The sequence below is a fragment of the Metopolophium dirhodum genome, chromosome 3, assembly GCF_019925205.1.
Source record: "Metopolophium dirhodum isolate CAU chromosome 3, ASM1992520v1, whole genome shotgun sequence".
Classification (NCBI taxonomy): domain Eukaryota; kingdom Metazoa; phylum Arthropoda; class Insecta; order Hemiptera; family Aphididae; genus Metopolophium; species Metopolophium dirhodum.
In genome coordinates this window covers 25,682,542-25,748,701 of record NC_083562.1, presented here as the reverse complement: position 1 = coordinate 25,748,701, position 66,160 = coordinate 25,682,542, and the positions used below count along the sequence as shown (strand labels likewise).

The following is a 66,160-nucleotide window of genomic DNA, read 5'->3' as shown; positions in this document are numbered from 1 at the left end:
TATCCAAATAGTCCAATTGGTTTGTAATTAATAATTATAGTATGTATATGTAGGTATAGCCGGCATACAGGTACATCCGATGTAGTATGCATAATACCTACATGAGATTTTAAATTTTTACTAAACTTTAATTAAATTTCAATAAAAAATGTTACAAATATTATTAAACCAATTTCATATTGTGTGGTTTTAACATTTTTTTGGCTAAAATAAAAATTTTCAAAAATATACATTATTGAGAACCAGTATATAATTTTGGTATTAACTGAAACTATTATTTAATAATTTGTAGGATACAAATCGGATTCGGAACCAATAAAATCGTAAGTTCTAGTCCCTGCCTAAAAGTCACTTTCTAAACAATGATAAAAAATAAAATCAATATAAGTTACATTTTTAATTTTAATTCATTTTTAATGGAAAAATATTTATTTCATTTATCTGTAGATATATAACTATATATACTATATTACTGTGTATAATATATGGTATGTTTCTACCATACTACCACAGTAAGAAAAGCAATAATAACTGTTAAAAATATTTAGTAGGTAGCTATAGCTATATAATGTGTGGCAAATTGTGATGAAGGCATTTTTACCTAAATTATGAATAGAATAATAGGAAAAACAAATAAATTACATTTTTTAAATTCCGAAAATGTATTTTTATCGATTTAAAAACAATAAAATATATTGATGGTTACTTTTCTTAAAACTTATTAATGCTCATTTTTCAACCTTGAAGAACTAGGCGCATGCTCTTATCAGCGAAGGTGTGAGCTCGTATTGTGTCCCCGAGAAACCCGACCGCATATCGATCTCTCCGATAAATTTCACATCTCAAAAATAAATAATTAAAATAGAATGTTTTCAGGAAACCTGAATTTAAAATATAACACTAATTAATACTTATTATAACTTAAAAGTCCTAACGACGCGCCATTAATTGCAGTACAGCAATGAAATAAGGATCACCAATATATCAATTCATTTTTATTTAATATAAATCTGCACAGAACAATAAGCAAATAAGATCATATAAGACCCAAAACTAATGTAATTGAGAGGTGAGTACCTACTCTATGTACTTTTATTGTTTAAATATTGGGAGAATGTTCAGTTTCACTGCGCCTTCGTAGGTAACTAAGTGTTAAACCTACCTCTGGAAATTAACTTACTAAGGTAATGGTGTGTTCCATTATTCGGGCGTGACTGGGTTAATGCTTTTGGTTTGCGAATAAATACTAAGTTATGATTTCCACTAATCAAATATCTTCTATTCGAAACAAAACAACACAGACATCAACATGATACCTGAACAATATGTTGCTTTGTTTTCCAATCACACTGGCACAATAATCATAGCACAGCATCCATTCGTTTAAAGGACAACGACATTCCCAAGCTCTTCAGGGCCAGGCCGTATCTTTTGCTCTAACCGCTGTAGCGGATACAGAAATACAACGCCTGTTGGACGGAAACATATTATTGAAACTATTAACCCCGCTACTTCTAACATATAATGTGCTTCTCCGATCGTCCAGGTATTCCTAAGAAAAATGATCAAGTAAGACTTCGTGCTGATTTTAAGATGATTGTTAATCCATATACATGCATGATGCATGACGATCCTGATGTCTACTTTTGAAGAAATTACAGCCAAGCGTGGTCAGATTACTCAGATTACACAGAGTTCGGCGTCATAGACTTAAATACGCATTTTTATAAAATAATTAGTATAGACGAAAATAATAAACATCTTATAATATTGAATATTCCCATCATCACGCCTTTTCACACAAACGATATTTTGCGCATCGTATCGTACACTTTGGTGCAAATTCAAGAAATCAAAAAAGTAATAATGGACATATTTTGATGCCTCAGTTCAAAACTGCAACAATTCGAGTTATAACAAATCCGAGTTATGTACACCATATTATAGACCACCTTATAACGATTTCAGTTCAAGAACGCAATAAAATAAAGTTAAATTATTGACCATGAGAGAGCATTTTAAATATTATAATTTACATTACGTTACACATTTGTTGTAGTTTTGAACTGGGTCGTCAGATTATGGTGTCCATGGCTCCATGCAACTGATGCAACGCATATTATACATATTCGTATCAACTCCACGACTTCAACCTGATCCCACAAATTTAAAAAAAATGAGACGATTTCTTGGAAGCGTTGGTTGTGATCATAATATTATGATGTTATTGATATTTTATTATTTATATTTGAGTATTTGCTTATAATATTATAGTCCATAGATATTATATAAATTAATATAAGAATTAAACTTATTATTTTATTATCTATTCATGTCCCTGCGATGCCAGTACTCAAAATCGGAGTTATTTTGGAGCAGAGAATATAAATAAGACTTAAAGAAACGGGCCCGGTAGAAATCTATTAGGTGTATGTATCTAATTCAGTAATTGCATAAACCATGAAAGGCCACAATCGACGCTCTTTTCTGAGGTCGTATGGTCAAAAATGTTCTGTCTGGCACGCGTTCCGTTTTGTCGTTGTCGATTGTCATCAATCGTTTTATTGTTATTATTAGGTATTTTTTTAAATATTTTTTTACTTGAAATAGTGTTGGAAGGCATTTTAAAAACGTAATGTGTTACATTGTTACAACTGAATACTTGAATTCTTTAATATCCGGTAATCGGGATTTAAGTGAATAATTGGTTGTTACAATATTATAAACGTATTAATAACACCTACCCTAAATATATTTTATTAATCAAATGCTTTCTATTTGTAATGTTTCCCCCCGATATTTTATCAACTAACAATCGAAATAAGTCACTGTGAATATTTTAAAAAATGAATGTAAGAATTTATTTATATTTGTAATAATTATTATATATAGATGTCTCTATATTAATTATATTATAAATTGATCTGCCTATAAAGGATAAATTATCTACATACCTATCCCCTCTCAAATAAATTATTTATAGATTATTATAATTTATAACACATTACCTAAACTGAATTCGTCAAATCATCGAAGTGAATATTTACAATTTTAATTAGATTTATTTATACTATACACATGTATAATGTATAGTTATTTAATTAAATCTGATAATAATAATAGTTTTTAAATAAAAAAACGAACAACTTTTTTTTACCTCCCCCCTCACCTACCCACCAACCTCCGACCATTATCTGATTTGTCGTCGATTGTTCGAATCTTAACTCACGCGGCTGTGCATTATATATATTATATCAAACTAATACGCCACTGCAAGGTTGAATACCTACACTTTAGCTGTACTTACTGCAGACGCCAGACACTGCGATGAATATAACCGTCGGTGTCGAATTCACTAGGAAGAAATTACCAGGGTGTTCTACTCGAATGATTCGCCAATGCCAAAGCGCCAAACGACACGCACTGTCAGTGTTGGGGTCACAATATAATATTATATTGTCGGTCTATCCCATTGTACCTATACATTATTAAAGGTACCTACCTACCTAAATATCTAGAGGTGTATATTTACAGATCACCGTCTCGCGCCGTTGGTACACATCTCACTACGCATAAACTATTATTATACAGGCGGACCGTGTAAGGTTTTCACTTTATAAAACCGAATTATGATCATCGTTTCAAGTTCAAGGAAACGAAAATTGTCTTTATTGTTGTACGTAAGCAATGTGTTGCGTACCTATACATTATGTATTATAATATACCAGTTCAAGTTCATATAATAATGACGTACCTATACAACGACAAATAATATATAATAATAGTATAATAAATTATATGACACTATATCAATATCCCCTTCCACTAATTGTTATTAGAAATAAAAAAATCAGAATATAGGTATATATAGTAATATATTATATAGTATGTACGAGTTAGATGCATTATATTTCTCAATAAATCATATTATTATATATAGGTACTATACTACTATAATATGTAGTGTACACATTATTATTTTTGTAGTCAGCTGTAGCCTGTGGGTATAAGTACTATTGTACTTACAGTAGTTAGTTTTAAATTTATGTTATTATCAGTAATTGCTATATCAATAAAAAAAATTGCACCTTTTCCAGGATAACCAGCGGTATCTTTACCTCTACAGTCTACACTACATTTTATTTCCTAACAATAGTTCAACATGTATATTTTTTTCTATAAGTTTAAAAATAAGTTTGAGTTGAACTGTAGTAGAAGAGGCCACAGTAAAATATTTTAGTCTAAACGGTATTATAATACCGGCATGACGACTGCGACATGAATAGTAAATTATAAATGATGAGGTATATTATAGTCTAAGTACCAAGAGTCGGAAATTAATTTCTTAAGTCCAGATGATTTGGAAAACAATTTTTGTCTAGAAAACCTTTTTTGTTTAGCAAGTTATCTTGGGTTTATACGAAGAAAATTAATGAAAAAAAAAATCAGTATTTAAGTAAAATACTTTAGTGATCCATATATTTCCCCTCCGTGTTCCGGATTTGGTCCAGGACTGCTATTCCTTAACTTCATTGTACTCTGCACTGGCGGCGAGATCAGATATTTCATAAGGGCGTTTGGGCATTGTGGTGTTGCCTCACAAAGTCATTGGTGTTACTTCTTGGACTACAAAGAGTAAAAACGATCAGTGTTTGAGTTCCATCACAAGTGAAAATTATATTAAAACGCTTTATGATGCCTAATTGTGAAAACGGTGTTGGTATTTACCAAAAAACATAAATTAATACATTTTCTGCAACGTTTGAGTTATTTAAGTTGGTTCAGTCTATTTTTAAACTATATTTAAGTAATATATATTTGACTACAAGTGATAATTAAATACCTATTTGAGTTTTAAACTTTCGGAAATATAGAGTAGGTACAATGGTACATATTAGCGGTAAATATTTTATTATATAATTTATAAATTATATACTTTAAAATCATGATTTATGACTTAGGTCTAAGAATTAAGATGTTGGTACATTGTTTTTGTTGTAAAATTATAATTTAGAGCGTGGGGACAAAACTACTACAAGTTTGTATGATGAATTATTTAGGATAGTGGTGGTTAATGTAGAATATTATGAATTATTACTCTGTGTTTCAACGCTCATTGAATTTGCCTCGTTAATCGTGATATATTATAAAAATGTTCGGGCCACTGAATGTACAAAATACCTATAATCAAATATGCCAAATCATAATATCTCTAGACAGTAGACACTAGTTATTATTCAAGTTGTAAAGCATAACAATAAACGCAATAATTCCGTTTATTCGCTGAAATTGTAGTTTTCATTCCTTCTGTTTCATAATAACTCGATTGTTAAACACAAAACACCTTTTATAAACATTAAACCGAAGAAAACAATTTGTATCTATAGGTACTCTATGCAAAATAAGAATAGTACCGGGCGGCCAGTTGTGCACATGGACGGCACCTCACTACACAGCAGGCGGCACACTCAGCAGGGGCGATGGACTGGTGCTGCTTGACAAAAAATTGCCACTGCGCAGTAAGGCTGTTATACTGAACAGAGTATAGGTACGTTTAAGTTTTATCTAATATTATATTTTTGTACCTAATATATATTTTAGTTTATACTATTGTGTGTTCTGAGCGTTCTGGCATGGATATGGATTAAGGGTAGGGAGAACTTCTAAAAATCCCGTTAGTTATCAATTGGTTTCCAAACTATACGAATATTAATAAAATAGTTAGGTATATGACATATGTTTGACTATTATTTTGATTATTCACTACTTGTGGTTCAGCCTTAGGTTATATTATGCAAATATTGGTAAATTCTAAGATAACACCAATTAATTACGATGTTGTTGGTTTGTCAAGCAATAGGTAGGTACAAATTATCTCAGAAGTCTTTAATGAATTATCAAATACAATTAATATGAGAGTAGATTTTATTTTATAAAATAAACAATAAATCATTATTAAATATAAATATAAACTTTTATTTATATTTGAGTAACAAATAAATAAAATATAAAATAAAAACCCCTTCCAGCGGTAAAAACTAAAAACTATATATTATTATATACTCCACTAAGCCACTTGTGTATAGTTTAATTAATAAGTTAGTTCAAAGTGGTATTGCCAGTTTTCCGTGCGTTAAACTATACAACATTATTTCGTAGGCATGTGGATTTTGATAATGTTTTTTGTGCGCGTAAGGTGCGTAATATTTCTAAAACGATAACATATTATATTATTAAATATTACTGACAAGTGACAATTGCGACAAGTGAAGTCATAAATATTTCTAAAATAGTATATCTATATATTGTAACGAAATTTGATTTTCATTTATAATAGGAAAACGATTTGTCGACGAATGGTCATACATATAGATAGGTACATAATAATATAAAAATGTAACATGTATACGATTATATTATAATGTATCCCCCGAAAAATTGCAGTAGCAGAAACAGTTAAGCAACACTGCAACAGCCCGAATTATTAAAATAAACCTGATATTTTACATTATGCATATTAATATTAATAGGTATATATATGACATATTTTTAAAAAATAAAATTAAGTTAAAACTTAAGAATAATATATTTAATTTTACAAGACTGTAGATGCTATCAATTACAAATCAAATGCAATAATAAATAATAATACACACTTAATTATATTATGCTAAATATTTAATTACCATTGATCCGATTAAGCATTATTATAATAATAATATGTTATATTATACATTATACATACAATGATAATGCGAGTAAAATGAACAATAATATATTATACACGGATCAGGAATTAATCGCACCACAACAATATTATTATCTTATAAATTTATAATATATTATAATATGTATGATTGCTAGTTGCTACAAATTTTGTAACGAGACGCTCGACCGATATAACAGTCGGACGGTCGACGGCTTCGCGTCACTTTGGAATCGAAGTTTGAACGGGTCGTGGTCATCCTCGTAGTGACAATGATCCGCATCTCCGACTTCTCATATTCTTACACACAAAAAACTATTTACGCCGGTGAAGGGAGCTAAGATCGTACTATTCGTACTCACATCGTACGTATATATTTTATATTATATATACATAGATATACACGTGGCGTGATATTTTGCAATGTAATATGAGACATTCATTATTATCTCTGTCAATTTTTTTTTTGGTTTGGAATATCTCTAATATATTTATAAATATATATTTATTTAGATTTAATCATATATATAATGTATATATTATACACAATACACATTACACGTAGTTAAATAACTTTAGTCTGTGAAACGATTGTAATTATAACATAGCATCATAATTTTCATAGGAAAAATCTAATTTTTATCACAATATGGTTAAGGATTTTTACTTTAGTGATCCATATTATTTTTATTTTTACTATATGCGCATGCATTCTTAGCATTGTTTTTTTCAATGTTTGGATTACAGGAAAGGAGTCGAACGGGATATGATGCGAAATTTATTGTGGTGTTCTATCATATTATGGACTTATAGTTTAAATTGAAAATATCATAATTAACTATTGATTCAATATTCTAAAATTGAAAGTTTATATAATTTAAAGGGCCTGGTGTGTCCCGGTGGTTGGCATCAGTCATTAATGCGTGTTCTGAGGTTAGGTTAGGTCATTTAGTGAAGAATTCTCGCACGTGTTCCTCAACCAACTGTAACCCCATACAAAAATGCTAATAGCTATAGTTGTCGATGCTTAAGATTAATAAAAAGAATAATATTTTATAATCTATATATGTATGTGTGTAAATGTGTAATGTATATTACACGTTACTTGTAAGTTTGTATAGCTGTACCTATACGTTGTATACTTAATTAGTCATAGTTATAACTTATAATATTAACATTATGAGTATTTCTGTGGTAATGCTGGCATATTGTGTCCAACGCCGCATCAATAAGGTATAGAAGATATAATATAATTGTATTATTATAATATAGATATAAACATATTATTATTATTGTTGCTGTTAAAGTGTTCGACTGGGATAAATGTATATAAATGGTAGAGTTGAAAAAACCTTTTAAAAATGTATTTCAAAAATCAAAATTAGTGTTTTGATTTTGGATTTTTGAATTTCAAGCCCAGACTTAAAATCATCTATGTAATATATGTATGCGCATGGCTATGCCATACACTATACCTAATATACAGTATACAGAGTGTAACGGATATAACTGACTTTTGGAATAACTTTTGTTCTAATCAATATTTAATTTTTTTTATATATATAATTTATAGCCACTTGGGCTACACGTGTAATAAAAAAATATATTTTTATTTTTTAATACTGAAAATAAAAAATTCAAATTTGATTTAAATAAATTCAAAATAGCAAATTTTTGAATTGATTATAAAAATAATTTGAATGGTAAAAAAAATTATTTAAGTCAATTAGTTTATTTTTTAGAATTTTTTAAAATATCAATATTTTTTTGATTAAATTAATTTGGGATGCAATAATTTTTTTAAAAATATATATTATTATATTATTGTTGGAAATTTGCTAACATGGGTATATTTCTTAAACTATTTACTTAACATATAATTTTAACAATTTTTGCCATACGTTTAAGTAGCATCAATTTTTTTTTTTTTTGGTCAAGTCTTTCTGTTACACCTTGTATACATCTATTGTGTATATTTAGTATCTATTATGGAAGATCTATGTTTTCATCCAGCAAACACAAGCAAAATAATTAATATACTTGAAACTCAATACTCTTGCTAGTTACTGGTGATTGTAAATAATAAAAAAAATCTCACTTAAGGTCGATACTATATAATAAGTATTAATGTCTATATGCGTATGTAATATGCAAAGTGATTAATGTTCTTATTAAAATAAAGCAACAAAAATAAACTGAATTCATAGAATGTTTTGGTATGAAAAATGAGGGAAACTTTTTTATTAGAACGTATGTTATCCATGTATGGTTTGGATTTGTCAATTTATTCATCGATTTCCACTTCCTATAGAATAAGTCACAACAAATTACACGTTATACGCAAAAAACTGAGACATCAACGTGGCAACGATATCATTTTAATCATAAACCACCAGCGGGAATGCCAAAAAAAGGCCTATAATGTATAGATAATGTAGTCAATTTTAATTAAAATTAGACAGCCTACCTATTGTCCTATTATAATAGTAGATAGCAGATAGGCTACACCTATTAGTAAGTTATTATATTGTTATTGGTTGTCAATAAAACGTTTATTGATTAGTTTGTAGGTATGTATAATTGTTATATATTATAAACTTTTACGATATCATATTATGCATAGGTACCTACTTATTTAGTAATTACGATAAAACAATTTTAAAAATTACTCGAGAGGCAAGTCTCTTAATTTATTAAGAGAACGCTAGGACCCGCATGTAGTAGTCACTATCTCATAATTTTACGATCACAATAAGACGTGTCGTTGCTGTTTTACATAGTGAATTTGCGTTCAGTAATATTTATAAACAATAATAAATTAATAAACGTAAATACATAAGAGAAAAAAGTTTCAATAGTCCCTACGATTAAATTTTTTTTAGAATTAGGTACAACACATATATACTTATGTCCATATTTATAGTCAATTTATATGTCATATGAGGCATACTTTAACATGTCTTATGTGACACATACTTGACTATTAAATATTTAAATTGTTAAAAGAAAAATCGTAATTTTTTGTTTAAATGTACAATATTGCAATTTCACTAAAATTTGAACTTATAAATAGATTCAAGTTATAGTCTAAATATTTTAGAAATCATATCTCGTTTATAATAAGTTAATAAGAATATTTGGTAGAAATTTATTTCTGCCTAAAGTAATTATAATTAGAGTTATGAATATTTATTTTTATTTTTTTCTTAAAGGTGAATTATTTCATTTTAGAATTTTAGAATTTCAACTATAATGTACACAGAAAATTGATTTTTAACTACAACAAAAAACAAATTCGATTTAAAACTGATGTTGCATAAATATTTCTACCTTTTCGTATTTATCTTTTAGTTTATCTAATTATTTAAAAAATTACAAGTAATTTTTATTTTGGACTAAGTACCAACAGGATTTATTTTTCTACTAAAGAATTTCTAGAACCCACCATCAACATTGAAGATTGAAGATTTTTTTACCCCTCCTAAAGGTGACGTTAGACAAACATAATTGTAAAACCAATATATTAATCGCCCGCTCAGAATCTAACTTGACATTTTATCTCGACCAATTATTATTAAATATATAATGATGTCAAATTAAAATAGTCTTGTGTGCATATTGATATAAATTTAAATAGCGTACCTATTATGTTGTTCTTCATAAACGTATGATACAATGTGCGCCTGATATAGTGATATAGCTATATAAGGTGTACAACAACTAATTAATAATTTTATAATCCTGATTTTTTATGAACCATTATTGTTCAATATCAGTTTAAAAGCACATTTTAATATAATATTTGTTGACTATTCAACTACTGGTTATCTTAGTTTAACATTTGCCATAATAAGGATAAAACATGTGAAAATTTAGATGTTGTTGTAAGTTGTAGTATACAATGGTCTTTCAGAAAAAATTTTAAAATATTAATCTTATTATGACGTTTATTTCACTTATTTAAGAATCAATAAGATAAATGAATCAAAAACTGAAAATCAACCAACTTCCACAAAAAAATTTAGGACTTAAAGAATAAGGTGTTAGCGGTTTATACTTATTTGTGCCGGAGTTCATAAATAACATGTTTTTGTCGTTTATGATTACATTTTATTTATAAAGACCGATATTAATTATTTAGTTACGAATATCGGAAGATCTAAAAAAAATAATTACCCAAGTATTATCAAATACAGTAGCTTATCTATTTTATTAAATCACACCATGTGTTCAACTATTCTATAGAAATCATTTCCAAACCTTCAAAATTACATATCACTCGCGCAGTAATGCTAATCATGCAAAAGCTATACTATATTATACATCAGTACCTACGCAATGATATGTAGGTAGGTTAGACCTACTAGGTAGTTTGAAATTTCACATTACCAATACAAAAATTTCTAATGTCTTAGCTAATTGAATGAAATGTTGTCATACTTGGTCCATCGCTATAGTCCTATGTTTATTTTTTTTTTAATGCATATAAGACATTAAAAGTACAAAGAATAAATTATGACAATATTTAAAAATGCCGAATTTATATATAAGTAAAATTTATTTAATATTTCTGGACTTCTGGTGTTCTTAAATATTACTATTATTACTGTTATTTTGAGGTAATGACAGAGCAGAAATTGAAGTGAAAAGCTTGACACGCAGAACTCGATAATCTTGGTGGCATTTTTAATGACGATTGGCGAAATATCTAATGGATATTAAATCGCAATTCGCAGCCCATCGGATATGCTACTAATTTATTGATGTTAAATGCTTTAATTAAATGTATCAATAAATATTAAAAAGAACAGAACAATGTACAAACAAGTCCTTATAAAACTGATAAATTTTATAAATTACGTGTTATTCATTTTTTGAATTACACATAATAATGTACTTATTATGAATGGTTTTTTAAATTTCTTTTTACCTTTTTAGTAGTTGTTTGTGTGGCAATATTGTATACTATCTATATAATATACTGAAACTATAGACTCGTAACAGAAAAATATTTAAAAGTATTGAATTTTGCAGAACAATTAGTATTCTTTTTATTTGTGATAATAAATAAATACCTAATTTTGCATTATTCTAAGTTTAAATAAAATTAGTTGAATGTTCTATACAGGATACCTAACCTAACCTAGAATACAAGTCGACTATACGCGCCTATACTATATAACATTACAAGTGACATATTTTTATCTTTTTAACTTAATTATAATTACGTAATACTATAATAGTATATAATATACTATCAGTGTATTTAAATAATTGAATATTAAAAATCAAATAAATTACTGTCCGTATACATTTATATATTATATTTAGCTATGTTACGTATCAGTTATACGTTTTGACTCTTGTTTTTCTTTCTTTTGTGACAGAATCGCAATATTTTATTGCGTCCATTATCATAAATCATAATAATTGAATATTTATTATTTATAATCAATGTTATAGTGACGAGTAACGAGTAGGTTTATGTTGCACGCGCTTCATATAGTCTTTCCGTGTTAACGCTGGAAAATACTAAATACCGTTGCCTACCCTGGTGCCTGATACCCTTACTCAGTTAATCTCTGTATATTACAATATTACATACCAGTGAAGCTTCTCCTAACAGACACCACTAAATATAAAGTTTCAAATAGAGGAAAAAAATTTAGGAACCAAGAGTGTTCCGGTATTTAGAGATTTCACTCTTTCTAAATTATAACTTAAATAAATAGCATAGGTATAAATATACATAATATATGTACCTACTCAAACAACTAGCCTATATTTACTTCAATAATTATATTATAATCGATCAACAATTTACAATACCATCATTACCATTAATACCATCGACCTGGTATCAATAGATATTGACACCGAATATTGAACGCTAGACAAATCAGTTATCATTTCGTGGGCAATATTTGCTATAACTTATAAATACCTACATGGTATAATAATATGTTATAAATAAGGTGAGTCTTGGTGGTTTTCCGCGTTAATGTGTATAATGAATAATATATCGATGAAAATATCATTGCCAAACTCGTGCAACTAATATTATATGTTGGTATCTATACGACTTTGACCCGGTCTATTTTTTAGGCATAAGACTTGTCGAATAAAGACGAATTAAATTGCATTAGTGCGCGACACAAGGGCAACGCGCGAGATATCGTCGACGAAATAAACGATAGTAATAAAACATATTATTATCTCCTCGTGGAGATTTTATAACACGTTGAAAATGAGAAAACAAAGTAATAAAAAAATGTTGGTTTATACATAATTAATAAGAACATCGAAAAAAATTTCTTTTCTCCTCGACGTACCTACCTATACAGTATACAGATAGAATAATATAATTATGTATAAAGTTTTTAAATTGAATTTCGGTGTCAATGATCATAACGACACAAGGTTGCGTTATCCCAAATAACTAATGAACCAGTAATGATAGACATTACCGTCCTTTACAGCTGTATATTGTAATATACCACTAGTAGGCTATACAGTTGCAGGCGGGCAAGTAAAGTCATCAGACATAATACGACGACGACGACACGTCCTACAATTAATACGTCTCTGTTCGCGACGACTGTAGCAGATGCAGCACCAGTATAGATAATAATATTATTATATTCGAATATAGGACCGCCCGGCGATAAGTTTTTTCGGATAAGTTTTCCATCGACGCCGCCGTGTAGTGTCAAAACAAAACGTCGTAATTGGCTGGGTGTCAACCCGAGTCTATAAGCGTATCTTACGCCTCTACGACCATCATCGTACGATATAATAATATTATATATGTATATATTATACTATTGTACTGACGTATAATATATAATAATAATAATAATAATATTGTTTTGCTCTCCGACTTCTGCTATTCAGCTACTGCTGTGCGCGCGTACAGAACAAAAAAACAAAAAATATACGAGTTATTTTCGAACGTAGCCGTCGCGCGTCGCACGCGCCTATTGGCTATTATTGTGACGCCGATGTAGCGGGCCAGCGGATGATGCTGTCGCCTCTATCGGACCGAGGAACGGAGGAACAGTAGCGTTTCGGTTTCAGCGGCGTGCGTACCACGACCGCGGTTCGAATTTCGCGTGGACCGAGTGTACAGTAATAATTTATAGTGCAGCGAACGTATCGTAGGAAAACCGCAACGTACTATAATACACGTGAACGATAGCTGCGATCTATAAATCATAAATCGGAGATTTTCGTGGTTCGCCCATACTACGTACCTTACGCACTAAATAATAATAATAATATTTATATAATATCATATCTGCAGTGTTCGTACAACCGCGTATCATATATCATATACGCATAATCATACTAACCGCCGACGCGTTTTTCCGCAGGTCCACACCGTCGCTGCCTCTAAGTCCGACCGCGATAGCAATCGATAGTATATAGGTACATACCTCCAAACAGACATACCGGCAACGATAGCGAAATGCTAGCGTTCAAAGCCGTGGCACGTCTGCGTACGTTTTTCGCGGTTGCCGCGTTGATCGTGGGCCGTTGCGCCGGCAGGCCAGCGTCTGTCGGAGCCGGAGTTCCGAACCACGGTGGCAGCGGTGACAACCAGAAGGATCTGCTACCGCTCCAACACACCATTATCGAAGTGTCGCCGGGCGATACGGCCGTGCTCCAGTGTCCCAGCAACGATGAACACCACAGGTTCCAGTTCTGGTGGATGAAACCCGACCAGATCATAGGGCCTGGCACAGCGCCCAACAGTGACAAGTTCAAATACGAAGTCCTCACCGGCACTCTTTACATCAAGGTCGGTAGTGCTAGGTATATTAAATATGATTTATTATATTACAATATTAGGTATTATGTACGGTGCGCGTGTATAAGGGAATAAGGGAATAAGTCAATTTAGACATTTTTTTTAATTACCTATTATTTTGTTTAGAAGATGTTCTACGGAGATTTTATCATTAAAACCTTTTAGTTTTTGTATTTTTTCTTATAATATCTTCATTAATTTACATGTTTATAGTACAATTTTATCATTTTCAATTAAATACCTCTATCTATAAAAAGTTAAAAATCCATTGTAGACAATATAGAAATGAAATGTTTTTTTTCGTTTCCTGAAAACTTTAGTGATTTTGATACTCATTAATTTTTAAGCACCAATGCACCATTCATATTTCATATTATATAATATTAGGTAGGTACTTATGTCCTGTATACAAAATACGGATAGTTTCATTTAACAATTTTCGATCATACCCACTCCAGGAAGAAACATTAGTAGGTATGAGTGCTGCATACCCACTCCAGGAAGAAACATTAGTAGGTATGAGTGCTGAGTCGTATCTCTCCCTTCTCACGGTTAAAGGTAAAATACCTATACCCTATTGATGATTGAAAAATCAATTTTTAATTAGATTATTCAAAATTTGAGTTGGCAGTGAAATGTTTTTTGAAAACTTAACTATTTTTATCTAAAAAAGTTTCATTTATTTTCTAAAAAAGTGATGTCATTGTATGCCTATTATAAATATATAAATGTAATTTGTACGATACCTAATCGTTATTTGTTGGACTGGAAAAAGTTTTCGGTGTACGACTTTCGGGTCTTATCGCTTACCGAAAGCCCTTGTTGCAGTAGACATCCACCTCCGGCATGGCCAAAAGACTTTATTGTGATCATTCTTGAAATTTTATGGTCCTGAGACGGTGTAGGTAAATTACTGTTATAATACTGCAGATAGTCCAGAGATTAGAGACATGGAACCTTCATATTTTTTCGGTTTTTGTTTTGGATCTTAAAACTATAAATTAAGGGTCCTAGTCAATACCGATATTCACCAGTTCCTGATAATGTATATTTTTTATTTTAAGTTGACAATTTCAAAAACCACAAAATACAAATATACGAAATTTAGTAAAACGTACAAGTCTAATGCATACCAGTTCATTGGTATATATTTTAAACACCTACATAAAACATTCATGTTTGCTTTTGTAGGTAGATCGAAAAGCATTAAAATATTATTATAATATGTTATACTGTTAAACCGTTCCAAAAAAATACGTTTTTTGGCACTGTCTACTAAATACATTCTTTGACATTTAAGGCACCGAGTATTTCAAAATATCTAAACAATTTAACACATTTTAAAGCAGATCTAGCCTACACCAAACTGTTTTATTGAATTAGTCTAAATTTACCTTGATCGACGCACACAAACGGGTTAGGTGCGAATTCGTGATTAGATTTGTCCATAAAATGTATATAGTTAGGTACAGCGAGATTGTCAATACCTTCTTATTAATCATTATATTATATTACTATATTAGTTTCGTTTATTTATTAACGGAGTGTCGGAGTCACCAGCTGAGTAGTGCTGCAGCGAGCATATTTAATATAGCATATTTTAGGGTGTAGGTATTTTAGAGGGAGGTGATGGGTGGATCGCACTCAGTTTGGGCCTTGGATATTTTTATGTATTTTTGGGTATTTATTATTGTAACTATAATAATAACAATTAAATTACTGCTAGGTACAAAAAAATCCAAGATGTTGATTAATATGATGCGCAAAGGTGACTTGGCCGGGAGTATCCCTCTCCGTATTAAGAGTTAAATTAATAATGTATATCTCCCGTTACACTGGAAAAACTGCAGATATGCCACTGGTTTTAAGTAGGTATCTAATAATGTAATTGAATATTTCAATGAGCTTATTTTAAACTCGGGCGAAACCTATATTTGAACTACCCGCTTCCATATTCATCCGCAGTATGGCAGTTATAATGTATAATGGCTTCTATAGCTATAATATATATACATATATCTTGTCAAAAACACTGTGTTATATATTTATACATTATATATATTATATATAAATATAATAAGTTAAATGTTAATTTATTTATATCAGACTAACGGTTGTGTTTGTGCTATTTCAGCAAGTAACACCTCAAGAAAGCGGGATCTACACGTGCGTGTGTAAACATCTCGGAAACATATCGCTGTCGGCAAGGTCGGTACAGCTGGAAATAAAAAAGGAATGGAAAGACCTCTGGGAAAACGACTACACGGTAATTACTTAAACATCACTATAGGACAGTAATGATATACACGCATTTCAATTACTATCTAAATAATGCTGTAATACATCATCGTATATACTATATCGTTAACACTACAAAATTGTATTTATCTGCTTGAGTACGTAGGTATATAGGCCGTACAGCACTAACACTTAACAGCCGGCGTGTATTAAAACATTATATATTCCATTGAAAAATATAAAATATATTATATAAAGTTATGATGATTGATCGATGGTAGGGTATTTTTTTCTACTATCTAATACTTAATAGGGATCAGCACGGGCCGTTTTTTCGGCCGAATCTTAAACTTAAAAAATGTCCCCACCCTGGTCCGTAATTTTTTTTGTTCAGTCTAACCCAACCAGGTCCGTTCGTAATTTTTTTATATAACTATATAATATTGATAATTACTATTGAGTATTGACCAGTGCTTGAATTGGGAAAAATTAAGTAGAGGAGCTCAATCCAACGATTTAAAAACTGCGAAATTACTCAACACAGACCCGTGGGCCCCCACGATCCTGCCTTACAAACATTTTGAATACCACTTTTCGGCAACACATTTTGAATTCCAAATAGGTATAATATATTTTGATAGCAATATCTACACCTTACACTGTTACACGAGAAAAAAAAATTAATAATAATCTACCTGTTTATTCAATATACTAAATAGATAACAAAATTAATAATTATGAACAAAATTCATAGAGACCACGTATTTTGATAAACATAAAAATTTAAAAATTCAAAAATTCCAATAAATGATAACTATAACTGAAACTGACAACATTTATTTTCATTCGGAACACGATTTAAGATAGTACTAGCACACATCAATATCTGTGCCTTAGATAATATACTTGTATAAGATCTATCGCAGACTTGGGTAGTATTTCGAATACTAGCTATATTCGAAATACTTTTTTTTGAATATGGTATTTTGAATACTTTTTACAAGTATTCTGAGTACAGTATTCGGAATAATTTTTTAACGTCCAATATAAATTTGAATATAATTTATAACTAATAGATTATAGATAGCCAGATAGGTGTGTTTATCGAGATAATGATAATGTTAATTTATAAACACAGAATTAAAAAAGTAATATTTTTGCTATTGAAATCTAAATCTACTAAAAAAAGTATTCAAAAAATATTTGGAATACTTTTTGTGAAGTATTCCAAATACTTAGGAATATTATTATCATAAAGTATTCAAATACATATTCTGAATACTTTTTTTTTAAGTATTCGGATTATGTATTTGAAATACTTTTAAAAAGTATTTTACCCAAGTCTGGATCTATGATCTGTGAACTATTGACTATGTAGGGCGTAGGCAATAATATTCTATACCAATAATTGCAAAAGTGCCATACACTCGAACTCTATACAGCAGGGCACAATAAATATCGGTGTAAATATGGATGGACCATCTTCTAGTCTCCTCAATTCCAAAACCTAACCTAACCTAGTACCCACATACTAATCATAATGTATAATTTTTAGAAAATATTACGGAGGGGGGGGGGCTTTGATTACCTCCAAAAAATTGGACTATATACATCTATGATAACGAATAATGCATTTTAAATTACACCACGCAATGGTTTGTAGTAAGCACGATTGTATATAGTGTATAGTGTACTGCCAGTAAATGTGATGTTTTGCAGTGTAGGTACTTAACGAGTGTCGAGTAACGATGAAGTTTAAAACAGTTTCAATGTTTTCGAAATATCTTATTGAAATCAATTTGTTTGTATACATATGGTGTCCATCATGCTATTTAGTTTTGATTTAATTTACTACCTATTTACTACTTCAATATTTTATATAATACATGACTATTAAACTGTATAATATTGGTAATCTATAACTGTAAATGGTGTTATTTTAGGTATGTATAGGTATATCACGTTAAAACAATGTAGAACATATAATAAGTACAGGTCACCTTAGGAGTTTGACTATAATCAATTATTATATTTATTATACGTTAACCAAATGCAAACTAAAGCAGAGTTATCACGTTAATTTATCACGATTTACAATTTTGCGAAAATGTGTATAATTTCAAATAGGTTTAATATTCTGGTATGAATTTTAAATTTTAGTATCCCTTATAAAAAAAAAATAATTGTGTTTGAATTTGTCATTATTACGCACGTCGCACGTGCACCTAAATTTAAATTTGTTTTTAATTTTTTTACACCATTTTACTTTTGCACAGTTTTTGTAAAATTCTAAAATCTAACCTAACCTAAGTTATTTGAAACACAAACATGAAACAACCAATATAAATAATTATAACGATTTGTACAACTGATCTGTAGGTCAACAGCATACGATTGGCGGCTGTCTTGAGCGTGTTGGTGTTGCTGGTGCTGTTGCTGTACTTGTTTTACCTAACGGCGTATAAGAATAGTAACAGAACGCTGCACTTCAGGGGTAAATTTATTGATTAGTTGCATTATAGACTACTTTTTTTATCGGCTATATTACGTATAATGTGTTACGATTTATGGTTTCAGAAGATTCAGACGAAGACGTGTCGATGGACAGACAGATGTACAGAAAAACTAACATAATGAAAGAAAACATGTTTCAACACGGCATAGACAACCCGACGCTGGAAAAAGAAGCGCCCCAAGTCAAAAATAACGGAGAAACGAAGGCGTAATATCGGATGCAATAACACAGTTCGTCGGTATGAAAAAGGCAGTTCCTTGTCGGAAAATGACTGTTCCGATTGTTTTTTCTTCATTTTTCTCCGTCTTTATATAGTGAATGTATATATTATATAAAAATAAACAAAAATACGAATAATCTAACTGTATAAAAAAAATATATGAACAAAAAATAAAATAAAAATATTGTATTGTTAAGCCTGAAGTGTATCACAACCTGATGAGGACCAACGAATGACTATGCTATATAATGTCATTAGATTCTTGCTGTAGGAGTGTAGGACGAAAAATCGAATCAATTTCAATTTAATATAATTGGGATATAAAAATATACAAAATATAATATAATATTATTCACGTAATTCCGGCAAGCACATCTCGCCAGCATAATAATATAAGTACATTAAACATAAACGAGTACATTAAACTCCGGTAGCGTTATACACATCATCATTATCATCATTATTCATTAACGATAGTAAAATAATATTTATGACTACTATACGACCTCATTTCATCACAACGAGTAACGACTACAACACGATGTTTGAACATGGGTTGGAATGCGCGTTGGCAGGTGGGGCTTTTATTGGATAGCAAAGGGTTGGGGGGGAGGGGGAGCCTCACGCGGTCTCGTCCGCCAAGTTGGAGTCCCGTGTGACGTCCATCGCACTGTCGTCATCTTCGTCCTCTTCGTCATCCACTTCCATCTCAAACAGCCGGACCTTGTGCCGGCTGTGCGACAACAGCACAGCCACTTTCCGGGTGCCGCTGACAGCGAAACTCGAGGCTGCCATGTTTTCCACCACTCGGCACGTGTAATCGCTTAGCGTGTGACAGCTTCCGCTACTGCTGCTGTTGCTAGCAATCGGCTGGCCTATCCGGCACGTTGTCAGTCCGTCCGTCGAACAGTGGCTGCGCACGCAGCTGGTGGACAGTTGCACGAACAGCGAGAATCGGTTGGACGCCCGGTCGAGCGTCTCCGTTAGCACAGACACGTAGTCAGGCGAATAAAACTGCACGTCGTGCACATTCTGCTTGATGCCATCGCATGAGTAGAAAACGGTAGTGCTGCGCTGCGTCACCTCTCGTGTGTCGCCGTACGCCATCAGCTCGTAGAACCCAAAGTCGTGTGCGTGGAGTTCCCGAACACAGCACACCAGTAGCTTGTGATTGGGCAGGTCCACCATGTTCACCCGAGTGCGACCGTGCGACAGTCCCGACGGCCCCTCCAGAGGAACGTTGTCGTACATGACGAACGTCTTGTCAAAGAACGTCTTGCGCTGCGCGAATATGTCCATCAGGTCGGCCTTGAGCACGGCGAACTGTTGTGTAAGTGAATGGGTCCGAGACGCTGCCACGATCAGTTCGTTCTCCTCCAGGCACGGGTTTTCCTGGAGTAGTGACCACCACTGGCTACGCGTATCGTACGGGCACTCCAGGTCACCGTCCAGGAAGTATTGGCCCACCCGGTCCAGTTTGTAGTCTTTGGCCTTGGCCCCGGTCTCTCCCATCCCGTTGATGTACTCGGCCAGCATGTTTAGTTCCTGTTGCGACGTGTTCGACAGCGACAAGTCGTTGGCCGAGTTTTCGTCGTTCAGCTTGATCATCATACCGTACAGCCACTTGAAGAACAGTTTGTACCGGGTCAGCGACTCTTCGATGACAATTTGCACCTCGTTGCACTTCATCAGGAACCCGTTGACCGATCGTAGAGCTTTTTTCACGCTGTGTTCCGTCAGTCCCAGACATTCGTACTTTTTCAGCGACATTCCAGATATCTCCACCAGCTGGAACAGAATCTGGTTGGTCACCTCCGACAGTTGTTTCACCACTAGTTTTTGAACATTGGTGTGACTCGACTCGATTGACAAGCCAATTTTTTTGATGCCCTTATCAGTCAAATCTCTTTTTAGGAACTGGTCCATGCGTTCTGTTAATATACCATAGATTAGCAGTTCCAATAGATCAGCCGACACCATTTCCGGGTCTTCTGGACAATAAGAGCTCAGTTTCAGTTCCATTTCCATTAACGATACATGCTCCCACGTTTCCAGTATGTTTTTCATCGTTTGATCTAAATAATCTAATGACGACAGCAACTGATCGTGTTTGAATGCCAAATCATAAACGTCGTCCCAGCATGTGTCGCACTCTTGTAATTTAATTGTCACTATTTCTATACTACCATAGTAATATTGAATAGCCACATATAAATAACTAAAATCTACTGGCATGTGTATGTTTAACACTGTGCCTTCTTTTTTAAACACCTCTGCTAATTTAATGGATCCGCACAAAAATATACCCAATGCTAATATTTGTACTTCACAATTGGCCATGCCGACTAACAATAAATTCAATGTGTCTTGGACTTTTGGTATCTTGTTCTCCTCTTCAGGTGTATCGCGAAGGACCAAGCTTTGGAGTTTTGGGAGATAATCAAGACCCTTCATCTAAATCAAATTACATATGAATTAATATACATATGAAAATAGATACAACCCGATAATAGGCCAGGCTTAACCTTAGACATTTATTTATTCATTGTTAAATACATATTATTTGAAAATTGAAACAAAACAAATTATTTTCATAGTCTAGATTTAAAATATAAAACTGTCTGTATATTGGGAGATGTTTACTTAAGATTCAAATACTGATTTTTTTTTTTCATTGAAATTTTAAATAAATATATAATTTTTACTTTAAAGAGTCTGAGAGATTCAGTAATTTGAATTATTTTCTCAGTGAATTTTGTACATTCTTAATACTTAATACCTATACTGTATAATATTATGTAATATCAATAAAACAAGACATGATATAATTTATCTATACCATCATCGGTACAATAAGTATGGAGCTGAAGGCAAATTATATTTTATCAAACTTAATATGTAAAAAATATTATGTTTTGAATTAGTTGTATAAATATTAAATAATGAACGTTAACCATAAATGTATAATTTTTCAAGCCCTGATACTAAGCATAATAACCAAATTCTAAAAACCTTAATCAATACAGAATCTATGGTATCTTTCTTCTGAGGTTTTTCTTGCTGTACCCACACCAAAGAAGTAACTTTACTTTCAGTAGTTTTGCTGAAGGCGATGTCTTTATTTTCCACGTCCACTAACAATAAATCACCTAAAATAAACATACATAAATTAGTCTGTTTTGTGCAATTATCAGTGGTTAAAGTCCCCCTTCTTATTTAAGGCAATATTATTCATCCTATTTAATTTAAGTCTCCTATGTCTGGGGGATGCTGAACAAGAAATTTACTAACGTTATATACAATATAAATTTGTTTTTATTTGTCGTTGAAATACCCATATTAAATAAAAACATCTTTAAAATTATTATTTTTAAGTTTCAGGCTATGAATTGCAATTAATTTTTATTGGGCAAGCATAATATGTGTAGGTTGAATCATTTTTCTTATGAGGAAATTTGTTTTTACATCATAATATAAACTTTTTAAGAACAAATAGGTAGGCGTGAAAGAAAAGATAAATGCAAGGTATTTTACCTTGTGGACTTCGTAAAACAGTTTGGTTTGATATATACTTTGGTAAGAACTCTGGAACACTCCTAAATTGTTGATTAATAGAGTCCCCCTTCAAAATGTTTTCCAATTTAACCACTGGCAATTATAAAACATCTAAATTATAATATAACTTACGTGAATCATACGCAACAGCCAGCTGTTTTCCATCGGGTCTCCAAGCCAATGCAGTCACCAATGTCTTATCTTTTGGGGCGGCTAAGGACCAGACTCGTTGCCATGTAAGACGATGTAAAGACACCTCGCCTGAAAAAACACATACACGACTAATCAATAAAGTAAAAAATTATATATATAATCGCCAAATTATTATTGTCTATTCTTGTTTACCATGTTCCTTGGCTATGGCTAACAGATCCATTTTGTTTGACCATTCCATTTTCAAGACTTTAGTGGGCACATGCCGCTCTTCTAATTGTTTCATACCGTTTCCGTACATGGTAGTCATATTGACGAAGAAAAAACCACTTCAAACTTCAACAGATTGTACTATTGTACTATTTTCTGCGATTCGACATGATCTGTTTTGTATGTTAAACTATGATATAGGTAATATATAACAATAATTTGTTATACCTATCATGGATTAACCAGTGTAGGAGTCTTGGAGTGACAAACCGATTTAAATATGAAATTTGAAATATTCAATCAAAACGACTGTCGTTACTCTTTATCAGTTCTATCACTTATAATCACGATTTGAGATAGTAATCCATGGTATAATCACAGAATAACCAGAAGGCTATTTAATCTATTCTGTGATAATATTATACCATAGAACAATTAATTTATATATACCACGAATACAGATATACAGGATACGAAACGAACTTGTGAAACCCGCACCTTCTCTCGTTTCGGCCAGACTACTAGCGCTTTATAGGATTGTTGTGTTAACCGAGAGAATAAGGAACTAATAGTTCATAAGGAACTACATAATATGGTTATTCTCCAGGTTAACACAACCATAGACCTATTAACTAAAGGTCTATGAACACAACAATCATATAAAACGCTAGTAGTCTAGCCGCAACGTGAAAAGCGGGCGGATTCAGAAAAACATTGATAAGATCCTTCCGTTCCGTTTCCTGTATATTATCTTAATTCGTGGTTTATTGCCATGAGTCCGTGGTCTTGGAGGAGGCCGTTGAGGTGGTGGCTGAGGCTGGAATACGTCCAGTCCTTATCAACTGATCTAGTCATGTGACTCATGTCGTAGATTCGTAAAGTTTAATCATTGTTTGTAAATAGTAAATACTAAATAGGTATTAGGTACTAAAAAGTAAAAAGTAAATACCAACTACCAAATAGAGCGTAGAAGGTATTCATCAGCGATAAACCATCTGTCGTAGTGCCGTCATAATATTATTATGATTTAATTGTTTACCATATTGCAAGTAATGCAAATATTATAATCTTTAATTCATATTAACACTCGTAACATTCGATCGGTTGGAGTGGTGGATAAGGAAGTCTCCACCTTGGAAAAATTACAGTAAAATATTTTATTAGTACGAACGTTTCTCATGTTCTGGTTTACTTCGTCTGACAATAAATTAACACTTACCTGTCTATTTGTCTCATAATTCGAGGTTTTGTTATTACAGTAAACGACCTGGAGGTACCTGTTTCTAGTTTCTTTTAGTTTCTGTTCGAAAAAATGGCTCTCGGACATTCAGAACCGCAGTATGAATTGTTAAACGGAAAAAAGTAACGTTTTTCATCAATAAAATGCTACAGTATTTATATTTTATTTTAATATTTGTAGGAAATATGTTCAGCCAATCATACATTCCATGGTATTAATTGGATTAGCTGTTCTTGTGGTATTTGTAGTACTTCTGATGTTTTATGTATCTTGGATGAAATTTGAAGACACCAATGATCAAAATACACCTATGGACTTTGTGCTTTTTGGTCCCCAGAAATATACAAGTAAATTTTATTACCAATATTTATAATAATATTTTATATTCTGAGTCTATTTGTAGGAAGTTATTTTATCTTATTTCCAAAGTATTTAATATCTATTTACCAGAATTTCAAGATGAAATATTGGTATTTGTATTGACATTTTCTATTTTTTTTATTATAAATTTTGTTGTACACATTTCAGATTCAGATATTGCTGCTTATCGTGCTCATACATTCGCTATTGCTGCAAAATCAAATTATAAAACATACTGGACTGCTAAGGATAAAATTATTCCTGGCAAACGAATTGATAAAACATATAATTTGGCCTGTTATTATTCTATACCAACTGATGATACAAATAAAACTCTTAATCCTGCTCAAATTAACGCTACTTTATGTACTCATTTAATTGTAGCGTTTGCACAAGTTCAAAATAATAGTGTTTACTTCAAGAGCTCATTTGATATGCAGGTAAGATGTTTTATATCATTATTATTTATTATAATACTAACAACTCACAATAGCTTTTGTTTTATTTGGTCAATAATTGTATAAATTGACGCTTTTTCTAAATCACACAAATTTATATTTTAATATAATATTGTCTAAATTACTAACCTGTGATCACATTCTTTATAGCTTAAAGACTATGGTTTGTTTAATATTAAAAAAAAAAATGACTGTAGGTCAGTGGCGCAACTAGGATTTATTCAAGGGGGGGGGAGGGGGTCCAAAAAATCTATTTAAATACTGTTTTTCTGTTCTTTTCCTGAGTATATACATACATTTTATTTCTTAATAATCACAATTTTATTATTTACATTTTAGATTCTCAGCGGAGATGAATGTATTGATTTTCTAATGATGTGTGTTTTTTTTTTAAAAATTGTTGTGTGTTATCACGGTTTGGGGCAGTTAATCTAAGTTAATCTAGTTAGTGCATTCGAGATGTCAAATTTTAAAATTCTCAATAGTTTTCAAAACCGCTAGAAAAAACAACATAAAAATTAAGGAAAAACGGGAATTTTGGTTTTTGGTGTAACGCTAAAACAAATGAACGATACGTCATGCAATTTTTACTATTCTCTGTCCCACGTGAGAACATGCTGGTTCTGCGCATCCCCCTACATCACCCTGCTGTCAGAACTGGTTCCCCTGTGACAGGGTGTGGCGTGGGGGAACCAGTTTTGGCCGGTGCGCGTCATGATCTCTCGTGGGACAGAGTATAGTTGTTTATATTCGCATTTTCTATAGACGATAAAATGTTCAAAATATTTTGATTTGTTTTGAACTGTTTAGGAACATTTTCAGTTTCCAATTTTATTAGTCTTTTCTTATGAATGTCAATAAAACTTTATTTGTTGGGTAAAAAAGTTTGAACATTTAATGCAAGGCTCCTACTGTTATACCTATTGTTACAATAATATTTGAAAAATATAAAAAATCTTTAGTTACAGTTTTTTTTTATACGCATTTAAAGTTCAAATCTTAACAAAATACTGAAAAATCACGAAAATTAGCAAATTATTTTGAGTTGAGAATTCATAAAATTTTTTCTTTTTAAATCTAAGATTTGAAAATGTAATACAAGATTATTCATAAGTTTGTCTACTTTTGTCTACCTTTATCAAAAAAAGAATGCCCACAAGCAAATCAAATTAAATTTTTATGAGTGTTTGAAGTTCACATTGTTACAATATTGGATATTCACTCGATTTCTCATGTAACGATTTTGCTATTTTTTTGTTTTTAAAAAACGAATATGTAGATACATTTTATAGTTCAAATTTTGACAAAATTTATCAAATTTAAAATTTAATAATTATCTTGTAGTTAAAAATGTATAAAATGTTCAATTTTTATAGCTAAGGATTGAAAATTTAAAACAAGGTTCCTCATAAATAAGTAAATATATAAATTACTTTATTCACAATAATATCATCAAATATACTTAGTAATATCATAGGCTGACTTACCGTTTTTTCTCATAATCGTTTTTCTTATACAATAATATTTTATCATTTAATTCAAATTTAACACCATCCATTACAGTGACCCACTTGTAACTTACTGTACAGGCTACAGCAGTGCGACACCCACTTTCCCACCTTTTTAAATTTATATTTACAATGTATGTAAATTAATTATTATTATTATGCCAGTTAAATTTATTATGGTATAGTCATATATTATTGTCTCATATTAATCTCATAAGTAATAATCAATCTAATCAATAAGTTTGGATGAACATTTCAGAGAAACTTTTAAAAATAAAAATAAAACTATGACATAAGCCAAGAAGGGTCCACCCCTCCTGGGTTTGCCACTGCTGTAGGTATATTATAATGATTGATGGGTATGTAAAACTATAGTAAGTTGTGTTGATATGATTTTTGAATGAATAGGGAGTAACTTGAATTAAAATAATCAATTGTAATACATCAACTTATTATGTTGACCATTATTGGGAGATGGTAAAAAAACCTTTAAAATATTTGTATTGTTTTTTATAAACATAAGACAAACCTGCTAGCAATTAAGTTAAAATCACATTTTATAATTTCAGATTTTAAGACAAGTAGTGAAGTTACGTAAAAAAAACCCAGAATTAAAAGTATTACTATCTATAATGCATTTCTCAAATGGTTCACATTCAAATGAAGGTTTTCCTGGCGTTGTTACAAATAAAGATAACTTAGACAAGTATGTATTATATTATACATATTTTATTTTATTTAGGTATTGATAAGTCAATTTTCTTTACTTGTACACCAATTTAGGCATTCAACTGATTCAATAATTGATATTATTGGATATAGTAGTTATTTACCCCATTATTTACTGAGTCATATAATGTAGAACAAATTAATAATTATGCATAATGTGTTACCTATAAAAGTAAATATATTTAAAAGTAAAGTTTGTCTGGTGTTAAATTATTAGAACTTTTACAAACTTCTTTGATTTTAATTGAACTATCATAATGTAATATTAATAACTGTTAAATAGTTACAATAGTTAAATAGAATAGTACAATAATTTTAAAATGTGGATTAGCGCAGCACAGTAACTGAAATCAATCACGCACGTGATTGAGAGTAAGCAACTACTGCTGCTACTAGTTTCCAGATAGGTGACCACCCGTGTGCATAGTGGAAAAAACCTTGCCACACATACACATGTTGCAAACCAACTGTACTAACCCTAACAACCGCAACCCCTACAATAGTTTATGGCCATAGTTGCCGGGCTCTAGACCAATAAAAACAATTTTAATATGTATTTTTAATTTTTAATAAGTTATTAATCATTACATTTAAATATTTGTTTTTTAGATTTGTCAATAATGTAGTATCAGTTGTCAGAGAATTTTACTTGGATGGTATTGATATAGACTGGGAATTTCCATCATGGCCTTTATTAAATTTAGAAGAAAAATATGGATTTGCTAAGTTACTAGAAACCTTGCGTTACAGTCTGCCTGACTCTCTTTTAACTGCAGCTGTTGCTGCTCCATTAAATATAATTGATAATTCTTATGAGATTTATGCTTTAGCAAGGTAAATAATGCCTAAACTATGTACAACTATGTAAATACATAAACATTTTTTAATTTATATATATTTTTTTAAAGTTTTGTTGACTTTATAAATGTTATGACATATGATTATCATTCATACCAATGGTATTTCCCATTAACTGGGCCAAATTCACCTTTGTTTTCTTCGCGGAATGAATCTGGATACTTTCAGGATTTAAATATTAATTCTTCTATACAATATTGGATCTCAAAGGGTATGCCTAAAGAAAAGATTTTGCTTGGCATGCCTACATATGGACATTCTTTTAAGTAAGTTTACATAATTTTAATAATAATTGGAACTATTAAAATATTATTATTCTCTTTTAGATTAATAAATGAAGCCAATAATGGTTTTGGGTCACCAACTTCTGGTCCTGGTATTGGCAAGGACGGTTTTGTAACTTTTTCAGATACATGCGAATTCCAATCACATCAAAATGCTTCCACTGTTTTTGACCATGACACCCGTACGCCATATTCATATCATAAAAATGACTGGATATCTTTTGATAATGAAAATAGTTTAGCCTACAAAGCAGAATTTGCTGCATCTTTAGGTTTAGGAGGTGCCATGGTATTTTCTTTAAACACTGATGATTATAGTGGTTCAAGTTTATGTTCGTCGTCAGTATTTCCATTAACTTCTAGAATAAAAATTGTATTAAATGATGACTACTTATAAATATTTATGGAATATTTTAACTAAATACTAAATAGTCTATATTATATTATATGTACTTAAGACAGTGTAATTTATGTTTATAAAATTATAGCTGCTAAGCACCTCCCTACCAAACTATGTATCAACAGAAATAACTTATATTTTATATTGTCTAGATTACCATTAAATTTGTACCATAATACTTATTGACCTTTTAACTGTTTATAATTCAATTTTATTTTATATTTATGTATCCTATATAGTATTTTCTATCAATGATTAAAATAGTGTACAATTATACTAATGGAAACAAAATACATAATTCAATAATCACAGACAAATCTAAGGGAAACCCATATAAATATATTATAGTAGTATAATATTACAGCACGTAATAATACAACTCGTATTTAAAAGTTAGTATGTTAGAATAAACAAAGATAAAAATTTAAAGGGAATATATTATTATAAGCCTCCATAACTCATAACCGATCATGTAAATAAACGTCATTGATATCGACAAAATGGTGCATTTTCGAATAAGACTAAAATAAAACTAAGTTTTTCTTCATAAGACAAGCAAAAAGTATGTTATTCTAAATAAAAAAATCAGTATTATTTAGGTTTTTAGTTTTTAATAGTATTTTTTGATAAAATCTAAGTGAACATTTTATTATAATACAACAATAGTTTTATATTTTTAATTACATAGAAACATGTGAAACAAAAAAATATCTTGTTATCTTATTATCTCAAATGTATTGTTGAAGGATTGAAAAATAGATATTTTCAGGGTTTGTAGAGAAAAATAGTAATTGATTTTATAAACATTTTATTTTAGAATGTTCACTTATTTTATTACCATAAGTTTTGAAACTTACAAACTTAAATTAATTATTATTAGTTTTAAACTAAATATAAAATGTTTAGTATTGTTAAACATTTAATTTAATACAATTATTGTTTTTGTTGTTAGTTAATTAAGGGTATTGATTTAAGTGAAATTAAATAATATAGTAATATCCCAACTTATTATATAAAAATTGTTTAATTGAAAGACTATAAAATTATATGTTAAAAATATGAAGAACACTTACCTATACCAATATCATGATAATTCCATTAAATTGTTATTGCCATTAAATGTATTTTTATTTTTTTACATATTATATAATATTATTTTATGAAGATGTGATGTAAATTGTATTATTATATACTGCATTTGTAATTTGTATTAATCTTAATTAAATATTGATGATAACTTAAAGGCTGGATTTATTAATACAATTTATGTATTCAATATTTATTCCAATATAAATAAAAAGATGACCAGTAGATTTTAATCTAAATAAGATAATAGATAACATTTAGATAGATGACATTTTAAGATAAGTCTCAACAGTCAGCACTTAAATTGTGTGTATAAAATATAGTAATATACCTATTATAAAAGTTTCAAGTAGGTACCCGTGATTCATGAATAATATTTTTTAATTTACATCAAAATTACTAAAATCGTTAATATTTGTTTGAATATCTATAATTTTGTCCAAATTTGTACTTAAAATATCTATAAAAAAACTGTGTTTACACGCTTAATATTTTTTGGTTACAATATGAATTACTTATGAGAAACCTTGTTTTAAATGTTCAATCCTTAACTATAAAAATTGAATATTTTATACATTTTTAACAAATAATTTGCAAATTTTCAATTTAATAAATGTTGTACAATTTGAATATTAAATGCTTATAAAATAAGTCAACCGTGACTAAATGTATTTTTAATATGTTTCATCGGCAAAAAACAAGTTATGAGGAATATAGTATTAAATATTCTAAAATTTTGACCAAGTAAAAAAAAATTTATTGACATTTATAAAAAAAAAAACTAGCTACTTAAGAGGACGCCACACGGGCAAACGAAACCGAGCAATGGCCAAGAGAATGCGCTGTTAGGTGTTTTCGCGATCCGCAAGCACGCGACGTTTAAGCCGCGCCCACTACTCATAGCTGTGTACCGACCGACGAGTTGTCGAGTTCGGGAGCGTTGTTTATTAGTTATTATCTTATGAACGTTCGTCCATATTTACGTAATTCATACACGTAAATGCATTGCCGCCATAATATTTTAAATATTTGCTCAGCGCTCTTATACACAACCATTATTTAATTAAAGCCACAGTCTGCCCAATAGTATACCTATTTGTATATAACAATTAACAATATTATGTAGGCTAGAAAATCTAGTGTATACCGTACCTTTAATTGTTGTACAAACATTTTAAGTATTCGAGCTAACAATATTTTACGTACAATAACTTACGATTTACATTTACTTTGTAAAAATATCAATACAGACATACCTATTATCATTGATTATATTAATTAATCGATGCTATTATGTAGGTATTTATTTTTATACTTACCAATATTTTCGAATGTATTACCATAGTACCATTGATTATAATAAATATTATTATTTTTATTATTCAATGATAACATTAACATATCAATAAACATTTTAAATACTTACGTGGAATCGTGTTTTAATTTTTTAATTCTTAGCTATAAAAATTGAAAAAGTTATCAACATTTAAACTTTAAATGCTTATAAAAAAAATATCGCCTGTGTATTTTAATATTTTTAACTGATATTGTAACAATTTACGAAGAGCCTTGTATTACAATTTCAAGCTTTTTGACTCAATGAATAACATTTTATTGACACTAATAAAAAAAAACTCATAAATTAAAAACGCCCATAAAAAACTCAAAACAAGTCAAACTATTTTAAAAATGTTAGCAACAATCACTATTGTTAGTTATTATGTAGACAATAATAAAGTAATTCATAAATAAATTATCCATTGTTATTCGTTTTTCAATTAAAAAAAAATTAGAAGCTCCATGAGAAATCGAGTGCATATTATTATATCCAATGTCCTAAAAATTTGAACTTCCGACGCTCATAAAAATCTAATTTTATATCCAGTAAACATTTTCTTTTTGATAAATTTTGTATTTAATTTTTAAATCTTAGATATAAAAAGGACAATTTTTATGAAATTCCAACTCAAAATAATTTGCAAATGTTCGTATTTTTTACAAATTCTCACAAATTTTCACACAAATTTCTCATGTAGTGATTTTCTAATTTTGTTGAATTTCAAAAACAAATAACTGTAGATACATGAACATTTCACTGAATGTTTATATTTTCATTTACTTTACAGCATAACATTTTGAAAATATTTGGACTCGTTATGAGCTTTTACGGACATTTTCAATTTTCAAATTTTGATTCTGAGCGGAGCGACAAATGTACTGGTTTAACAATGAAGTGTTTTTTTTAATTATTGTGTCTGTCATCAGGGCCAGATAGAAAATCTCGGTGGGCCGCTTAAAGTTTGTAAATTTCTATATAAAATATATTAATTAATATTTATTGTGTTAAAAATATAGGAAATTGGTAAAAAAAATAACACCTGCCACTGATCTTACCACTGCCCCTGAATCTGATCCTAACACTGCCCTGCTCCTGCCACTGATTATGTGTAGGAGCAGGTGCAGAGCAATGACAGGGGAAGTGGTAGGATTAGTGGCAGATGTTATTTTTTTACCAAATTCTTAAGCAGAAAAAAACTATTAACTATTAACCTTACTAATTGAATTGAAAAAAAAATCGAAAGGGGATTTTAATATGGAATTTTAAGCAGCAAAAAAAAAAAATTTAAATCAGATATTCAGTGTATTTAAAAATTATAAATAAATGTATGTTGAATTGAAAAAAAAAATTATACCTGCCTGTTGCCACTTTTCTTACCTTTACCCCCTACACCTGAAAATAAAGATAAAATATTTAATACCAGAAGAATTGTTAATTAAAATGATCGAAATAAAATAAATATATAATATATATATAATCAAAATTATTTTTATGAGCGTTTGAAGTTCATATTTTTACAACATTTGATATTTACTCGATTTCTCATGTAACGATTTTCTATTTTGTTGTTATTCAAAAACGAATAATACTAGATACATGACAATTTTACTGAATGTTTATATTTTCGTTTTCTATAAACCATACAGTTTTGCAAATACTTTTATTCTTGCCCTGAATCTGATTCTGCCCATTCCCCTGCCACTGCCCCTGAATCCGATTTTGCCCCATGAATCGGGTTTTACCCCCCGACACTGCACCTGCCCCTGAATCTGAATTTGCCCCTGCCACTGCACCTGCCCCCGAATCTGATCCTGCCCCTGCCCCTGAATCGGATTTTGCCCCTGCCCCTGCCAGTGAAAAGGTGCAGGAGCAGGTGTAGGGGCAGTGGTAGGATCATTTGCCGGTGTTATTATTTTACCAAATTCTTAAGCAGCAAAAAACTATTAACTATTAACCTTACTAATTGAATTGAAAAAAAAATCGAAAGGGGATTTTAATATGGAATTTTAAGCAGCAAAAAAAAAAATTTTAATTTAGATATTCAGTGTATTTAAAAATTATAAATAAATGTATGTTGAATTGAAAAAAAAAATTATACCTGCAAGTTGCCACTTTTCTTACCTTTACCCCCTACACCTGAAAATAAAGATAAAATATTTAATACCAGAAGAATTGTTAATTAAAATGGTCGAAATAAAATAAATTTTAATAGAAAAATAAAAAAAATGACAAATTGCGAATTGAAAAATAGATAGGTACTTTTTTAAAATACGTTGGAAATAACTTTCCATAAGTTTCAACATCAAAATATGTACGAAAATCTTTGAGTCAAATGACAATCATATCTACTTGACAAAAAAAAAATAAAAATTCTGCAACTCAACTATTTGCAAACAAAATGTTTGTCTTGGAGACCCATCTTAGTCCGGGTTGTAAATCGTATATGACAACGCTATTTAACTAAGAAATTGATAAATTCCGAGGGCCAGTTCTTTGGGCGTTAGATGGCGCTGTCATGATCGAATTAATCCAAATAAAAATAAAATTACCGGCGAATGCCGTTAGCTGCGTCCGGTTAAATTAAACCTCACTAAACCTAACGAGACCTAACTAAACCTAACATACTGAACAGCGCGTGCCTCTACTCGCGGCCCGTGAGTATTGGCTTTCAGTCACGGAGTACCTGTATAACATTTTAGATTATGAGCGAAGCGATGATGAATGTATTGATTTTACAATGATGCGTTTTTTTTTTTTGTGTCTGTCATCACCTTTTAGGACAGTAAAGGTGCTTGGATTTTAATCTACAGTAACTTTACTGATAGGAAAGTGAATCTTGTTAGTACTTTGGAGGGTCAAAAGTAAAAATTATTTGGTAGTTTTCTAAAGCGACGTGAAAAACAAAATAAAAATTGAGGAAAAACGGGAATTTTTACGCAAAATTTTGGTGTAATTCTAAAAATAAATAAATGTTGGTACGTGAAATTTTGTCCGGATGTTAATATTAGCATTTCCTAAACACCATAACATTTTCCAAATATGTTGACTTATATTGAGCTGTTTACGGACATTTTCAGTTTCCATTTTTTTTCTATAAATATCAATAAAATTTATTTGTAGAATAAAAGGCTTGACAATTTAATAGAAGGCTCCTAGGTTATTGTTTCAAAGGCAGATGAAAAAAATAAAAATCCTTAGTCACAGTTTTTATTTATAAGCATTTAAAAATCACAAAAATCAGCAAATTATTTTGAGTTGAGAATTCGTAAAAATTTTCCTTTTTTAATCTATGTTTTGAAAATTTAATACAAGATTATCCTTAAGTTTGTCTACCTTAATCCAAAAAAAAAAAAAAAAAAATGACTACAATAAAGTCAAAATAATTTTTATGAGCGTTTGAAGTTCATATTTTTACAACATTTGATATTTACTCGATTTCTATTGTAACGATTTTCTATTTTGTTGTTATTCAAAAACGAATAATACTAGACACATGACAATTTTACTGAATGTTTATATTTTCATTTTCTATAAACCATACAGTTTTGCAAATACTTTTATTCTTGCCCTGAATCTGATTCTGCCCATTTCCCTGCCACTGCCCCTGAATCCGATTTTGCCCCATGAATCGGGTTTTACCCCCCGACACTGCACCTGCCCCTGAATCTGAATTTGCCCCTGCCACTGCACCTGCCCCCGAATCTGATCCTGCCCCTGCCCCTGAATCGGATTTTGCCCCTGCCCCTCTCATTGCTCCCGCCCACGAATCTGATTTTGCCACTCACCTGCCCCTGAATCTGATTCAGCCCCTGCCCCTGCCACTGAATCGGTTTTTGCCCCTGCCCCTGAAGCCGAAATTTTCCCGGCTCCTGCCCCTGAAATCGGTTTTGCCCCTGCCACTGCACCTGCCCCTAAATCTGAATTCGCCCCTGCCACTGCCCCTGAATCTGAATTTGCCCCTGAATCTGATTCTGCCCCCGCCACTGCCCATGATCCCAACCACTGCCCCTTAACCTGCCCCCACACCTTTTCAGCGGCAGGGGGCAGTTGCAGATCAGTGGCAAGTTTTATTTTTAAGCAATTTCCTGACATATTCTAAAACAGAAAAAATCTAACATACCTGCCACTGCCCCTGCCCCTGATCCTACCACGGTCCCTGCCCCTGATAACACCACTTCCATTTACCTTGCCCCCGGCCCTGAACAGGTACAGTGGTGTGATAAGGGTCAGGGGAAGTGGTAGGTATGTTAGATTTTTTCTGTTTTAGAATTTGTCTGGAAATTGGTTAAAAAATAAACCTTGCCACTTATCTTACCACTGCCCCTGAATCTTATCCTGCCACTGCCCCTGCCAGTGAAAAGGTGCAGGAGCAGGTGTAGGGGCAGTGGTAGGATCATTTGCCGGTGTTATTATTTTACCAAATTCTTAAGCAGAAAAAAACTATTAACTATTAACCTTACTAATTGAATTGAAAAAAAAATCGAAAGGGGATTTTAATATGGAATTTTAAGCAGCAAAAAAAAAAAAATTTTAAATCAGATATTCAGTGTATTTAAAAATTATAAATAAATGTATGTTGAATTGAAAAAAAAAATTATACCTGCCAGTTGCCACTTTTCTTACCTTTACCCCCTACACCTGAAAATAAAGATAAAATATTTAATACCATAAGAATTGTTAATTAAAATGGTCGAAATAAAATAAAATTTAATAGAAAAATAAAAAAAATGACAAATTGCGAATTGAAAAATAGATAGGTACTTTTTTAAAATACGTTGGAAATAACTTTCCATAAGTTTCAACATCAAAATATGTACGAAAATCTTTGAGTCAAATGACAATCATATCTACTTGACAAAAAAAAAATAAAAATTCTGCAACTCAACTATTTGCAAACAAAATGTTTGTCTTGGAGACCCATCTTAGTCCGGGTTGTAAATCGTATATGACAACGCTATTTAACTAAGAAATTGATAAATTCCGAGGGCCAGTTCTTTGGGCGTTAGATGGCGCTGTCATGATCGAATTAATCCAAATAAAAATAAAATTACCGGCGAATGCCGTTAGCTGCGTCCGGTTAAATTAAACCTCACTAAACCTAACGAGACCTAACTAAACCTAACATACTGAACAGCGCGTGCCTCTACTCGCGGCCCGTGAGTATTGGCTTTCAGTCACGGAGTACCTGTATAACATTTTAGATTATGAGCGAAGCGATGATGAATGTATTGATTTTACAATGATGCGTTTTTTTTTTTTGTGTCTGTCATCACCTTTTAGGACAGTAAAGGTGCTTGGATTTTAATCTACAGTAACTTTACTGATAGGAAAGTGAATCTTGTTAGTACTTTGGAGGGTCAAAAGTAAAAATTATTTGGTAGTTTTCTAAAGCGACGTGAAAAACAAAAGAAAAATTGAGGAAAAACGGGAATTTTTACGCAAAATTTTGGTGTAATTCTAAAAATAAATAAATGTTGGTACGTGAAATTTTGTCCGGATGTTAATATTAGCATTTCCTAAACACCATAACATTTTCCAAATATGTTGCCTTATATTGAGCTGTTTACGGACATTTTCAGTTTCCATTTTTTTTCTATTAATATCAATAAAATTTATTTGTAGAATAAAAGGCTTGACAATTTAATAGAAGGCTCCTAGGTTATAGTTTCAAAGGCAGATGAAAAAAATAAAAATCCTTAGTCACAGTTTTTATTTATAAGCATTTAAAAATCACAAAAATTAGCAAATTTTTTTGAGTTGAGAATTCGTAAAAATTTTCTTTTTTTAATCTATGTTTTGAAAATTTAATACAAGATTATCCTTAAGTTTGTCTACCTTTATCCAAAAAAAAAAAAAAAAAAATGACTACAATAAAGTCAAAATAATTTTTATGAGCGTTTGAAGTTCATATTTTTACAACATTTGATATTTACTCGATTTCTCATGTAACGATTTTCTATTTTGTTGTTATTCAAAAACGAATAATACTAGATACATGACAATTTTACTGAATGTTTATATTTTCGTTTTCTATAAACCATACAGTTTTGCAAATACTTTTATTCTTGCCCTGAATCTGATTCTGCCCATTCCCCTGCCACTGCCCCTGAATCCGATTTTGCCCCATGAATCGGGTTTTACCCCCCGACACTGCACCTGCCCCTGAATCTGAATTTGCCCCTGCCACTGCACCTGCCCCCGAATCTGATCCTGCCCCTGCCCCTGAATCGGATTTTGCCCCTGCCCCTCTCACTGCTCCCGCCCCTGAATCTGATTTTGCAACTCACCTGCCCCTGAATCCGATTCAGCCCCTGCCCCTGAAGCTGAATTTTGCCCCTGCCACTGCCCCTGCCCCTGATAACACCACTTCCATTTACCTTGCCCCCGGCCCTGAACAGGTACAGTGGTGTGATAAGGGTCAGGGGAAGTGGCAGGTATGTTAGATTTTTTCTGTTTTAGAATTTGTCTGGAAATTGGTTAAAAAATAAACCTTGCCACTGATCTTACCACTGCCCCTGAATCTTATCCTGCCACTGCCCCTGCCAGTGAAAAGGTGCAGGAGCAGGTGTAGGGGCAGTGGTAGGATCATTTGCCGGTGTTATTATTTTACCAAATTCTTAAGCAGAAAAAAACTATTAACTATTAACCTTACTAATTGAATTGAAAAAAAAATCGAAAGGGGATTTTAATATGGAATTTTAAGCAGCAAAAAAAAAAAATTTTAAATCAGATATTCAGTGTATTTAAAAATTATAAATAAATGTATGTTGAATTGAAAAAAAAAATTATACCTGCCAGTTGCCACTTTTCTTACCTTTACCCCCTACACCTGAAAATAAAGATAAAATATTTAATACCATAAGAATTGTTAATGAAAATGGTCGAAATAAAATAAAATTTAATAGAAAAATAAAAAAAATGACAAATTGCGAATTGAAAAATAGATAGGTACTTTTTTAAAATACGTTGGAAATAACTTTCCATAAGTTTCAACATCAAAATATGTACGAAAATCTTTGAGTCAAATGACAATCATATCTACTTGACAAAAAAAAAATAAAAATTCTGCAACTCAACTATTTGCAAACAAAATGTTTGTCTTGGAGACCCATCTTAGTCCGGGTTGTAAATCGTATATGACAACGCTATTTAACTAAGAAATTGATAAATTCCGAGGGCCAGTTCTTTGGGCGTTAGATGGCGCTGTCATGATCGAATTAATCCAAATAAAAATAAAATTACCGGCGAATGCCGTTAGCTGCGTCCGGTTAAATTAAACCTCACTAAACCTAACGAGACCTAACTAAACCTAACATACTGAACAGCGCGTGCCTCTACTCGCGGCCCGTGAGTATTGGCTTTCAGTCACGGAGTACCTGTATAACATTTTAGATTATGAGCGAAGCGATGATGAATGTATTGATTTTACAATGATGCGTTTTTTTTTTGTGTCTGTCATCACCTTTTAGGACAGTAAAGGTGCTTGGATTTTAATCTACAGTAACTTTACTGATAGGAAAGTGAATCTTGTTAGTACTTTGGAGGGTCAAAAGTAAAAATTATTTGGTAGTTTTCTAAAGCGACGTGAAAAACAAAATAAAAATTGAGGAAAAACGGGAATTTTTACGCAAAATGTTGGTGTAATTCTAAAAATAAATAAATGTTGGTACGTGAAATTTTGTCCGGATGTTAATATTAGCATTTCCTAAACACCATAACATTTTCCAAATATGTTGACTTATATTGAGCTGTTTACGGACATTTTCAGTTTCCATTTTTTTTCTATTAATATCAATAAAATTTATTTGTAGAATAAAAGGCTTGACAATTTAATAGAAGGCTCCTAGGTTATAGTTTCAAAGGCAGATGAAAAAAATAAAAATCCTTAGTCACAGTTTTTATTTATAAGCATTTAAAAATCACAAAAATTAGCAAATTTTTTTGAGTTGAGAATTCGTAAAAATTTTCTTTTTTTAATCTATGTTTTGAAAATTTAATACAAGATTATCCTTAAGTTTGTCTACCTTTATCCAAAAAAAAAAAAAAAAAATGACTACAATAAAGTCAAAATAATTTTTATGAGCGTTTGAAGTTCATATTTTTACAACATTTGATATTTACTCGATTTCTCATGTAACGATTTTCTATTTTGTTGTTATTCAAAAACGAATAATACTAGATACATGACAATTTTACTGAATGTTTATATTTTCGTTTTCTATAAACCATACAGTTTTGCAAATACTTTTATTCTTGCCCTGAATCTGATTCTGCCCATTCCCCTGCCACTGCCCCTGAATCCGATTTTGCCCCATGAATCGGGTTTTACCCCCCGACACTGCACCTGCCCCTGAATCTGAATTTGCCCCTGCCACTGCACCTGCCCCCGAATCTGATCCTGCCCCTGCCCCTGAATCGGATTTTGCCCCTGCCCCTCTCACTGCTCCCGCCCCTGAATCTGATTTTGCAACTCACCTGCCCCTGAATCCGATTCAGCCCCTGCCCCTGAAGCTGAATTTTGCCCCTGCCACTGCCCCTGCCCCTGATAACACCACTTCCATTTACCTTGCCCCCGGCCCTGAACAGGTACAGTGGTGTGATAAGGGTCAGGGGAAGTGGCAGGTATGTTAGATTTTTTCTGTTTTAGAATTTGTCTGGAAATTGGTTAAAAAATAAACCTTGCCACTGATCTTACCACTGCCCCTGAATCTTATCCTGCCACTGCCCCTGCCAGTGAAAAGGTGCAGGAGCAGGTGTAGGGGCAGTGGTAGGATCATTTGCCGGTGTTATTATTTTACCAAATTCTTAAGCAGAAAAAAACTATTAACTATTAACCTTACTAATTGAATTGAAAAAAAAATCGAAAGGGGATTTTAATATGGAATTTTAAGCAGCAAAAAAAAAAAATTTTAAATCAGATATTCAGTGTATTTAAAAATTATAAATAAATGTATGTTGAATTGAAAAAAAAAATTATACCTGCCAGTTGCCACTTTTCTTACCTTTACCCCCTACACCTGAAAATAAAGATAAAATATTTAATACCATAAGAATTGTTAATGAAAATGGTCGAAATAAAATAAAATTTAATAGAAAAATAAAAAAAATGACAAATTGCGAATTGAAAAATAGATAGGTACTTTTTTAAAATACGTTGGAAATAACTTTCCATAAGTTTCAACATCAAAATATGTACGAAAATCTTTGAGTCAAATGACAATCATATCTACTTGACAAAAAAAAAATAAAAATTCTGCAACTCAACTATTTGCAAACAAAATGTTTGTCTTGGAGACCCATCTTAGTCCGGGTTGTAAATCGTATATGACAACGCTATTTAACTAAGAAATTGATAAATTCCGAGGGCCAGTTCTTTGGGCGTTAGATGGCGCTGTCATGATCGAATTAATCCAAATAAAAATAAAATTACCGGCGAATGCCGTTAGCTGCGTCCGGTTAAATTAAACCTCACTAAACCTAACGAGACCTAACTAAACCTAACATACTGAACAGCGCGTGCCTCTACTCGCGGCCCGTGAGTATTGGCTTTCAGTCACGGAGTACCTGTATAACATTTTAGATTATGAGCGAAGCGATGATGAATGTATTGATTTTACAATGATGCGTTTTTTTTTTTGTGTCTGTCATCACCTTTTAGGACAGTAAAGGTGCTTGGATTTTAATCTACAGTAACTTTACTGATAGGAAAGTGAATCTTGTTAGTACTTTGGAGGGTCAAAAGTAAAAATTATTTGGTAGTTTTCTAAAGCGACGTGAAAAACAAAATAAAAATTGAGGAAAAACGGGAATTTTTACGCAAAATTTTGGTGTAATTCTAAAAATAAATAAATGTTGGTACGTGAAATTTTGTCCGGATGTTAATATTAGCATTTCCTAAACACCATAACATTTTCCAAATATGTTGACTTATATTGAGCTGTTTACGGACATTTTCAGTTTCCATTTTTTTTCTATAAATATCAATAAAATTTATTTGTAAAATAAAAGGCTTGACAATTTAATAGAAGGCTCCTAGGTTATTGTTTCAAAGGCAGATGAAAAAAATAAAAATCCTTAGTCACAGTTTTTATTTATAAGCATTTAAAAATCACAAAAATCAGCAAATTATTTTGAGTTGAGAATTCGTAAAAATTTTCCTTTTTTAATCTATGTTTTGAAAATTTAATACAAGATTATCCTTAAGTTTGTCTACCTTTATCCAAAAAAAAAAAAAAAATGACTACAATAAAGTCAAAATAATTTTTATGAGCATTTGAAGTTCATATTTTTACAACATTTGATATTTACTCGATTTCTAATGTAACGATTTTCTATTTTGTTGTTATTCAAAAACGAATAATACTAGATACATGACAATTTTACTGAATGTTTATATTTTCGTTTTCTATAAACCATACAGTTTTACAAATACTTTTATTCTTGCCCTGAATCTGATTCTGCCCATTCCCCTGCCACTGCCCCTGAATCCGATTTTGCCCCATGAATCGGGTTTTACCCCCCGACACTGCACCTGCCCCTGAATCTGAATTTGCCCCTGCCACTGCACCTGCCCCCGAATCTGATCCTGCCCCTGCCCCTGAATCGGATTTTGCCCCTGCCCCTCTCATTGCTCCCGCCCCTGAATCTGATTTTGCAACTCACCTGCCCCTGAATCCGATTCAGCCCCTGCCCCTGAAGCTGAATTTTGCCCCTGCCACTGCCCCTGCCCCTGATAACACCACTTCCATTTACCTTGCCCCCGGCCCTGAACAGGTACAGTGGTGTGATAAGGGTCAGGGGAAGTGGCAGGTATGTTAGATTTTTTCTGTTTTAGAATTTGTCTGGAAATTGGTTAAAAAATAAACCTTGCCACTTATCTTACCACTGCCCCTGAATCTTATCCTGCCACTGCCCCTGCCAGTGAAAAGGTGCAGGAGCAGGTGTAGGGGCAGTGGTAGGATCATTTGCCGGTGTTATTATTTTACCAAATTCTTAAGCAGAAAAAAACTATTAACTATTAACCTTACTAATTGAATTGAAAAAAAAATCGAAAGGGGATTTTAATATGGAATTTTAAGCAGCAAAAAAAAAAAATTTTAAATCAGATATTCAGTGTATTTAAAAATTATAAATAAATGTATGTTGAATTGAAAAAAAAAATTATACCTGCCAGTTGCCACTTTTCTTACCTTTACCCCCTACACCTGAAAATAAAGATAAAATATTTAATACCATAAGAATTGTTAATGAAAATGGTCGAAATAAAATAAAATTTAATAGAAAAATAAAAAAAATGACAAATTGCGAATTGAAAAATAGATAGGTACTTTTTTAAAATACGTTGGAAATAACTTTCCATAAGTTTCAACATCAAAATATGTACGAAAATCTTTGAGTCAAATGACAATCATATCTACTTGACAAAAAAAAAATAAAAATTCTGCAACTCAACTATTTGCAAACAAAATGTTTGTCTTGGAGACCCATCTTAGTCCGGGTTGTAAATCGTATATGACAACGCTATTTAACTAAGAAATTGATAAATTCCGAGGGCCAGTTCTTTGGGCGTTAGATGGCGCTGTCATGATCGAATTAATCCAAATAAAAATAAAATTACCGGCGAATGCCGTTAGCTGCGTCCGGTTAAATTAAACCTCACTAAACCTAACGAGACCTAACTAAACCTAACATACTGAACAGCGCGTGCCTCTACTCACGGCCCGTGAGTATTGGCTTTCAGTCACGGAGTACCTGTATAACATTTTAGATTATGAGCGAAGCGATGATGAATGTATTGATTTTACAATGATGCGTTTTTTTTTTGTGTCTGTCATCACCTTTTAGGACAGTAAAGGTGCTTGGATTTTAATCTACAGTAACTTTACTGATAGGAAAGTGAATCTTGTTAGTACTTTGGAGGGTCAAAAGTAAAAATTATTTGGTAGTTTTCTAAAGCGACGTGAAAAACAAAATAAAAATTGAGGAAAAACGGGAATTTTTACGCAAAATTTTGGTGTAATTCTAAAAATAAATAAATGTTGGTACGTGAAATTTTGTCCGGATGTTAATATTAGCATTTCCTAAACACCATAACATTTTCCAAATATGTTGACTTATATTGAGCTGTTTACGGACATTTTCAGTTTCCATTTTTTTTCTATAAATATCAATAAAATTTATTTGTAAAATAAAAGGCTTGACAATTTAATAGAAGGCTCCTAGGTTATTGTTTCAAAGGCAGATGAAAAAAATAAAAATCCTTAGTCACAGTTTTTATTTATAAGCATTTAAAAATCACAAAAATCAGCAAATTATTTTGAGTTGAGAATTCGTAAAAATTTTCCTTTTTTAATCTATGTTTTGAAAATTTAATACAAGATTATCCTTAAGTTTGTCTACCTTTATCCAAAAAAAAAAAAAAAAATGACTACAATAAAGTCAAAATAATTTTTATGAGCATTTGAAGTTCATATTTTTACAACATTTGATATTTACTCGATTTCTAATGTAACGATTTTCTATTTTGTTGTTATTCAAAAACGAATAATACTAGATACATGACAATTTTACTGAATGTTTATATTTTCGTTTTCTATAAACCATACAGTTTTACAAATACTTTTATTCTTGCCCTGAATCTGATTCTGCCCATTCCCCTGCCACTGCCCCTGAATCCGATTTTGCCCCATGAATCGGGTTTTACCCCCCGACACTGCACCTGCCCCTGAATCTGAATTTGCCCCTGCCACTGCACCTGCCCCCGAATCTGATCCTGCCCCTGCCCCTGAATCGGATTTTGCCCCTGCCCCTCTCATTGCTCCCGCCCCTGAATCTGATTTTGCAACTCACCTGCCCCTGAATCCGATTCAGCCCCTGCCCCTGAAGCTGAATTTTGCCCCTGCCACTGCCCCTGCCCCTGATAACACCACTTCCATTTACCTTGCCCCCGGCCCTGAACAGGTACAGTGGTGTGATAAGGGTCAGGGGAAGTGGCAGGTATGTTAGATTTTTTCTGTTTTAGAATTTGTCTGGAAATTGGTTAAAAAATAAACCTTGCCACTGATCTTACCACTGCCCCTGAATCTTATCCTGCCACTGCCCCTGCCAGTGAAAAGGTGCAGGAGCAGGTGTAGGGGCAGTGGTAGGATCATTTGCCGGTGTTATTATTTTACCAAATTCTTAAGCAGAAAAAAACTATTAACTATTAACCTTACTAATTGAATTGAAAAAAAAATCGAAAGGGGATTTTAATATGGAATTTTAAGCAGCAAAAAAAAAAAATTTTAAATCAGATATTCAGTGTATTTAAAAATTATAAATAAATGTATGTTGAATTGAAAAAAAAAATTATACCTGCCAGTTGCCACTTTTCTTACCTTTACCCCCTACACCTGAAAATAAAGATAAAATATTTAATACCATAAGAATTGTTAATTAAAATGGTCGAAATAAAATAAAATTTAATATAAAAATAAAAAAAATGACAAATTGCGAATTGAAAAATAGATAGGTACTTTTTTAAAATACGTTGGAAATAACTTTCCATAAGTTTCAACATCAAAATATGTACGAAAATCTTTGAGTCAAATGACAATCATATCTACTTGACAAAAAAAAAATAAAAATTCTGCAACTCAACTATTTGCAAACAAAATGTTTGTCTTGGAGACCCATCTTAGTCCGGGTTGTAAATCGTATATGACAACGCTATTTAACTAAGAAATTGATAAATTCCGAGGGCCAGTTCTTTGGGCGTTAGATGGCGCTGTCATGATCGAATTAATCCAAATAAAAATAAAATTACCGGCGAATGCCGTTAGCTGCGTCCGGTTAAATTAAACCTCACTAAACCTAACGAGACCTAACTAAACCTAACATACTGAACAGCGCGTGCCTCTACTCGCGGCCCGTGAGTATTGGCTTTCAGTCACGGAGTACCTGTATAACATTTTAGATTATGAGCGAAGCGATGATGAATGTATTGATTTTACAATGATGCGTTTTTTTTTTTGTGTCTGTCATCACCTTTTAGGACAGTAAAGGTGCTTGGATTTTAATCTACAGTAACTTTACTGATAGGAAAGTGAATCTTGTTAGTACTTTGGAGGGTCAAAAGTAAAAATTATTTGGTAGTTTTCTAAAGCGACGTGAAAAACAAAATAAAAATTGAGGAAAAACGGGAATTTTTACGCAAAATTTTGGTGTAATTCTAAAAATAAATAAATGTTGGTACGTGAAATTTTGTCCGGATGTTAATATTAGCATTTCCTAAACACCATAACATTTTCCAAATATGTTGACTTATATTGAGCTGTTTACGGACATTTTCAGTTTCCATTTTTTTTCTATTAATATCAATAAAATTTATTTGTAGAATAAAAGGCTTGACAATTTAATAGAAGGCTCCTAGGTTATAGTTTCAAAGGCAGATGAAAAAAATAAAAATCCTTAGTCACAGTTTTTATTTATAAGCATTTAAAAATCACAAAAATTAGCAAATTTTTTTGAGTTGAGAATTCGTAAAAATTTTCTTTTTTTAATCTATGTTTTGAAAATTTAATACAAGATTATCCTTAAGTTTGTCTACCTTTATCCAAAAAAAAAAAAAAAAAATGACTACAATAAAGTCAAAATAATTTTTATGAGCGTTTGAAGTTCATATTTTTACAACATTTGATATTTACTCGATTTCTCATGTAACGATTTTCTATTTTGTTGTTATTCAAAAACGAATAATACTAGATACATGACAATTTTACTGAATGTTTATATTTTCGTTTTCTATAAACCATACAGTTTTGCAAATACTTTTATTCTTGCCCTGAATCTGATTCTGCCCATTCCCCTGCCACTGCCCCTGAATCCGATTTTGCCCCATGAATCGGGATTTACCCCCCGACACTGCACCTGCCCCTGAATCTGAATTTGCCCCTGCCACTGCACCTGCCCCCGAATCTGATCCTGCCCCTGCCCCTGAATCGGATTTTGCCCCTGCCCCTCTCACTGCTCCCGCCCCTGAATCTGATTTTGCCACTCACCTGCCCCTGAATCCGATTCAGCCCCTGCCCCTGAAGCTGAATTTTGCCCCTGCCACTGCCACTGAATCGGTTTTTGCCCCTGCCCCTGAAGCCGAATTTTTTTCCCTGCCCCTGCCCCTGAATCGGTTTCTTGCCCCTGCCACTGCACCTGCCCCTAAATCTGAATTCGCCCCTGCCACTGCCCCTGAATCTGAATTTGCCCCTGAATCTGATTCTGCCCCCGCCACTGCCCATGATCCCAACCACTGCCCCTTAACCTGCCCCCACACCTTTTCAGCGGCAGGGGGCAGTGGCAGATCAGTGGCAAGTTTTATTTTTAAGCAATTTCCTGACATATTCTAAAACAGAAAAAATCTAACATACCTGCCACTGCCCCTGCCCCTGATCCTACCACGGTCCCTGCCCCTGATAACACCACTTCCATTTACCTTGCCCCCGGCCCTGAACAGGTACAGTGGTGTGATAAGGGTCAGGGGAAGTGGCAGGTATGTTAGATTTTTTCTGTTTTAGAATTTGTCTGGAAATTGGTTAAAAAATAAACCTTGCCACTGATCTTACCACTGCCCCTGAATCTTATCCTGCCACTGCCCCTGCCAGTGAAAAGGTGCAGGAGCAGGTGTAGGGGCAGTGGTAGGATCATTTGCCGGTGTTATTATTTTACCAAATTCTTAAGCAGAAAAAAACTATTAACTATTAACCTTACTAATTGAATTGAAAAAAAAATCGAAAGGGGATTTTAATATGGAATTTTAAGCAGCAAAAAAAAAAAATTTTAAATCAGATATTCAGTGTATTTAAAAATTATAAATAAATGTATGTTGAATTGAAAAAAAAAATTATACCTGCCAGTTGCCACTTTTCTTACCTTTACCCCCTACACCTGAAAATAAAGATAAAATATTTAATACCATAAGAATTGTTAATTAAAATGGTCGAAATAAAATAAAATTTAATATAAAAATAAAAAAAATGACAAATTGCGAATTGAAAAATAGATAGGTACTTTTTTAAAATACGTTGGAAATAACTTTCCATAAGTTTCAACATCAAAATATGTACGAAAATCTTTGAGTCAAATGACAATCATATCTACTTGACAAAAAAAAAATAAAAATTCTGCAACTCAACTATTTGCAAACAAAATGTTTGTCTTGGAGACCCATCTTAGTCCGGGTTGTAAATCGTATATGACAACGCTATTTAACTAAGAAATTGATAAATTCCGAGGGCCAGTTCTTTGGGCGTTAGATGGCGCTGTCATGATCGAATTAATCCAAATAAAAATAAAATTACCGGCGAATGCCGTTAGCTGCGTCCGGTTAAATTAAACCTCACTAAACCTAACGAGACCTAACTAAACCTAACATACTGAACAGCGCGTGCCTCTACTCGCGGCCCGTGAGTATTGGCTTTCAGTCACGGAGTACCTGTATAACATTTTAGATTATGAGCGAAGCGATGATGAATGTATTGATTTTACAATGATGCGTTTTTTTTTTTGTGTCTGTCATCACCTTTTAGGACAGTAAAGGTGCTTGGATTTTAATCTACAGTAACTTTACTGATAGGAAAGTGAATCTTGTTAGTACTTTGGAGGGTCAAAAGTAAAAATTATTTGGTAGTTTTCTAAAGCGACGTGAAAAACAAAATAAAAATTGAGGAAAAACGGGAATTTTTACGCAAAATGTTGGTGTAATTCTAAAAATAAATAAATGTTGGTACGTGAAATTTTGTCCGGATGTTAATATTAGCATTTCCTAAACACCATAACATTTTCCAAATATGTTGACTTATATTGAGCTGTTTACGGACATTTTCAGTTTCCATTTTTTTTCTATTAATATCAATAAAATTTATTTGTAGAATAAAAGGCTTGACAATTTAATAGAAGGCTCCTAGGTTATAGTTTCAAAGGCAGATGAAAAAAATAAAAATCCTTAGTCACAGTTTTTATTTATAAGCATTTAAAAATCACAAAAATTAGCAAATTTTTTTGAGTTGAGAATTCGTAAAAATTTTCTTTTTTTAATCTATGTTTTGAAAATTTAATACAAGATTATCCTTAAGTTTGTCTACCTTTATCCAAAAAAAAAAAAAAAAAATGACTACAATAAAGTCAAAATAATTTTTATGAGCGTTTGAAGTTCATATTTTTACAACATTTGATATTTACTCGATTTCTCATGTAACGATTTTCTATTTTGTTGTTATTCAAAAACGAATAATACTAGATACATGACAATTTTACTGAATGTTTATATTTTCGTTTTCTATAAACCATACAGTTTTGCAAATACTTTTATTCTTGCCCTGAATCTGATTCTGCCCATTCCCCTGCCACTGCCCCTGAATCCGATTTTGCCCCATGAATCGGGTTTTACCCCCCGACACTGCACCTGCCCCTGAATCTGAATTTGCCCCTGCCACTGCACCTGCCCCCGAATCTGATCCTGCCCCTGCCCCTGAATCGGATTTTGCCCCTGCCCCTCTCACTGCTCCCGCCCCTGAATCTGATTTTGCAACTCACCTGCCCCTGAATCCGATTCAGCCCCTGCCCCTGAAGCTGAATTTTGCCCCTGCCACTGCCCCTGCCCCTGATAACACCACTTCCATTTACCTTGCCCCCGGCCCTGAACAGGTACAGTGGTGTGATAAGGGTCAGGGGAAGTGGCAGGTATGTTAGATTTTTTCTGTTTTAGAATTTGTCTGGAAATTGGTTAAAAAATAAACCTTGCCACTGATCTTACCACTGCCCCTGAATCTTATCCTGCCACTGCCCCTGCCAGTGAAAAGGTGCAGGAGCAGGTGTAGGGGCAGTGGTAGGATCATTTGCCGGTGTTATTATTTTACCAAATTCTTAAGCAGAAAAAAACTATTAACTATTAACCTTACTAATTGAATTGAAAAAAAAATCGAAAGGGGATTTTAATATGGAATTTTAAGCAGCAAAAAAAAAAAATTTTAAATCAGATATTCAGTGTATTTAAAAATTATAAATAAATGTATGTTGAATTGAAAAAAAAAAATTATACCTGCCAGTTGCCACTTTTCTTACCTTTACCCCCTACACCTGAAAATAAAGATAAAATATTTAATACCATAAGAATTGTTAATGAAAATGGTCGAAATAAAATAAAATTTAATAGAAAAATAAAAAAAATGACAAATTGCGAATTGAAAAATAGATAGGTACTTTTTTAAAATACGTTGGAAATAACTTTCCATAAGTTTCAACATCAAAATATGTACGAAAATCTTTGAGTCAAATGACAATCATATCTACTTGACAAAAAAAAAATAAAAATTCTGCAACTCAACTATTTGCAAACAAAATGTTTGTCTTGGAGACCCATCTTAGTCCGGGTTGTAAATCGTATATGACAACGCTATTTAACTAAGAAATTGATAAATTCCGAGGGCCAGTTCTTTGGGCGTTAGATGGCGCTGTCATGATCGAATTAATCCAAATAAAAATAAAATTACCGGCGAATGCCGTTAGCTGCGTCCGGTTAAATTAAACCTCACTAAACCTAACGAGACCTAACTAAACCTAACATACTGAACAGCGCGTGCCTCTACTCGCGGCCCGTGAGTATTGGCTTTCAGTCACGGAGTACCTGTATAACATTTTAGATTATGAGCGAAGCGATGATGAATGTATTGATTTTACAATGATGCGTTTTTTTTTTTGTGTCTGTCATCACCTTTTAGGACAGTAAAGGTGCTTGGATTTTAATCTACAGTAACTTTACTGATAGGAAAGTGAATCTTGTTAGTACTTTGGAGGGTCAAAAGTAAAAATTATTTGGTAGTTTTCTAAAGCGACGTGAAAAACAAAATAAAAATTGAGGAAAAACGGGAATTTTTACGCAAAATTTTGGTGTAATTCTAAAAATAAATAAATGTTGGTACGTGAAATTTTGTCCGGATGTTAATATTAGCATTTCCTAAACACCATAACATTTTCCAAATATGTTGACTTATATTGAGCTGTTTACGGACATTTTCAGTTTCCATTTTTTTTCTATAAATATCAATAAAATTTATTTGTAAAATAAAAGGCTTGACAATTTAATAGAAGGCTCCTAGGTTATTGTTTCAAAGGCAGATGAAAAAAATAAAAATCCTTAGTCACAGTTTTTATTTATAAGCATTTAAAAATCAAAAAAATCAGCAAATTATTTTGAGTTGAGAATTCGTAAAAATTTTCCTTTTTTAATCTATGTTTTGAAAATTTAATACAAGATTATCCTTAAGTTTGTCTACCTTTATCCAAAAAAAAAAAAAAAAATGACTACAATAAAGTCAAAATAATTTTTATGAGCATTTGAAGTTCATATTTTTACAACATTTGATATTTACTCGATTTCTAATGTAACGATTTTCTATTTTGTTGTTATTCAAAAACGAATAATACTAGATACATGACAATTTTACTGAATGTTTATATTTTCGTTTTCTATAAACCATACAGTTTTACAAATACTTTTATTCTTGCCCTGAATCTGATTCTGCCCATTCCCCTGCCACTGCCCCTGAATCCGATTTTGCCCCATGAATCGGGTTTTACCCCCGACACTGCACCTGCCCCTGAATCTGAATTTGCCCCTGCCACTGCACCTGCCCCCGAATCTGATCCTGCCCCTGCCCCTGAATCGGATTTTGCCCCTGCCCCTCTCATTGCTCCCGCCCCTGAATCTGATTTTGCAACTCACCTGCCCCTGAATCCGATTCAGCCCCTGCCCCTGAAGCTGAATTTTGCCCCTGCCACTGCCCCTGCCCCTGATAACACCACTTCCATTTACCTTGCCCCCGGCCCTGAACAGGTACAGTGGTGTGATAAGGGTCAGGGGAAGTGGCAGGTATGTTAGATTTTTTCTGTTTTAGAATTTGTCTGGAAATTGGTTAAAAAATAAACCTTGCCACTGATCTTACCACTGCCCCTGAATCTTATCCTGCCACTGCCCCTGCCAGTGAAAAGGTGCAGGAGCAGGTGTAGGGGCAGTGGTAGGATCATTTGCCGGTGTTATTATTTTACCAAATTCTTAAGCAGAAAAAAACTATTAACTATTAACCTTACTAATTGAATTGAAAAAAAAATCGAAAGGGGATTTTAATATGGAATTTTAAGCAGCAAAAAAAAAAAATTTTAAATCAGATATTCAGTGTATTTAAAAATTATAAATAAATGTATGTTGAATTGAAAAAAAAAATTATACCTGCCAGTTGCCACTTTTCTTACCTTTACCCCCTACACCTGAAAATAAAGATAAAATATTTAATACCATAAGAATTGTTAATGAAAATGGTCGAAATAAAATAAAATTTAATAGAAAAATAAAAAAAATGACAAATTGCGAATTGAAAAATAGATAGGTACTTTTTTAAAATACGTTGGAAATAACTTTCCATAAGTTTCAACATCAAAATATGTACGAAAATCTTTGAGTCAAATGACAATCATATCTACTTGACAAAAAAAAAATAAAAATTCTGCAACTCAACTATTTGCAAACAAAATGTTTGTCTTGGAGACCCATCTTAGTCCGGGTTGTAAATCGTATATGACAACGCTATTTAACTAAGAAATTGATAAATTCCGAGGGCCAGTTCTTTGGGCGTTAGATGGCGCTGTCATGATCGAATTAATCCAAATAAAAATAAAATTACCGGCGAATGCCGTTAGCTGCGTCCGGTTAAATTAAACCTCACTAAACCTAACGAGACCTAACTAAACCTAACATACTGAACAGCGCGTGCCTCTACTCGCGGCCCGTGAGTATTGGCTTTCAGTCACGGAGTACCTGTATAACATTTTAGATTATGAGCGAAGCGATGATGAATGTATTGATTTTACAATGATGCGTTTTTTTTTTTGTGTCTGTCATCACCTTTTAGGACAGTAAAGGTGCTTGGATTTTAATCTACAGTAACTTTACTGATAGGAAAGTGAATCTTGTTAGTACTTTGGAGGGTCAAAAGTAAAAATTATTTGGTAGTTTTCTAAAGCGACGTGAAAAACAAAATAAAAATTGAGGAAAAACGGGAATTTTTACGCAAAATTTTGGTGTAATTCTAAAAATAAATAAATGTTGGTACGTGAAATTTTGTCCGGATGTTAATATTAGCATTTCCTAAACACCATAACATTTTCCAAATATGTTGACTTATATTGAGCTGTTTACGGACATTTTCAGTTTCCATTTTTTTTCTATAAATATCAATAAAATTTATTTGTAAAATAAAAGGCTTGACAATTTAATAGAAGGCTCCTAGGTTATTGTTTCAAAGGCAGATGAAAAAAATAAAAATCCTTAGTCACAGTTTTTATTTATAAGCATTTAAAAATCACAAAAATCAGCAAATTATTTTGAGTTGAGAATTCGTAAAAATTTTCCTTTTTTAATCTATGTTTTGAAAATTTAATACAAGATTATCCTTAAGTTTGTCTACCTTTATCCAAAAAAAAAAAAAAAATGACTACAATAAAGTCAAAATAATTTTTATGAGCATTTGAAGTTCATATTTTTACAACATTTGATATTTACTCGATTTCTAATGTAACGATTTTCTATTTTGTTGTTATTCAAAAACGAATAATACTAGATACATGACAATTTTACTGAATGTTTATATTTTCGTTTTCTATAAACCATACAGTTTTACAAATACTTTTATTCTTGCCCTGAATCTGATTCTGCCCATTCCCCTGCCACTGCCCCTGAATCCGATTTTGCCCCATGAATCGGGTTTTACCCCCCGACACTGCACCTGCCCCTGAATCTGAATTTGCCCCTGCCACTGCACCTGCCCCCGAATCTGATCCTGCCCCTGCCCCTGAATCGGATTTTGCCCCTGCCCATCTCATTGCTCCCGCCCCTGAATCTGATTTTGCAACTCACCTGCCCCTGAATCCGATTCAGCCCCTGCCCCTGAAGCTGAATTTTGCCCCTGCCACTGCCCCTGCCCCTGATAACACCACTTCCATTTACCTTGCCCCCGGCCCTGAACAGGTACAGTGGTGTGATAAGGGTCAGGGGAAGTGGCAGGTATGTTAGATTTTTTCTGTTTTAGAATTTGTCTGGAAATTGGTTAAAAAATAAACCTTGCCACTTATCTTACCACTGCCCCTGAATCTTATCCTGCCACTGCCCCTGCCAGTGAAAAGGTGCAGGAGCAGGTGTAGGGGCAGTGGTAGGATCATTTGCCGGTGTTATTATTTTACCAAATTCTTAAGCAGAAAAAAACTATTAACTATTAACCTTACTAATTGAATTGAAAAAAAAATCGAAAGGGGATTTTAATATGGAATTTTAAGCAGCAAAAAAAAAAAATTTTAAATCAGATATTCAGTGTATTTAAAAATTATAAATAAATGTATGTTGAATTGAAAAAAAAAATTATACCTGCCAGTTGCCACTTTTCTTACCTTTACCCCCTACACCTGAAAATAAAGATAAAATATTTAATACCATAAGAATTGTTAATTAAAATGGTCGAAATAAAATAAAATTTAATATAAAAATAAAAAAAATGACAAATTGCGAATTGAAAAATAGATAGGTACTTTTTTAAAATACGTTGGAAATAACTTTCCATAAGTTTCAACATCAAAATATGTACGAAAATCTTTGAGTCAAATGACAATCATATCTACTTGACAAAAAAAAAATAAAAATTCTGCAACTCAACTATTTGCAAACAAAATGTTTGTCTTGGAGACCCATCTTAGTCCGGGTTGTAAATCGTATATGACAACGCTATTTAACTAAGAAATTGATAAATTCCGAGGGCCAGTTCTTTGGGCGTTAGATGGCGCTGTCATGATCGAATTAATCCAAATAAAAATAAAATTACCGGCGAATGCCGTTAGCTGCGTCCGGTTAAATTAAACCTCACTAAACCTAACGAGACCTAACTAAACCTAACATACTGAACAGCGCGTGCCTCTACTCGCGGCCCGTGAGTATTGGCTTTCAGTCACGGAGTACCTGTATAACATTTTAGATTATGAGCGAAGCGATGATGAATGTATTGATTTTACAATGATGCGTTTTTTTTTTGTGTCTGTCATCACCTTTTAGGACAGTAAAGGTGCTTGGATTTTAATCTACAGTAACTTTACTGATAGGAAAGTGAATCTTGTTAGTACTTTGGAGGGTCAAAAGTAAAAATTATTTGGTAGTTTTCTAAAGCGACGTGAAAAACAAAATAAAAATTGAGGAAAAACGGGAATTTTTACGCAAAATTTTGGTGTAATTCTAAAAATAAATAAATGTTGGTACGTGAAATTTTGTCCGGATGTTAATATTAGCATTTCCTAAACACCATAACATTTTCCAAATATGTTGACTTATATTGAGCTGTTTACGGACATTTTCAGTTTCCATTTTTTTTCTATAAATATCAATAAAATTTATTTGTAAAATAAAAGGCTTGACAATTTAATAGAAGGCTCCTAGGTTATTGTTTCAAAGGCAGATGAAAAAAATAAAAATCCTTAGTCACAGTTTTTATTTATAAGCATTTAAAAATCACAAAAATCAGCAAATTATTTTGAGTTGAGAATTCGTAAAAATTTTCCTTTTTTAATCTATGTTTTGAAAATTTAATACAAGATTATCCTTAAGTTTGTCTACCTTTATCCAAAAAAAAAAAAAAAATGACTACAATAAAGTCAAAATAATTTTTATGAGCATTTGAAGTTCATATTTTTACAACATTTGATATTTACTCGATTTCTAATGTAACGATTTTCTATTTTGTTGTTATTCAAAAACGAATAATACTAGATACATGACAATTTTACTGAATGTTTATATTTTCGTTTTCTATAAACCATACAGTTTTACAAATACTTTTATTCTTGCCCTGAATCTGATTCTGCCCATTCCCCTGCCACTGCCCCTGAATCCGATTTTGCCCCATGAATCGGGTTTTACCCCCCGACACTGCACCTGCCCCTGAATCTGAATTTGCCCCTGCCACTGCACCTGCCCCCGAATCTGATCCTGCCCCTGCCCCTGAATCGGATTTTGCCCCTGCCCCTCTCATTGCTCCCGCCCCTGAATCTGATTTTGCAACTCACCTGCCCCTGAATCCGATTCAGCCCCTGCCCCTGAAGCTGAATTTTGCCCCTGCCACTGCCCCTGCCCCTGATAACACCACTTCCATTTACCTTGCCCCCGGCCCTGAACAGGTACAGTGGTGTGATAAGGGTCAGGGGAAGTGGCAGGTATGTTAGATTTTTTCTGTTTTAGAATTTGTCTGGAAATTGGTTAAAAAATAAACCTTGCCACTGATCTTACCACTGCCCCTGAATCTTATCCTGCCACTGCCCCTGCCAGTGAAAAGGTGCAGGAGCAGGTGTAGGGGCAGTGGTAGGATCATTTGCCGGTGTTATTATTTTACCAAATTCTTAAGCAGAAAAAAACTATTAACTATTAACCTTACTAATTGAATTGAAAAAAAAATCGAAAGGGGATTTTAATATGGAATTTTAAGCAGCAAAAAAAAAAAATTTTAAATCAGATATTCAGTGTATTTAAAAATTATAAATAAATGTATGTTGAATTGAAAAAAAAAATTATACCTGCCAGTTGCCACTTTTCTTACCTTTACCCCCTACACCTGAAAATAAAGATAAAATATTTAATACCATAAGAATTGTTAATTAAAATGGTCGAAATAAAATAAAATTTAATATAAAAATAAAAAAAATGACAAATTGCGAATTGAAAAATAGATAGGTACTTTTTTAAAATACGTTGGAAATAACTTTCCATAAGTTTCAACATCAAAATATGTACGAAAATCTTTGAGTCAAATGACAATCATATCTACTTGACAAAAAAAAAATAAAAATTCTGCAACTCAACTATTTGCAAACAAAATGTTTGTCTTGGAGACCCATCTTAGTCCGGGTTGTAAATCGTATATGACAACGCTATTTAACTAAGAAATTGATAAATTCCGAGGGCCAGTTCTTTGGGCGTTAGATGGCGCTGTCATGATCGAATTAATCCAAATAAAAATAAAATTACCGGCGAATGCCGTTAGCTGCGTCCGGTTAAATTAAACCTCACTAAACCTAACGAGACCTAACTAAACCTAACATACTGAACAGCGCGTGCCTCTACTCGCGGCCCGTGAGTATTGGCTTTCAGTCACGGAGTACCTGTATAACATTTTAGATTATGAGCGAAGCGATGATGAATGTATTGATTTTACAATGATGCGTTTTTTTTTTTTGTGTCTGTCATCACCTTTTAGGACAGTAAAGGTGCTTGGATTTTAATCTACAGTAACTTTACTGATAGGAAAGTGAATCTTGTTAGTACTTTGGAGGGTCAAAAGTAAAAATTATTTGGTAGTTTTCTAAAGCGACGTGAAAAACAAAATAAAAATTGAGGAAAAACGGGAATTTTTACGCAAAATTTTGGTGTAATTCTAAAAATAAATAAATGTTGGTACGTGAAATTTTGTCCGGATGTTAATATTAGCATTTCCTAAACACCATAACATTTTCCAAATATGTTGACTTATATTGAGCTGTTTACGGACATTTTCAGTTTCCATTTTTTTTCTATTAATATCAATAAAATTTATTTGTAGAATAAAAGGCTTGACAATTTAATAGAAGGCTCCTAGGTTATAGTTTCAAAGGCAGATGAAAAAAATAAAAATCCTTAGTCACAGTTTTTATTTATAAGCATTTAAAAATCACAAAAATTAGCAAATTTTTTTGAGTTGAGAATTCGTAAAAATTTTCTTTTTTTAATCTATGTTTTGAAAATTTAATACAAGATTATCCTTAAGTTTGTCTACCTTTATCCAAAAAAAAAAAAAAAAAAATGACTACAATAAAGTCAAAATAATTTTTATGAGCGTTTGAAGTTCATATTTTTACAACATTTGATATTTACTCGATTTCTCATGTAACGATTTTCTATTTTGTTGTTATTCAAAAACGAATAATACTAGATACATGACAATTTTACTGAATGTTTATATTTTCGTTTTCTATAAACCATACAGTTTTGCAAATACTTTTATTCTTGCCCTGAATCTGATTCTGCCCATTCCCCTGCCACTGCCCCTGAATCCGATTTTGCCCCATGAATCGGGTTTTACCCCCCGACACTGCACCTGCCCCTGAATCTGAATTTGCCCCTGCCACTGCACCTGCCCCCGAATCTTATCCTGCCACTGCCCCTGCCAGTGAAAAGGTGCAGGAGCAGGTGTAGGGGCAGTGGTAGGATCATTTGCCGGTGTTATTATTTTACCAAATTCTTAAGCAGAAAAAAACTATTAACTATTAACCTTACTAATTGAATTGAAAAAAAAATCGAAAGGGGATTTTAATATGGAATTTTAAGCAGCAAAAAAAAAAAATTTTAAATCAGATATTCAGTGTATTTAAAAATTATAAATAAATGTATGTTGAATTGAAAAAAAAAATTATACCTGCCAGTTGCCACTTTTCTTACCTTTACCCCCTACACCTGAAAATAAAGATAAAATATTTAATACCATAAGAATTGTTAATTAAAATGGTCGAAATAAAATAAAATTTAATATAAAAATAAAAAAAATGACAAATTGCGAATTGAAAAATAGATAGGTACTTTTTTAAAATACGTTGGAAATAACTTTCCATAAGTTTCAACATCAAAATATGTACGAAAATCTTTGAGTCAAATGACAATCATATCTACTTGACAAAAAAAAAATAAAAATTCTGCAACTCAACTATTTGCAAACAAAATGTTTGTCTTGGAGACCCATCTTAGTCCGGGTTGTAAATCGTATATGACAACGCTATTTAACTAAGAAATTGATAAATTCCGAGGGCCAGTTCTTTGGGCGTTAGATGGCGCTGTCATGATCGAATTAATCCAAATAAAAATAAAATTACCGGCGAATGCCGTTAGCTGCGTCCGGTTAAATTAAACCTCACTAAACCTAACGAGACCTAACTAAACCTAACATACTGAACAGCGCGTGCCTCTACTCGCGGCCCGTGAGTATTGGCTTTCAGTCACGGAGTACCTGTATAACATTTTAGATTATGAGCGAAGCGATGATGAATGTATTGATTTTACAATGATGCGTTTTTTTTTTTGTGTCTGTCATCACCTTTTAGGACAGTAAAGGTGCTTGGATTTTAATCTACAGTAACTTTACTGATAGGAAAGTGAATCTTGTTAGTACTTTGGAGGGTCAAAAGTAAAAATTATTTGGTAGTTTTCTAAAGCGACGTGAAAAACAAAATAAAAATTGAGGAAAAACGGGAATTTTTACGCAAAATTTTGGTGTAATTCTAAAAATAAATAAATGTTGGTACGTGAAATTTTGTCCGGATGTTAATATTAGCATTTCCTAAACACCATAACATTTTCCAAATATGTTGACTTATATTGAGCTGTTTACGGACATTTTCAGTTTCCATTTTTTTTCTATTAATATCAATAAAATTTATTTGTAGAATAAAAGGCTTGACAATTTAATAGAAGGCTCCTAGGTTATAGTTTCAAAGGCAGATGAAAAAAATAAAAATCCTTAGTCACAGTTTTTATTTATAAGCATTTAAAAATCACAAAAATTAGCAAATTTTTTTGAGTTGAGAATTCGTAAAAATTTTCTTTTTTTAATCTATGTTTTGAAAATTTAATACAAGATTATCCTTAAGTTTGTCTACCTTTATCCAAAAAAAAAAAAAAAAAATGACTACAATAAAGTCAAAATAATTTTTATGAGCGTTTGAAGTTCATATTTTTACAACATTTGATATTTACTCGATTTCTCATGTAACGATTTTCTATTTTGTTGTTATTCAAAAACGAATAATACTAGATACATGACAATTTTACTGAATGTTTATATTTTCGTTTTCTATAAACCATACAGTTTTGCAAATACTTTTATTCTTGCCCTGAATCTGATTCTGCCCATTCCCCTGCCACTGCCCCTGAATCCGATTTTGCCCCATGAATCGGGATTTACCCCCCGACACTGCACCTGCCCCTGAATCTGAATTTGCCCCTGCCACTGCACCTGCCCCCGAATCTGATCCTGCCCCTGCCCCTGAATCGGATTTTGCCCCTGCCCCTCTCACTGCTCCCGCCCCTGAATCTGATTTTGCCACTCACCTGCCCCTGAATCCGATTCAGCCCCTGCCCCTGAAGCTGAATTTTGCCCCTGCCACTGCCACTGAATCGGTTTTTGCCCCTGCCCCTGAAGCCGAATTTTTTTCCCTGCCCCTGCCCCTGAATCGGTTTTTTGCCCCTGCCACTGCACCTGCCCCTAAATCTGAATTCGCCCCTGCCACTGCCCCTGAATCTGAATTTGCCCCTGAATCTGATTCTGCCCCCGCCACTGCCCATGATCCCAACCACTGCCCCTTAACCTGCCCCCACACCTTTTCAGCGGCAGGGGGCAGTGGCAGATCAGTGGCAAGTTTTATTTTTAAGCAATTTCCTGACATATTCTAAAACAGAAAAAATCTAACATACCTGCCACTGCCCCTGCCCCTGATCCTACCACGGTCCCTGCCCCTGATAACACCACTTCCATTTACCTTGCCCCCGGCCCTGAACAGGTACAGTGGTGTGATAAGGGTCAGGGGAAGTGGCAGGTATGTTAGATTTTTTCTGTTTTAGAATTTGTCTGGAAATTGGTTAAAAAATAAACCTTGCCACTGATCTTACCACTGCCCCTGAATCTTATCCTGCCACTGCCCCTGCCAGTGAAAAGGTGCAGGAGCAGGTGTAGGGGCAGTGGTAGGATCATTTGCCGGTGTTATTATTTTACCAAATTCTTAAGCAGAAAAAAACTATTAACTATTAACCTTACTAATTGAATTGAAAAAAAAATCGAAAGGGGATTTTAATATGGAATTTTAAGCAGCAAAAAAAAAAAATTTTAAATCAGATATTCAGTGTATTTAAAAATTATAAATAAATGTATGTTGAATTGAAAAAAAAAATTATACCTGCCAGTTGCCACTTTTCTTACCTTTACCCCCTACACCTGAAAATAAAGATAAAATATTTAATACCATAAGAATTGTTAATTAAAATGGTCGAAATAAAATAAAATTTAATATAAAAATAAAAAAAATGACAAATTGCGAATTGAAAAATAGATAGGTACTTTTTTAAAATACGTTGGAAATAACTTTCCATAAGTTTCAACATCAAAATATGTACGAAAATCTTTGAGTCAAATGACAATCATATCTACTTGACAAAAAAAAAATAAAAATTCTGCAACTCAACTATTTGCAAACAAAATGTTTGTCTTGGAGACCCATCTTAGTCCGGGTTGTAAATCGTATATGACAACGCTATTTAACTAAGAAATTGATAAATTCCGAGGGCCAGTTCTTTAGGCGTTAGATGGCGCTGTCATGATCGAATTAATCCAAATAAAAATAAAATTACCGGCGAATGCCGTTAGCTGCGTCCGGTTAAATTAAACCTCACTAAACCTAACGAGACCTAACTAAACCTAACATACTGAACAGCGCGTGCCTCTACTCGCGGCCCGTGAGTATTGGCTTTCAGTCACGGAGTACCTGTATAACATTTTAGATTATGAGCGAAGCGATGATGAATGTATTGATTTTACAATGATGCGTTTTTTTTTTGTGTCTGTCATCACCTTTTAGGACAGTAAAGGTGCTTGGATTTTAATCTACAGTAACTTTACTGATAGGAAAGTGAATCTTGTTAGTACTTTGGAGGGTCAAAAGTAAAAATTATTTGGTAGTTTTCTAAAGCGACGTGAAAAACAAAATAAAAATTGAGGAAAAACGGGAATTTTTACGCAAAATTTTGGTGTAATTCTAAAAATAAATAAATGTTGGTACGTGAAATTTTGTCCGGATGTTAATATTAGCATTTCCTAAACACCATAACATTTTCCAAATATGTTGACTTATATTGAGCTGTTTACGGACATTTTCAGTTTCCATTTTTTTTCTATTAATATCAATAAAATTTATTTGTAGAATAAAAGGCTTGACAATTTAATAGAAGGCTCCTAGGTTATAGTTTCAAAGGCAGATGAAAAAAATAAAAATCCTTAGTCACAGTTTTTATTTATAAGCATTTAAAAATCACAAAAATTAGCAAATTTTTTTGAGTTGAGAATTCGTAAAAATTTTCTTTTTTTAATCTATGTTTTGAAAATTTAATACAAGATTATCCTTAAGTTTGTCTACCTTTATCCAAAAAAAAAAAAAAAAAAATGACTACAATAAAGTCAAAATAATTTTTATGAGCGTTTGAAGTTCATATTTTTACAACATTTGATATTTACTCGATTTCTCATGTAACGATTTTCTATTTTGTTGTTATTCAAAAACGAATAATACTAGATACATGACAATTTTACTGAATGTTTATATTTTCGTTTTTTATAAACCATACAGTTTTGCAAATACTTTTATTCTTGCCCTGAATCTGATTCTGCCCATTCCCCTGCCACTGCCCCTGAATCCGATTTTGCCCCATGAATCGGGATTTACCCCCCGACACTGCACCTGCCCCTGAATCTGAATTTGCCCCTGCCACTGCACCTGCCCCCGAATCTGATCCTGCCCCTGCCCCTGAATCGGATTTTGCCCCTGCCCCTCTCACTGCTCCCGCCCCTGAATCTGATTTTGCCACTCACCTGCCCCTGAATCTGATTCAGCCCCTGCCCCTGAAGCTGAATTTTGCCCCTGCCCCTGCCACTGAATCGGTTTTTGCCCCTGCCCCTGAAGCCGAATTTTTTTCCCTGCTCCTGCCCCTGAATCGGTTTTTTGCCCCTGCCACTGCACCTGCCCCTAAATCTGAATTCGCCCCTGCCACTGCCCCTGAATCTGAATTTGCCCCTGAATCTGATTCTGCCCCCGCCACTGCCCATGATCCCAACCACTGCCCCTTAACCTGCCCCCACACCTTTTCAGCGGCAGGGGGCAGTGGCAGATCAGTGGCAAGTTTTATTTTTAAGCAATTTCCTGACATATTCTAAAACAGAAAAAATCTAACATACCTGCCACTGCCCCTGCCCCTGATCCTACCACGGTCCCTGCCCCTGATAACACCACTTCCATTTACCTTGCCCCCGGCCCTGAACAGTTACAGTGGTGTGATAAGGGTCAGGGGAAGTGGCAGGTATGTTAGATTTTTTCAGTTTTAGAATTTGTCTGGAAATTGGTTAAAAAATAAACCTTGCCACTTATCTTACCACTGCCCCTGAATCTTATCCTGCCACTGCCCCTGCCAGTGAAAAGGTGCAGGAGCAGGTGTAGGGGCAGTGGTAGGATCATTTGCCGGTGTTATTATTTTACCAAATTCTTAAGCAGAAAAAAACTATTAACTATTAACCTTACTAATTGAATTGAAAAAAAAATCGAAAGGGGATTTTAATATGGAATTTTAAGCAGCAAAAAAAAAAAATTTTAAATCAGATATTCAGTGTATTTAAAAATTATAAATAAATGTATGTTGAATTGAAAAAAAAAATTATACCTGCCAGTTGCCACTTTTCTTACCTTTACCCCCTACACCTGAAAATAAAGATAAAATATTTAATACCATAAGAATTGTTAATTAAAATGGTCGAAATAAAATAAAATTTAATATAAAAATAAAAAAAATGACAAATTGCGAATTGAAAAATAGATAGGTACTTTTTTAAAATACGTTGGAAATAACTTTCCATAAGTTTCAACATCAAAATATGTACGAAAATCTTTGAGTCAAATGACAATCATATCTACTTGACAAAAAAAAAATAAAAATTCTGCAACTCAACTATTTGCAAACAAAATGTTTGTCTTGGAGACCCATCTTAGTCCGGGTTGTAAATCGTATATGACAACGCTATTTAACTAAGAAATTGATAAATTCCGAGGGCCAGTTCTTTGGGCGTTAGATGGCGCTGTCATGATCGAATTAATCCAAATAAAAATAAAATTACCGGCGAATGCCGTTAGCTGCGTCCGGTTAAATTAAACCTCACTAAACCTAACGAGACCTAACTAAACCTAACATACTGAACAGCGCGTGCCTCTACTCGCGGCCCGTGAGTATTGGCTTTCAGTCACGGAGTACCTGTATAACATTTTAGATTATGAGCGAAGCGATGATGAATGTATTGATTTTACAATGATGCGTTTTTTTTTTTTGTGTCTGTCATCACCTTTTAGGACAGTAAAGGTGCTTGGATTTTAATCTACAGTAACTTTACTGATAGGAAAGTGAATCTTGTTAGTACTTTGGAGGGTCAAAAGTAAAAATTATTTGGTAGTTTTCTAAAGCGACGTGAAAAACAAAATAAAAATTGAGGAAAAACGGGAATTTTTACGCAAAATTTTGGTGTAATTCTAAAAATAAATAAATGTTGGTACGTGAAATTTTGTCCGGATGTTAATATTAGCATTTCCTAAACACCATAACATTTTCCAAATATGTTGACTTATATTGAGCTGTTTACGGACATTTTCAGTTTCCATTTTTTTTCTATAATTATCAATAAAATTTATTTGTAGAATAAAAGGCTTGACAATTTAATAGAAGGCTCCTAGGTTATAGTTTCAAAGGCAGATGAAAAAAATAAAAATCCTTAGTCACAGTTTTTATTTATAAGCATTTAAAAATCACAAAAATTAGCAAATTTTTTTGAGTTGAGAATTCGTAAAAATTTTCTTTTTTTAATCTATGTTTTGAAAATTTAATACAAGATTATCCTTAAGTTTGTCTACCTTTATCCAAAAAAAAAAAAAAAAAAATGACTACAATAAAGTCAAAATAATTTTTATGAGCGTTTGAAGTTCATATTTTTACAACATTTGATATTTACTCGATTTCTCATGTAACGATTTTCTATTTTGTTGTTATTCAAAAACGAATAATACTAGATACATGACAATTTTACTGAATGTTTATATTTTCGTTTTTTATAAACCATACAGTTTTGCAAATACTTTTATTCTTGCCCTGAATCTGATTCTGCCCATTCCCCTGCCACTGCCCCTGAATCCGATTTTGCCCCATGAATCGGGATTTACCCCCCGACACTGCACCTGCCCCTGAATCTGAATTTGCCCCTGCCACTGCACCTGCCCCCGAATCTGATCCTGCCCCTGCCCCTGAATCGGATTTTGCCCCTGCCCCTCTCACTGCTCCCGCCCCTGAATCTGATTTTGCCACTCACCTGCCCCTGAATCTGATTCAGCCCCTGCCCCTGAAGCTGAATTTTGCCCCTGCCCCTGCCACTGAATCGGTTTTTGCCCCTGCCCCTGAAGCCGAATTTTTTTCCCTGCTCCTGCCCCTGAATCGGTTTTTTGCCCCTGCCACTGCACCTGCCCCTAAATCTGAATTCGCCCCTGCCACTGCCCCTGAATCTGAATTTGCCCCTGAATCTGATTCTGCCCCCGCCACTGCCCATGATCCCAACCACTGCCCCTTAACCTGCCCCCACACCTTTTCAGCGGCAGGGGGCAGTGGCAGATCAGTGGCAAGTTTTATTTTTAAGCAATTTCCTGACATATTCTAAAACAGAAAAAATCTAACATACCTGCCACTGCCCCTGCCCCTGATCCTACCACGGTCCCTGCCCCTGATAACACCACTTCCATTTACCTTGCCCCCGGCCCTGAACAGTTACAGTGGTGTGATAAGGGTCAGGGGAAGTGGCAGGTATGTTAGATTTTTTCAGTTTTAGAATTTGTCTGGAAATTGGTTAAAAAATAAACCTTGCCACTTATCTTACCACTGCCCCTGAATCTTATCCTGCCACTGCCCCTGCCAGTGAAAAGGTGCAGGAGCAGGTGTAGGGGCAGTGGTAGGATCATTTGCCGGTGTTATTATTTTACCAAATTCTTAAGCAGAAAAAAACTATTAACTATTAACCTTACTAATTGAATTGAAAAAAAAATCGAAAGGGGATTTTAATATGGAATTTTAAGCAGCAAAAAAAAAAAATTTTAAATCAGATATTCAGTGTATTTAAAAATTATAAATAAATGTATGTTGAATTGAAAAAAAAAATTATACCTGCCAGTTGCCACTTTTCTTACCTTTACCCCCTACACCTGAAAATAAAGATAAAATATTTAATACCATAAGAATTGTTAATTAAAATGGTCGAAATAAAATAAAATTTAATATAAAAATAAAAAAAATGACAAATTGCGAATTGAAAAATAGATAGGTACTTTTTTAAAATACGTTGGAAATAACTTTCCATAAGTTTCAACATCAAAATATGTACGAAAATCTTTGAGTCAAATGACAATCATATCTACTTGACAAAAAAAAAATAAAAATTCTGCAACTCAACTATTTGCAAACAAAATGTTTGTCTTGGAGACCCATCTTAGTCCGGGTTGTAAATCGTATATGACAACGCTATTTAACTAAGAAATTGATAAATTCCGAGGGCCAGTTCTTTGGGCGTT

General features: G+C 32.6%; 2 protein-coding genes across 2 annotated transcripts; one reads left to right on the top strand and one right to left on the bottom strand.

Annotated features, from left to right (window-relative positions):
- The first annotated feature begins 6,882 nt into the window (after positions 1 to 6,882).
- LOC132940610 (uncharacterized) lies at positions 6,883 to 29,438 on the top strand. The gene is made up of 12 exons (XM_061008331.1): positions 6,883 to 7,071; positions 14,080 to 14,507; positions 16,651 to 16,782; positions 19,134 to 19,248; positions 19,332 to 19,479; positions 21,032 to 21,292; positions 24,828 to 24,994; positions 25,176 to 25,447; positions 27,543 to 27,679; positions 28,312 to 28,536; positions 28,611 to 28,826; positions 28,887 to 29,438. The coding sequence occupies exons 2-12, from the start codon at positions 14,175 to 14,177 to the stop codon at positions 29,239 to 29,241; spliced, it is 2,361 nt and encodes a 786-aa protein (XP_060864314.1). The 5' UTR covers positions 6,883 to 7,071; positions 14,080 to 14,174; the 3' UTR covers positions 29,242 to 29,438.
- Positions 19,661 to 24,107, bottom strand: LOC132940283 (anaphase-promoting complex subunit 4-like). The gene is made up of 4 exons (XM_061007783.1): positions 23,390 to 24,107; positions 23,177 to 23,305; positions 22,502 to 22,638; positions 19,661 to 21,943 (listed from the first exon to the last, which is right to left on the bottom strand). Exons 1-4 carry the CDS (start codon positions 23,505 to 23,507, stop codon positions 20,111 to 20,113), a joined length of 2,217 nt encoding a protein of 738 aa, XP_060863766.1. The 5' UTR covers positions 23,508 to 24,107; the 3' UTR covers positions 19,661 to 20,110.
- Positions 29,439 to 66,160: the final 36,722 nt, after the last annotated feature.

Coding starts and splice junctions, on each gene's coding strand:
- LOC132940610 (XM_061008331.1), top strand. CDS start 14,175: ATGCTAGCGTTCAAAGCCGTGGCACGTCTGCGTACGTTTTTCGCGGTT. Junction 21,293..24,827: donor ACCAGCTGGAACAGAATCTG/GTTGGTCACCTC, acceptor TAATATTTGTAG/GAAATATGTTCAGCCAATCA. Junction 25,448..27,542: donor AGAGCTCATTTGATATGCAG/GTAAGATGTTTT, acceptor TTATAATTTCAG/ATTTTAAGACAAGTAGTGAA.
- LOC132940283 (XM_061007783.1), bottom strand. CDS start 23,507: ATGACTACCATGTACGGAAACGGTATGAAACAATTAGAAGAGCGGCAT. Junction 23,306..23,389: donor AGCCATAGCCAAGGAACATG/GTAAACAAGAAT, acceptor GTGTTTTTTCAG/GCGAGGTGTCTTTACATCGT. Junction 21,944..22,501: donor TAGATTCTGTATTGATTAAG/GTTTTTAGAATT, acceptor AATTTGATTTAG/ATGAAGGGTCTTGATTATCT.